The following is a 72,089-nucleotide window of genomic DNA, read 5'->3' on the forward strand; positions in this document are numbered from 1 at the left end:
GGTTCTAGTCCCAGCTGCTCCACTTCTGATCTCACTACTTGCTAATGCACCTGGGAAAACAGCAGAGTACAGTCCAAGTATGGGGTTCCCTGCCACTCACATGAGAAACCCAGATGGATTTCCAGGCCCCTGGCTTCAGCCTGGCTATTGTGGCCATTTGAGGAGTGAACCAGTGGATGGAAAATGTCTCTCTCTTTCCCTCTCTCTCTCTCTGTTGCTCTGCCTTTCAAATAAATAAATGTTTAAAAAATTATAGAGCTTTTCTATAATCAGTTTGAAAATATGTATCAAGTGCATCAACAGAATTATTATCCTTGGTTTGGCAATTCTACTTCTTATAAAATAAAATAAATATAGATATAATTAAGATTTTATATATTTGGGATTCCATTATGGCACCATTCTGGAGTGATATGCCAAGATATTCATCACATAGGAAGCTAAAATAAAGGACATTTCCCTGTAAGTTGAGATATGCACTTCCACTAAAAACTCATCGCTGTAGAGAATAGTTAAAGAAATGAGGAAATACTCCCAATATAGCCTTAAGTGGGAAAGTCTGCATACAAAATGTGTGTTCAATAAATAGCAACTGGATAAATATACAGATCTCTCTGCAGGTACGGTGGGGAGAAGACATAAAATGCACCAGGAATGCATGCAGAATTTATTTCTTGGTTGAGAGATTAGAACTGACGTTTATATTCTTCTTTTCATTTATCTGTATTTTCCAAACATTCGACTGGAAATGAGAATGCCCGGATGAAATGATCCTCAGAATGAAATACTCCATTGCATCTTTGCTTCCTGCCCTTCCTCTGAAGATGTAGCCCTGTTTGTTTTGCTGCTCAGCTCTGTCAAAAGCAGTTCTTGCGCAAGAGTTCCAAATGGTTGACATTTTACTCGGGGAATACGCTGCGAGAATGTTAATCCACGAGGAGACTGAAGTTTATGAGTCCTGTGCAACTCACTGTGCACAGCCAGGGGTCTCTCTGGGAGCAGCTTAATAGAGACACGACACCCCTCAGGCACTGCCGGTCGCCTGCAGCCACAAGGCGAAGCGTCACTACCAAAGACAGCCTGCCCTGTGCAGGGCAACCTGGCCTCATGGCGTGGAACTTCTGCACCCGCCAGGGTGGGGATGATTTGTAACGCACAGTGGCAGGTCTGGGAGAGCATGTTAATGACGCACTTCCAAAGGCCAGGGAGGACCGGGGTCCTATGGCGTGGCAATCACCGCATGATAAGCAATTAGGACTTGGAGAATGATCCGCAGCCACAAGGCCCACCCGGGGACATGACATCAAGTCGGGCATTTGATTCCTGTCCAAAACCAACTTTCATGAAGAATCAAAAGCGACAGAGAAGACCGGAGAGGCGTCTTCAACTAGCAAAGGAGAATGCAGCTTTCTCGTTGCCCTAGGTAATTTGCTGGAATGGAGAGGCTGAGCCAAGGGCAGCAATAAAATTCAAGAATTCAGCAGGCTGTGGGGCCAATGGGTGGGGACCGTGCATGGTGCCCCAAGGCTGGCTGGCTGCCAGGAAAGTGGAAGAGACTGTGGAAAGTGGGCTAGGGGAGTGAGACACCATCTCGAATTCAGAAAGGATGCTTGGGCTGCTGTGCTACACACACACACATACACACACACACTCACAGGAAGTCTGCCTTCCAGCCCCAGCATGGCCACATGCTCCTAGCACTGCATAATTGCATAATTGGGTCTTTTCAGTCTCTGTGCCTCAGGTTCCCAAAGGGAGTTGTGCAGAAAACCATGGAGATGCTGGGGATGGAGACAACTGTGGCAGGAGCCTCGGGGTTCCCTGCAACCACTACACATGTGCTTCCAGGACTGTTAGTATATGCAGGTTCTCGTGAGTCCCTGCTTGGCCAAATTTTGTAGAGCTGGAGAAAAGCGGGCACATCCCGGACTAAATACTTCCTCGGCCTCTCTCGGTACCATCTCGATCCTCCATAAAAAGGAGCAAAAAGCAGCCGTGGTCTCTCCTGCCACACCAGGCTGGCATTCATTCTGGACACGAGACAGAAAGCAAATGCACAGGTGATCTGGGTACTCCTGCTGCCTGTTTCCCCCTCTCTGGCCCCAGGAGACCCACTGTCTTCTGCTGCACCCACAGTCAGGTGGCTGCCTCGCGGGAAATCAAACTCAAGAGGCCTGAAGGCAGCTGGCAATTTTCCCAGGGTTTTACTGAACCGGGGACCTTGTGTTTGGGGAATGGAATGGGTCTCCCAAGCTGGTGTCATTAGGGCAGAAAAGGGTCATACAAACGTGTTTCCTCAGGACTGTTAATGGAGTCTCAATCCAGGCAAGTCTGCTTGGGCATTAAAGGACAACTGTTCTTCTTCTGCGGATCATCCCAATAGCAAAACAGTCGTGAAAATAAAATCCCACCAGGCTGAGGCTCCCCGGATCCCTCAGCCCTCAGTTTTCATGAGCCGTAGGCACCTGTTTCCAGGTGTGGAAGGCCTGGGGGCTCTGGCCCAGCACAGGGCTTGGTGATCCCAGCTGTGCCTGTCAGGGCTGCATGAAGTGGGCTTTTGCACTTGGTGTGGGGAGAAGTTCAAGCCCAAGGCCCTGTAAAGCAGAAGGCTTGGTTCTAGGGCCTACCTGAGTGTCTCTGCTCTGGCAGTCTGGGGTTGAGAGGTTTAGTGAGGGCCCTGTGGGTTCCAAGTGCTGCCCAGGGTCATCACGCTGACTCACAGACCCCTCCATTCCACAAGCAGCTCACGGCACCTGCATCTTCCATCTGAGGAAGGTTCAGAGAGGAGGTGTGGCTGCAGAATCTCAGGAGAGGCAGGCCCAGCAGCGACACAAAGGCCCCTGAGCCAATGAGACAGCACACATCTAACGGACTTTTATACACAGTGGGCGCACAGTAGCTCCTGCTCCACTCTCCTGTCCCGCACCAAACAGCTGCTGAGACTCCTCCCTCTTTGAGGACTCCACTACCACAGATCTGTCCCAGCTCATGTCGCGTGTGAAGGACGTTTGCATGGACAACCTCACAGGACCCTCCTCTGGGGATTGCTGTCTGCTCAAAGGGAGTGGAAAGTCCTGGAGCGCTCATCACACTTCTGAGAACATGAGTGTCCCAGAGGAAGGCGCACACCCTTGGCACGATGGATGCCGGAGAACGCCTTCGAGAGCCAGAAGTGACGATGCTGCAAATCCTGCCCTGGTGGCAGGCTTGTGCCGGGCAGCTCCAAGTACAACCCTGAGACCACTACCACTGTTCCTGGAGCTCCCCAGCAAGCCGGCGACACTGACCTTTGGTTTTGCCATCTGGCACTCCCTCCACAAGAACGCATTTCCTGGATGCAATCATTTAATTAGCATTTGCCCAGCGCCCTGCATCGAAAGACGATCACACACGCCTTCCCGCCCATGAGAGGGCTGAGTAACCCACAACTTCCCGGTGCCACTTCATCTAAAATGTCTGGGTGACTCACCCTCCCCGAGGGCCCCTCCAGGGCACTTACTTTGAGAAAATATCCATTTGTTCCCCAAGCGAGATGATTCCTCTTGACATGAATTTTAAAGAAACTCCTTGGTGTTCATTTGGTTGTGTTTCCCATGGTTCTTGTTCAGTTTCTGCACGGGATCTGCATCATCTCTGTGCAGCACTCTTGACCCTGGCCCGCAGGGCAGCACTCAGCAGTCGGAACATGGGGCCTTCGAGTAGCTCTGCATCAGGGGCCACTTCACGGGGGGCTCCTCCATAGCTGATCTCGGCACTGCCTTTTTGTACTCAGCACTCTAACCCTACCCCCAGATCTGCCACTCATCCTCAGCTGCTATCTCTTACGGGAGCATCCTTTAAGTCACACCAATTTCCCAGCATCCTCCACCAGGAACCCCAGCTCAGCCCCACCTTGAAAGCCTGTCCCATGCCTGTGATGCTCCCCCAGCCCCATCCGAATCCCCTCCCTTGCTTGATCCTGAACCACACCCCCTACCCAGTTCTCGATGCACCCTGGGCCTGAATCACAAACATTGGCTATGGCAAATCCCATGCCCTGCTTCCCAGATAACTTCTCCTTCACAGCCATAAGCTGACAGGCACACAGATAACAAGCGGGATATGCAGTTATTAAGGGCAGATTTTAAAATGACAAAAGGAGACGTTTAAAATAAAACCCTCTTGAAAATCAGCTTCCATTGCAACTCAATCACACACAGACCTCCTGCTCAGAAGCTCCTCAAACTGGAGATTCTGGCTCCTATTGGCTTCTGGGGTTTTGAGGACTGTTGCCTTGGCAACAAGGAAGGCCCAGACACCTGAGACAGGAAGTGGAGGCCACCGCAGCTGCCCTTCTCAGGCACCTGGAGTGGGCAGTCTGGGGCCAGGCAAGGGGCTTGGGTGTCAGAAATAAGGCAAAGGAAACTCCCCCACCCCACCCCACCCCAGCCAACATCCATGGGAACCTTGCAGTTAAAGCCGAGCTTCATGAAGCAGGTGGGCAGCAGGGAAGGAGCCAGTGGGCAAGGCCTGATTGTCCCTAACCCTGGAGGAACACTCAGGGATGCAGGCAGTGCCCATGTACCGTGGCGGATGGGAATGGTCACTTCAGCAGGGTGCTGCACTCTGCAAGCTCCTTACTCTCCTCAGTGGTGGACAGAACTCCTCTCTGCACTGGCTTCCCTTGACCAGGTGGGAGTCCCAGTGCAAGCTGATTTCTCTTGCAGAGATGACTCTGTCCAATGCTGGCCACCCATCTGCAGCCCACAGCCCGAGCTGCAAGCTTTGGGCATCCCTAGAAGGCATCACAGGCCAACCCGGACTTCCACTGACAGAGTAGGACCCCTGGCGATGATGCCACCCATGCAGTGCTGAGTTCTGAAATGTCATTGACCCTTGTGTGTCAGCATTTGTACCGCAGCCAATTACTGAACCTCCTAGCACTTACACGATCAACCTACAACTCTGTCTTCCAGTACATGATGAGCTGGGTGTTCCCCACCTGCCCCATCACACAGGGGCCTGGTGATTCCAGCCCCTCCCTTGGGAGCCAGTCCCCTGCCTCTGACATCACCGATGAGCCTTGCACACTCTTTTTGCTCTACAGCTCTCACCAGCTCCATACACACCTCCTTTGGCCCTGGTCCTCCAGGAGCAAACCAAGGAAGTCTCCCAACTGGACTCTCAATACCCAATGTCACTTAACCCTTGCCTGCCCCTCCACTGCCCCTGGCCAAGCCAGGAGACCAGGCTATGGGGCTCTTGATGAGCATCTCCAGTCCCTGCTGGGAGCTCATTGCTTTCAAGCTTACATCTCCCAGGTATTGCCATTAGTGAAGACATCATCCTCCCAAGGGTGTAGAAATGTGTGTGTGTGTATGTGTGTGTGTGAGAGAGAGAGAGAGAGAGAGACAGAGAGAGACAGAGAGACAGAGAGACAAAGAGAGCATGAGTGTGGGACTACATGACCCTGTGCCTGCACATGTGTCAACCAGTGAATGTTTTCATTCTTTCCTGAGAAGCTGGAATCCCTGTGGACCATTTAGATCATGAACACTCTGTCTCTAGCCCTGACACACATATGGTCCTCATGCATCCAAGCCAGCTGCGTTGGCCAGGCCCTGGGTGGCAGCCACAGCTCCCACCTGTACAGAACTATGGGTCCACAATGGCTTGCCGTGAGAGTTACCAGCCCATCTGATGTCAATGTTTGGATGATTACCCCAGCCCCTTGCTTGCCATGTGGACCTGCTGGTCCCCGATTTTACTGACTTTGGCATCACAGTCCTCCCCTCTGGGATGTGGGGGAGGGTCCCCACTCTGAGTTAAAAGGCCACTTAATGATATTGTTGACACTGAACAAACTGTCCTTCAGCTCCAAGAGGAAAAACAAGAGGCAACATTTCACACTGCCCAGTCTGCCACCTGCATCAGCATCCAGTTAGAGCCGGGCCTCACCTGAGTTACTCAGCAAACCCATTCCTCACTTCCTCATGGCTCCAGCACTCCCACCTCCCACCCTCCTTGCTGTCCAGTGTTCCATCTGTGGCCCTGTCTCATCCTTGGATCTGGAGGAAGCTCTGGCTGTAACCTCTGTCTCCTGCTTCAGCCATGATTCATACTCGCTCTCCACTCTGTGCTGATTCCACCACACTGGGGAATCACACTGCCCCTTCCAGCTTCCAGGCGGCCCTACTGGTTCAGGGAGCAGGGCCTAGTTGCTACCAGGGGCCCTCGCTGTACTCAGAGAATGCATGAGCAATGCTGTTTATTTAGAAACATCTCTGCTTCCTCTCCAGGATGCCCCATAACGCCAGCCTCAACACCATGAGTGGCAGAGGGGATTTCTGTTCCAGCTCCCACTTGCTGGGGATGCAGGGCCCACACAGCTTTCACTGTCTTCGATGGTACTGCAGTAGGAAGATTGGGAGGCAGGGAGCCTCTAGGTTACCTTGCGCATGTCTTTGCCAAATGTCTCGCTATAGGTCGTGCCCAGGATTTCAAACTGGACGTAGGGATTCGAGCTGTCCTCGCGAAACTCCATCACCCCTGTGAGTCCAGTGATGTGGCCCTGCAGGAGACAAGGACAGATCACTGAAGGGTGGGCAGTCTCAAAGGTTAGGAAGCACAAAGAATGCAGCCACCAAGACAGGGCCTGGAGGAGGGCAGCCTGTAACAAGAACAGAGTCTTTTGCAGACCTGGGCCATGGAACAGAATCAGTACTTCCCAGGCCACCTGCTTGCAGGGGACATCCCCAAAGACTTGTCTTCATGTTGTTCACATTGTCATATGTGAGAAGACCCCGCTATGAGTCAAGCACTGTGCAGGACTGACAGCTTGAGTCCCGACTTTCCTGAGTGTTAATGCTTTCTTGCAACCTGATCCATGGACTCCATTTTGCAAGAGGAAGTCACAGGGCAACGAGAATCCACAGGTCAGGACTCTGGGGGTGAAGACCAAGAGCCCACAGGTCAGAAGCATGAGTGTGGGAAGGGAAAGCCCAGCTCTAGTCCACCAGGCATTGCCACCTGGGCCACGTTGGCCAAGTCATTGTCCATCTGCCCGCTCCAGGCTGAAGTCAGTCAGGCTCATATGATAGAGCCTGTGGGAACTGAAGGAGAAACCACATCCAAAACCCAGTGTCTGACACAGCCTGGCTGTCATGAACTGCCCCCCTTGCCTTTGCTCCCAAAGCGGTAACAGGCAGTGGTGGTTTAGTGAGCTGGGGCAGGCCTCTTCTCTCCTCAAGCCTGGGAAGGGGGCTTCAGCAGCCTCCCTTCTGTGAGCCTGGAGAGTTCCAGAGATTGCGCTGGCCCAGGAAGAGGCCTGGGCTCTGCTGTGGGCTGTAGTAGATTCAAACCAACATCAGAACCTGCTCTCTGCTACTGAAACCACACACAGTGTATGGTGAACAAAAACTCCAAACACTATGGATTTCCCTAAATGCTCCTCTGAAGCCTCGGAAAGCCAATTCGCTCAAACACGTCTTGCATGGATTTCTGAGTTCACTTTATATCCAGGCTCCAGCACATGGGGCATTTCACTAGCGTAGAGGACACACACACATACACACACACATGCACCTACACCAAGGACCTATGGCAGGGCCCAGTGAAACTACCTCTCCTATGTAGAGAGGCACCCTATGTGGTGGGGTGTCTGACAGGCACCGCACAGAGAGCTGCCTTCAGAGTCTGCTTACCCATAACCTTGGCAAGCTCCTACATCTCCCTGAAGCCCAAGCTCCTCATGTTAGCATGGAGATAATAATAAGAACAACACTATCCATGGGCCCCAGCTCAACCAGCCTTCAAATGCTACAATAGAAGGACTGATCAGAAGAAAGGCCTGGGAAGGCCCCTCCTGGGATAGCCACCCAGAGGGCCCAGCTTCAGGCCGGCTGCAGGACAGGCAAAGACTTGGGGTGTGAGGAGTGGCCCTGGCTCCCACCTTGGTCTGGAAAGGTGTCCCCATACACACACCTTTTTGATGGTGTCCAGCATGGACCTCCCTCCGTTCCACGGCTTGGTGGACTTCCGTATGCAGTTGAGACTCGCCATGCTGTGCCACTTCCGGTCCTCCAACTTCCTGTGAAAGGCGTTGGCCAGCATCAGAACACTGTCATACAGGTAGAGGTTGGAGATCTGCAAAGACAGAGGAAATGAAATGCCTTCGGCTCATGCGTTCCCAGAGATGGGGAGAAACCAGCAGAAAGCTGGGGTGGTGCAGGACACCGACCCTAAGATACGGTCCCCAGCACTGAGGTGTGGCTTCCAGGTGTTCATTCGACAGCCCAGGCAGGTGCTGAGATGCTGAGTAGGATAAGGCTTATCCCTGCATCAGGTATGAGAGTGGGAGGTGGATTTGTACAACCTGAGGGAGACCAGCAAGACGAGCACCATGACTGAGACATGCACCTGGGCAGATGATCTGCTCAGGTGATGAGGGATGAGCAGTATAAAGAGGGCCCAGCATTTGCATCAAGGTGCAAAGGGGCAGGGCCACTTAGGGCAGCACCTACCAAAGTTTCCACTAAAGAACCAGGTAGTAAAGACTTGGGTGCTGCTGTCTCTGTTGTAATCACTCAACTCTATTGTTAGTAACCTGACAGCATCCTGGATGAGACATGAAGGGGTAAGCACAGCCATGTGTAATGAGATGCTATTTATCAAAATGGCCTGTGTGCTGGGTACACCCCCATGGCCTCAGTTGGTCAAACTCTGGGTCAGAGGAACTGAAGGCAGTACAAGATCAAGACTGTCAACAGGTAGAGCAGAAGGGATGGGCAGGATCCTCAGGCAGGCAGGGCCAGGGCCAGGGCCAGGCAGAGCCATGGGGGTGGGGGCTGTGTGCTGAGGACTAATAAGGTGACTTCAGGAAGAAGGTCGCCACTGGTGGGTCTGTGCCCAAACAGCTGGTGATCAACCTGGCCTCAGAAAAGACCATTCTGGAACCCCAGAAGCAGTTCTGGGCTCCTGGCTTTGGCTGGGCCCAACCCTGGCCATTGCAGCCATTTGGGGAGTGAGCCAGTGGATGGACAATCTCTCTCTCTCTCTTTTTCTGTCTCTCCCTCCCTCTGTGTAACTCTGCTTTTCAAATAAATAAATAAATAAATCTTAAAAAAAAGACCACTCTGGTCTCAGGATGGGCCCAGGAGGAGAAGCTGGAACAATGCTTGCAGAGCAACCCTCCTGTGCATCCGGGGGTGACTGCAATGGAGGACTCCTGTCTGGAGGGGTAGGACGGCCTACACCTGCCTGCTCATGGCTCAGCAAGAGCCTAGCAAGGAGGAGGGCGCACTTGTTCCCAGATGTCACCTTCACGCCATCTCAGCCCTCAAGGAGGCATGGAGGAGGAGGGAGTGGCCTGGGAGAGGTAACGTCCACCCACGGTCAGGTTAGGGCCCCTTGTTTCTAACTGTTGCATAGACAATGGCCAGCAAAGTGGGTCACAGGGACCAGTATCTGAACACCTGAGCAGCAAGGAGCCTGCTAAAAATATTTCAGGAAAACAAAACCCACCGGATAGAAACAGGAGACTATGTCAGCCTCATAGAAGGCCTGGGAAGATCAAATACGCTCCTTGGAATACAAGAAGTCTCCCCTTCTGCTCCCACCTCTCCTTCCTCAATGTGTTCCCTTGCCCCCTACACCTCCATGCCTCCGTCTCTGCCTACACTTCCATCCCCACGCGTCTTACTCTGGATGCTGCAGGCAAGAACGTGGTGGTGGAACTCATCCCCCACAACTGAAGCTGCAGTCAGGGTGGGAGGGGGAGCACAGGACGGGGCACAGGACATCAGACACAAGGGCTCTGCCCTGTCCATCCAGTTGCTCATGCTAGCCCTCCAGAGCCATTTCCACAGGGGCACATCCAAGCAGAGCCGACCGCTTTCCCTGGAAGTCTCCTCATGGGCAGGACATGGCTAAAGAGCTGTGTCCCATCTGTCACTGTCCTGTGCTTTTGCTGTGCCTGCTGCAAGTGTGAGAAGTGGGTGGAGGGTGGGTCGATGCTCAGGAGGTGGCCAGATCTTGCCTGGGTGACTGACCACAGCTCACCGAAACATGGGAAGCAGCAAAAGCAGTGACTGGGCTCATCCTTGTCAGGTGTCAACTAACAACAGAGAGGAAGTGTTCCCACCAACAGGCACCCACTCCCTGTCTGCATCATGACAGAATCGTGTCCTGGCCCCCTTAGGGTGGGAGACTCATTCGCCTCAGGGAGCAGGGATGGCCCGTGCCCTGCCCCTCCCCGCTCCTTCCAGTGCTTGGGAGCCCCCACTGATGCACAGCTGCCTTCCCTCTCTGGAACACAAGCAGAATGGAGCTTTCAGTAGAAGGGAATATGAACCACTAAGAGGTGGCTTTGGTTTTCTTTTCTCCCAAAGAATAACTCAATGCTGAGAGTCCTTGACAAAGTGAAGATGTCTGTTCTCAAGATATACGCGGATCTCGCAGGCACCCACTCACTGCGAGGACTATTTATCCAGCCCAGACCTTTCGACCCACTCACACCCCCATTCACGCACTGAGGGCAGGACTCATAGCACCTCTGCTGTGGCCCAGACAAACACCCAACATAAGGTACCTTTTCCCCTCCAGCACTTCTAGCCACAGTGAATTAAGGTACTCAGCAAATGTATGAATGCAGAGAGGAAGCAGCAGAATATGACTAAGAAAGGCCAGAGGAAGCCCTCAGTCCTCCCACAAGTGTGTCTGCTGTAAAGAATGAATGCATTCCAGCTCAGAGGAGCAGGCTGGAGCAATGCTCTTTTCCAAGCACAGATAGACCCTGCTCACCACCACCCCCAGATCTCCCTGAGCACACCCTCTTCTGCGCATGCATTCTGCACTGTCAGTTCATGAATGTGCTTACCTCATCAATTGTTGAGTTCCCTAAGGGCTGTCTCTAGAATCCAGCACCAACCAAGGAACATGGCGAGTGCTTAACATGCATTTGACGAATGAATTCATGGAAGATACACATAATGCAGGAACAGTGGATGGATGGGTGTGTGGGTGGACAGCTGGGTGAGTGGATGGATGAATGAATGGATAGCTAACTAGATATAGACAAATAGACAGATACATGGATAACTGGATGGATGGATGGATGGATGGATGGATGGAAGGACAAATATGTGAGTGGATGGGTAGGTGAGTGGATGGATGAATAACCAGATAGGTAGGTAAATAGATGAGAGAATGATAGAGGGATGGATGAATAGATAGATATAGGTAGATATATAGATATGTGAGTATGTGGGTGGATGGATGAATGGATGGACAGATGGGTTGTTGATGGGTATATGGGTGGATGGATGGATGGACAGACAGATGGATGGTCTGACCTCCTGCTAAGAAGACACACACTAACTGTATTTCACAACAACAAAAATATACAAAACAGGAAGAAGAAAAGATTGACTGCCTCCAACTTTGACTTGGGTGGAAGACTCCTTTTCCGAAACAGCAATTAGCTTCTCATCAGAGCCTACTTGAAAAGCCTTCTAGCTCCTCGGGAACTTTTTCTATCTACTCTACTCACCTCTTCTCCTTCTCCTTCTCCTTCTCATGGTAATATGCTGTCTCCATATTTGTCCCTGCCTTGGGCAGAAGCTAAGAGTCAGTGTTGATCTGTGGATCTGCCTTTGGCCCCCAACCTCAGCATCATCACTTAGGTAACCAGCTTTGTGCATTCTGACTATGGCTTATGGTTCACTGGTGGAAATGCAGCAGGTGGGGATGGCATTGCCTTCACAATCTGGTTGTCTGGGGAAAAGCTGCTGTGGGGATGAGATCAAGAGAAGATGGGAGAATGGCTCTTTAGACCAGGGGCCCTCTCCATAGCCTGGTAAACTTAAGGCTTTCCTTAGGGCAGGTGGATGAATACAGCGTCAGAGCTTGGTCATACCAAGCCCCCAAGACAGTATGGGTGGTCTTGAAGGAGAGAGGCCCCCAGCTGCAAGAATACTCACTCATCACCTGTCACAAAGAGTCAACAGCTTAGGCTGGGGTCATGGACCACAGGGAGAGAAAGGAGCCTGGCCTGAAGGAGTCTTGCCTCCCTCCCTCCCATCTCAGATAAGACACAGCATATAGCTCATGAGCAAAGATCAGCCAGACAGGGCAGATACTGTCTAGTTAAACCTCAGCCCATGAAAATGAGAGCCAGGGATAGGACCACCTGGGAACAGTGCTGCACAAAGTGAGAGGAGGGAAACGTGCCTCTTCCCAGGTCAGAGTCAAGTTGAAAACCAAAAGAGAAGTCAAAGTGTCAAGGCCAAGGGCTTTGACTGCAAAGCAAGACTTAGAACCAAGTCAGAGACACCATGAGTGAAGTCAGGGGAAGAGGAAAGGGGCAGGGGTCTTCCTGGGAGCCTGCGGGCTCTGTGCTAAGTGAGGAGAGAGCTGGCTGGTTCACTTGGCCACTCCAGAGACATATCCCAGCTTGTAAGTCCAGTTCCCCTCTCACTCTTTATGATACAGTATGACTCACACTGCCATACGTGCAGCATAGGAGGGTGGCCCAAGAGCTTTGCCAGCCTTGCTCCCTGGGGGACCCCCAGTGCATGGATACAGCACACACTGAGTCAGTGTTCACTGAATGGTTGAGGTACATCTCCTGCGCCTACTAGTTTAGTGACCCTGAGCAAGCCATTGAAGACTCTCAGACTTATCACAGCAAAACACAGTGTGACCAGGGCCCTGGGAAGGCGCAGACAGCAGCCCTGGTTTACTGCCCCCTGTGAATTGCAAATGACACATTGTCATTTTTGGAGAGAGCAGAGCTAGAAAGGAATGCAAAGAGCAAACAACAGACCTAAGCGGCCCCTGACTTCAGAGTGGGTGAGCCGAGGGCTTATCGGGGAAGTCCGCATGGGTGAGGCACACAGAATGTGGAGTTACTGGGAAGATGAACTCAGATCTGGCAACAAGATCTTCTCCCTCTTTCAAAGTGTGCAGGAGTCATGTCTGGATTCTGCAGCTTGTGGATCAGAAGGCTGACAAAGAAGCCATGCTAAGCACTAATCCCCAACTCTATGTGCAGTCTGCTCACCTGGACACCTGGGCATGCGTCCCTGGCCCCCTCCCAGTCCCAGCACAAAGCCACAGCTGTCACTGGTCCCGGGTTTGTCAGGGCTGCACACCCTCAGGTGCCATGGGGCTGCCCTTTGATGAGAAGATGGTAGCACTCCCTGGGGCGTTCCACAGAACAGAACAATCGAGGCAGGTGCAGTGTGTATGTACCCTCCTGAGAGTGAGCTGCACTCGAAGGGCTACTTGGCATAGTTGATTCTGCAATGAGACCACCCAGGAGTGCAGGGTAGGTGAGGAAGGCAGGCAGCACATGGTGAGAACAAGGGTCAGCCGTCACCCTGCACCTGTAACTCTGTACATAGTCACCTGGACCTGTCCCCTGTACAGGCCCAGGGGTTACAGTCCTGGGGAAGTCCTTGGTGACCTCTTTAAATGATCACCTCCCACTGCCATAGCACAGTTCAGCAGCCTCCTCTCTCCCTAGGGAATTGGTAACGGCCACTTCCCTTGCTCCCAGCCTCAGACCCTCCCTCTGCACCCTGCACAATCACCTTTCTCAGATGCACCTCCTGCCAGATCACAGCTCCTTTGATTTGCTTCCCAGCATTTCTTGCCTCTCGTCTCTTGGCTCAAGCACAGTGAACTCTGCCCCTGCTCCACCAGGCCTCTGGACTTTTGTATGTGCCATTCTCCCTAATCGGAACATGCTACTAAATGGAACTTCAAAGTCCCAATTTCAGAGCCCATGCTGTGGCATAGTGGGCTAAGCCTCCACCTTTGGCACCAGTATTTCATATGGGCACTGTCTGTGTCTCAGCTCCACTTCCAATCCAGCTCTCTGCTATGGTCTGAGAAGACAATACAAGATGGCCCAAGTCCTTGGGCCCCTGCATCCACGTGGAAGACCCAGAAGAAGCTCCTGGCTCCTGGCTTTGGATCAGCTCAGCTCTGGCTGTTGTGGCCATCTGGGGAGTGAACTAGCAGATGGAAGACTTTTCTCCCTGTTTCTCTCTCTCTGTATCTCTACCTCTCAAATAAATAAAGTATTTTAAAAAGTCCCAATTTCAGGGGTAGGCATTTTGTGAAGCAGTTAATTTTCATTGGAGACCTGCATCACACACTGTCCTGGGTTCAAGTCCCAACTCCACTTCTGCTCTAGCCTTCTACTAACGTGTACCCTAGGAGGTAGCACCTGGATTGAGCTCCAGGCTCCTGGCTTCAGCCTGGCCCAAACTGGGCTGTAATGCAAATTTGAAGAGTGAACCAACAAATAGAAAATGTCTGTATGTATGTTTCTGTGTATCTATCTGCCTTTCAAATAAATAAAAACAAATAACTATTTTTTTAAAAGTCCTAATGTTGAGGGGCTGGTGAGAATTAAGAGAACATTTGTGAATGATTTCACGTAAGAACTGGCATGAAGAAGTGATTAAATAAGTGGCTGTGGATTCATCAAGGTTGAATGACTAGTTCTACAGCTGTTCATAGGAGGACACACCCAGGTAAAGAGATGAGGAGGTATTTGCAAAGCAACATCCCTTCTAGAAGACAAGTGATGGCAGACAGAAGCTGACTTGGGAGCAACAGAGGAGCCGGATGCGCACACACACACACACACACTCCGTGGGAGCTGTCCAGCTCCTCTCAGAAGCCAGCACTGTTTTAGCATGGGATGGGAGCGTCCAGCTGCACTGTCACTCCCTCACACAGAAGGCAGAGACTCAGCCAGGAAACAAGAAGCAGAAGATACATTTCTGAGAGGCAGAGGAGAGAACTAAGCCATGAGCACTTGTTGGGGGCTTGCAGCTCTTTGGAAACCCAGGAGACACAGCTGGCTGTTGGACAGAGACCAGTCACGGACATAAGCACCAGTGACAGGAAACCAGGTTGGGTTTTTTGAATTTGAGCCAAAAATCCCATATCAATAACTATATTTTATTTAGGAGAACACCTTGTGTCAGCAAGAGCAAAGGCTACCAGAAAGATGGTTAAATTGATCTATATGAGAAAATAAGAATTTAGAGTCAAGATGCAGAGGGAGCAGACGAGGATGGAGAAAGAAGCCAGCCAGGTGGAGAGGCAGGGAGCCCTGGGGCACAGGAGCAAGGCTCAGCAGCAGGGCTTGGTCCACAGAGACAGTCTGTGCAGCTAGGACCCCCACTACGCCCCTATCCCTGCCACCAGGGCTCCTGGCAGCTCTGAGACACAGAGGCCGACTCAGCTTGGGCCACTATAACAAAACACCACTGACCTAGTGACTTATAAACCACAGGAGTTTACTCCTCATAGTTCTGGAGGCAGAAGGTGAGCACCCAGACAGAGGCAGGATCATTGTCTGATGAGAGCCCCTTTCCTTCCTGGCTCGTGGATGGCTCCCTCTTGCTGGGTCTCCAAGCAGTGGAAGAGGAGGACTGTGGCCTCATCAGCCCCTCTGAGGGCCTTTGGCCCCTCCAGCAGGGCTCCCATCTTATGTCCGAATCACCCCTCCAATGTCCCACCTCCCAGTACCATCACCTTGAGAGTTAGGTTGCAGCTTATGACCCTAGGGAGGACACAGCCTTCAAAGCACAGCAGGTGATCTGTGCACGTGGGAATGGGGGTTTTGTTGATAGGATTTCCCATCTGGGCAGGTCCAGGGCAGATGCTCTGGTCAGTCACTGAGTCCCCAGAAACAGAATCAGGACCAGAAATAAAAAATATGAGCCCCCATAAAATGGGCAGAGCTCCTGGGGACAGCGATTAGTTTCCAAGCCTATCCGGACATCAGCAGGCTGAGACCTCTGCATGTCCCCACCAGACGGCAAAGGAGAGGTCTCCACAGTACAGCAGGGTGCATGGATGCGCAGCCAGGCTGTCAGCCTCCCAACACTCCCAGCATGCTTGTGGGCTCCAGGGTAAGTCTGAGACCTCAGCAAGCCTCACTAGATGCCATGCTCTGGGGCCCAGGGATTCTTGTGTACCTGCTGTATCAAGGTAAGGACAATTCTTGGGAAGATGAAGTAAGTGCGGGCCAGCATCAAAGCCTCAGGACCAGCTGCACCTTGCATCAGTCCATTGTCTTCCCCTGCACCGAAGCCGGTGATGCAGGAAACTGTCTCACTGAGAAAGGCCGCCTTTCCTTTGGGTTTCTGGACAGCCTGATTTCCCCCTCCCTCCATCATTAATCAAGCAAAGTGGCCTCTTCAGGGAGACATCAAAGAGACAAACGGCAGGGACTGACCTCTGAGCAGAGCCTCGGACCAGCTCTGGTCAGCCCCCAAAGTCAAACAAGCCGCTGACAGAGGGTCCAGCTGGGAGCACAGGCTGATGTCCAGATGCCACAGCTTGAGGAATCCATCCCCAGGCAAGAGTTCTCTGCCAAACTGCTGCTGGTCCACCTGTCCTGAGAGAGTGCACCATGACCAGGCCTTGGGGAGGAAGCAGGTGGTGGCAGAGGGCAAAGGGGTTGCAAAGGCCAGATCTGAGCAGCGAGTTTGCTGAGGGGAGAGGAGCATCTGCCCAGACCAGAGGCTCTCTGGGCTCAGGCAGCCCCCTTGCAGCCAGCGTGGTGAGCAGGTACACCCGAGGAGACCACCTGTGCAATTGTGTCTCTGACAAAAGCTTCCCTTTCTCCTAGCACCTGTATGGGTCTTAGGGGTTAAGGAAACTATTGAGAGTGACATGAAATCCAAGGTAGCTCTGTGTGAGCGAGGAAGCTGCAGCAGGAAGGCGTCCGCTGACAGGTTGACAGAAAACCTTGCAGTCTGGGAAGAATACAGAAAGCCTGGAAGAAATCGTGATATGCAGGGCAGGGATGATGGGGCCTGCTTTAATGGAGTGAGCCTGAGGGAGGCGTGATTCAGCCAAGCCATTCAACAACTGTGAAATGCTCAGGGAGCATTCCACAATAACACCACCACGTTAACCCACACAGCTTAACCCAGGCACCATCGGGCTCCACAGTGACCAGACAACAGGGCTTACATCATTGGCCTGTTATCCCCCCGGGGAGAGAACATCTGAATGCTGGTGGGGCGGCGGTGCAAGCAGGAGCCCTGAGGAACTCACTGGGCAATGCCATGTTCCAGAGACACAGTAGTAACAGATTCTCCAAGTGCAGCTGCCCCTGCCTGTGAAATCATAGCAAAGTCACAGGGTTCTCAGGGATCGGTTATCACTTTTATGACTCACTGAGTCAGACAAGCCCTAAACGGACTTGTCAAAAAAATTCAAGAATGAGAAATGCCCAGATCAGACAGTGCTGGATAGGGAAAAATAAACAGCAGCACTGCGTGTTGGCAAATGCCAGACTTCTGGAGCTACTAGAAGCTACTTATTTAGGTATCTTTCTCTCGGCTAAACAGGGACCAAATTGATTTGCTGTAATAGCACTTGGTTGGCTACAGAACACAGCAAGCCCTGACCACAGGCCTAATAGGGGAAGATGGAGTCTCCAAGGTCAACTCAGCAGCAAGGCAAGAGACGAATGCGCTCCCAAAAGTGCCCTGTTCTTGATAGTCCTCACAGAGAAGTATCATCCCAGGAGCAGCCATCCGGGAGAGGAGCTGAAGATGGACTAGAGAGCTCCATTTCCAACAGGATTTTCATTAATTTCATCAAGACAAAGTTAATAATCCATGACACAAATGTTTTTTTTTCCTTGAGTTGGTTGTTCTAAACATGTTAGAATCTTCTCGATAAATCTCACAGCTAGAGGCTAGTAGAAATTAGTTTGCATTCTACACTGTCACTAAGAAAGAAAGAAGTTGTAATAGTTTCCAGAGGAGACTTGAAGGGAATGGCTTGTAAATGAGACGAATCTACAAGCTGCCCAAGTCACTGCTGGGCAGGATGAGTAAATAAATCCACATTTCTTTCCCAGTGCACTCCCTACACTGAAGACAATGCAACAAATGGAGAGAAATTTCTTTTAAAAAGTGTTTGGCTTACATATAAAGAGGCTCCTAGGGACTGTTAATTTGGCCAAGAATTATTTTATTTTTTTCCTTACGTTTTATTTATTGATTTGAAAGGTAGGGTTAAAGATTGAGAGAGAGAGAGAGAGAGAGAGAGAATAGAGATTGTCCATCTGCTGGTTCACTCCCTAAATGACCACAATGGCCAGGGCTGGGCAAAGCTAAAGGCAGGAGCCTGGGATTCCATCTGGGCATCCAAGGTGGATGGCAGGAGCCCATGTACTTGGGCCATCATCAACTGCCTTCCCAAGGATGTTAGCAAGGAGCTGAGTTGGAAGTGGAGCAGCTGAGACTCAAACGAGTGCTCACAGGGGATGCCAGTGTTGCAGGTGGTCACTTAACATGCTGTACCTCAGTGCTGGCCCCAAGACCTGCATTCTTTTTTGTTGTTGTTGTTTAAAGGTTTATTTAGAGTTACAGGGGTGGAAACATGGTGAGAGAGAGAACTTCCATCCACTGGTTCACTCCCCAAATGGCCACAGTGAAGCCAGGATTAGGAGCTTCATTTATGTGTCCCATGTGGGTGCAGGGGACAAATTAAATAAATAATTTTTAAAAAACTACATTTAGGAAGAGAGATCGACCATATCATACCAGAAAGAGAAACAGAGGCCATGAAAAGGTTGAGCCTTTTTGTGGAAACTCTGAACACCACCTCCTACCCTCTCAGTGACAGTGATGTGAGGCTGTTAATAGCCCAGCCCTGTTCTGAGTCTTTTCTTATAGTCTCCCAGTTAATTATCATTAGGACTCTAGAGGGTTGGAAATATTCTAATCCCCAACTCACAGCGGAGGAAACTGGGGCACCAAATGGCAAATAAGTACCAGTAATAATTCAAGAACTGGTTAGTAACTAGAGTTCCTGGGATCTGAACCCAGGTGAGCTGGCACCTGCTCTGCTGCTGTTGCCTATGCTATCTCTGCAAGATCTCTACAGTGTTGCTCTTAAACCTTGCTCCTCAGGTAGGGCCTGGGTCCCAGCAGGAACAGACAGAGGTAGGGTGTGTCCCAGGGTTGCTAGGTCCAATGTTGTGTTTGCCTTATTTGGTGGTATCTAGCTGTACCGCTCAACCGTGCCTTTGTTTATCCTCTTAAGTAACCGGTGGGTGGATGTCCTCAGCCAGACTCCCTCACTCTGCCATCCTGTCTCAGCCTCCAACAGGCAGCCTCTTTGCATCCTGCAGGTTGGATGTGCCATCAAAAATCCCACCCGGGTCCTTTAGTCCACAGCACAGTCTCAGCCACAGACCTGGACGAGAAGCACCTGCTCTTTCCCCAACCCGAGCAGGTGCAACCCCATTTTGGGCAGTGGAAAGCATCCCGTTCTTTGTTAAGTAGACGGAGTGCAGTGTGACAAAGCAGGGGTGGGAGAAATGAACTGGAGATGTGAGGCTGGGCAGAGGCAAGGAGGACACGTTTGTGCACACGACTGGAGCCCTTCAAGGTGGGAGAGCCGGGGAGCCCTCCTAGGGCGTGCAAGCCCCACAGGGGGACACCTCTCTCTGTCTGAACCTGTGAAGAGATTGCCCTTGTCCTGTGCTGGATGGGATCAGGCACAGGCCACTGGACCCTGCTATCTAACTCTACTTCAGTCCACGTGGAGAGTGAGTGTGACACCTACAGAGAGGTTTATGTAGCCCTTACTGCTTCTTCCAGACACCTGAAAGGAGGATGACAGAACAGGCCAGCAGCATCCATAAATGTAAAACCACATGAAGAGCTTTTCACTCTGATGGGGCTGTATTGTGGTGCTGTGGGTTAAGCTGCCATTTGCAACACTGGCATCCCATATTGGAGTTCCAGTTCGAGCTCCAACTGCTAATGCACCTGGAAAAGCAGCAGAAGATGAACAAAGTACTTGAACCCCTACCACCCAATGTGGGAGGCCCAGAGGGAGTGCCAACCTCCTGGCTTTGGCCTAGCCTAGCCCTGGCCATTGAGGCCCTGTGGGAAATGAACCAGTGGATGGAAGATCTCTCTCTCTCTCCCCTGCCCCTTTCAAATAAATAAATAAATCTTTGAGAGAGATCTCTACTCTAACCCAGTTACCCGGGGCTCTCAAGTCCATGGTCTACAAAGGCTTTCACAATACTCTCTTGGTCAACCCCCACCACATTAGAAAAAACCCAAGGGGCTGGCACTGTGGTGTAGTGGGTAAAGCTGCTGCCTATAGTGTAGGCATCCCATATGGGTACTGGATCACGTCCACACCACTCCACTTCTGATCCAGGTTCCTGCTAATGCACCTGGAAAAGCAGTGGAAGATGGCCCAAGTCCTTGGGCCTCTGGCACCATGTGCGAGACCTGGAAGAAGCTCCTGGCTCCTGGCTTTGGTCTGGCCCAGCCCTTGGCCACTGTGGCCATTTGGGGAGTGAACCAGCAGATGGAAGCTATATCTCTGTAACTCAAATAAATAAATAAAATACACTTTAAAATAAATAAAATATACCATTTAAATAAATAAAACACACCTTTAAAAATCCCCAGACATCTAATGAGCTCCTTGGGCACTTGGAGAATGGGGTCACTCCAGCTGAATTCGTGTCTTCTGTTTCCCAACCACAAAGATGACACATCTCATGTTCACTCTGTGGATTATTTCCTCTTCTACCCCCAAATACAAGAGCCTAGAACAGATTCAGTGCTTTGGGCTTTGGCACACAATGCAGGTCCATGGCCCACTTGAGACTCCAGCAGAGCCCCTCTCCAACACACAGCCCTTGACAGAGCCACGTCCAGTTGTCTCTGGGTGAGGCCAGCCCTCAAGCAGTGGACACAGTCGCCTCCATCCTGAAACTCTGCTTCCCACTGCTCGTGCCTGTCTGGGTAAAGAAGGCAAGACTGGCTTCCAGTGCTGAGAGGCGAGCTGATGGCACACAGACTTCCAGGCAATTTCCACAACCCCCAGTGGGAGAAGAGACCTCCTGTCTTGTGGCTCTCACAGGGCATCAGCCACAGTTTTCTTGTGCACAACAGCAAATGGCAAAGTGCATTCATGGCAGCCTGGGGGCTGGGGTGGGGGCACTCTCTGTCCTGTCTCCTTGTCGCCCACAAGCATCTGGAGAGAAAACCATGCCGTAGGAAAGGTACGGAGCTCCTCATTCTATTCTAAGGTCCCACAACCACCTAACGCAAAGTGCAATACACCATGGCGTGGCTGAAGGGATGACTTTGTGCCTCTCACCTTGGAAGGGAAGGGAAAGTGAGCGGGTCACGGCCCTGCACCCTTGCCCCTCCTTACTCAGCTGGGGATACAATGTGCAACCAAAGTGCTGGAGAAGTTCTGAGATGTTTTGCAAGAGCCGTGTCTGTGCCAGTGGCTTCTTACCCAAAAAGGCCTTCAACAGGCTTAAAATGATGTCTTCCTAAAGGGAGACTCCAGCCCCAGGCCAGCCAGATGAAGCCATCCCCACAAACCCGCAGCCTAAGACTGAAATCTCCTTGTGCAGTAGCACGTCACTGTTAACTACCACAGGCACCTGGGGACTTAACACGGCCTGCCTGCTGGCAACAGGCAAAACTGCCTGTCAGGGCCACTCAGAGGCACTGCCTGGGCAACTGGTTTCCTCTTCAGCAAGGGACACAGTTGTAGGAATCAAAGTAGGTGGGCAACAGCACTCTGCAGGTGCCCAAGGGTGCGGCTCAGAGTTTGTCCCCCTCTGTGGCTGTCCATGGTCCTGGAGGCTGAACACTGACCTGAAGCATCTGCAGGTAGCCTTCTTGGGGGTCGCAGAGCAGGGAGGAGATGCGGTGATTGTTCCTCATACACTTCTGGTTGTCCTTCGCGGACGGGAAGATCTGCCGGACCACGGTCATCCTGCCGAGGGCACTGTGGACCAGATCCAGGATCTCGGGGTCGCTGATTTCCTGGGAAGAAAACCAGATCGTGCTTACCAGCAACCCACACACGGTTCCTGCAGAAGGTCTACCAGGAAGCATGGAGGCTAACACATCCTCAAGAGCTCAGGCCAGGGAGGTGAAAGGACTGGGCCCGGGCCACACAGCTCTTTAGTTGCTTGTTCACAGATAATACTGAGATACAACGAGATGGTTCAACATTTTCCCTAAAGGCCAGCAAGAGATGAGCAAGGTTTCCACGGGGTCAAGCTTTTAGAAACCCACGCTGCCAAACAGCACGGCAGGCATCAGCCCACACTGAGGAGAAATTTCTCACTGGGAGTCATCGATCTTATGCATACAGGGAAAGCCGGGATTTACCAACACAGCTGCTCAAAATGCAGTGAGTTTCTTGGAATTCTTTACTAATGACATTCACGTTATACAAGTATTTGTGTTCAAATTCTGAAAACATATCTGTTCATGCACTCGGCCTCTATTCCACAGGCTCTGGCCCACATCACCTGTGACACTTGTTCTGTTCTGAGCACCAGGGATAAAGCTGGGTGGGAGTTGGTGCTAATCCCATCCTGCGGGTTTCCTGGTCATTGTGGGATGACATAGGAGGCGGTTTCAAACGTTTGTAGAAAAGGGAGATTAATGGATATGTTTGTTTAGGGAGAAAAAATTCTGAAATCCATGCATAGTTTTTTTTCATAAAATGCATTTGTATGAACTTTTGGAAGAACCCCCCCCCACACACACACACAGATTCCACAATTTCTGCACCAAAATAAATGTGTCCTCTAAGTCTATTTTCTGTGAACATTTTGAAGTCCCCTAGTATGCCGAGTGTCCCAGGGTAAGGAAACCCATTGTGTTTTCCCTGTTAGCTCCTGCACCAGGTTCCTCTCCTACAATATCTCATTAGTGCTCACAACCACCTCGGGGATTCTATTAGGCAGATCCTGTTATTATCCCATTTGAAATGAGCAGCCTCAAGCACAGGACTAGCACAGGGAGCTCCTTCCAGGAATCATCACCTACACTGCACCAGAGGCTGGGGATGAACTTGGCAGCAAACTGCATGGACACGTGTATATAGGGAGGGCACTGCAGTGGAGGAGTGGGTGCAGCCACAGGAGACAGGGGTACAGAAGCCACCCAGGGCAAGGGCAGGGTCGCTGGCCCTCTGGAGAGGATGTGGAAGCAGTAGCTGTCAGAGAGGAGGCTGGAGCTGTGTGAGGGCACATGAGGCTTCAGGGGGTCAGTTAAAGACCCACTCTGAGGGTGATCAGAAGCTCTTGAAAGGTTTCAGACACAAATGAGCTGCAATCAGATCTACATTTAACTTCTGGCTGTTGGATAGAGGATTAGAAAGGAACAAAAGTGGAGGAGGTGAGAGCAGGAAGGAGAGCTGGTGCAACATAGGCACTATGAAAAATGGAGACGAATCATAAGCCAAGAGTTCCAGCAGTGGGAGAGAGGGCTAATCAGGCTAAGGAAAGCTCAGGCTCACTGTCTCTTACAAGTGATTGAGTCGGTGGTTGGTTGCAAGTCAAGATTTTAACTCTAAATCACTATGTCTTAAAATAGGTCTCAAATCTTTCTCCTTGTAGATGACCCATTCTAGCTTTGAGACCTTATGATGGTGTAAATGGAGCTAATGAGGTTAGAAATTAAGGTTTTGAAATCATTTAAAGAACACAACACTTTCAGAGGTAGGAAGGGAAACAATGTATTTCAGAAGCGGATATGTGTGTGTGAAGCCTAGTCAGTCAAAACCACAGATGCAACTGGGAGACCGTAAAAATCCAAGAACCGTGTCCTTTTAGCATGATCAATAGTTCCCAGGTGCACTGAATTGCAGGGATCGCTAAAGAATTAAAGTGCAATTACACTCTGGATGTAGGCATCATGAAAGTTTGCACTTCAAAGTGTTCTGTTTAATGCAGATGATCTTGCAGGATTGCAACCCATGGGCAATCGAAGAAACTGGAAAATGTTCACGTCTCAGGACCATCAGCTGGGATGGGTCCAGACTGCAGTGGGCACCGGTTGGTGACCAAGGTCCTGCTTGGAGCACAGGACGTAGGATGAGAGCAATCACACCTTAACCTAAGAGGGAGCAGGAGTACAGGAAAGCCCAATGAGCCACCTGATTAGCTTTACCTTGCAGAAGGAAGACAAAGGATTGGAAGAGGAAACTTTGTCTAGAAAAAGCATGAGGTTGTGATTCTTTGGGATTATGCAAAAGCGGATGACTGAGAGCCAGAAAGGAAAGGAAAGGGTGTGCTCCAGCGGCGTCCTGTCGTCCTCAATTTCTCTTGCTTTCAGAGGCACTGTTCAAGGTCATTGTCCTAGAAGTCCCTCTATTAGGTCTCCCACACTTCAATTTCCTGGAAGGAGTGTCAGCAGCACTGAGCCCTCCCCAGTGTACCTCCAAATACCTGGGAATCCGATTCCCAGGAAATCCATTAGAGAGCTGATCTACAAGTGTCGCACAGTCCCTTTCTCTAAGCATGACCATCCCCTTCCCTGGCAGCCTGCAGCAACACCTGCGGGGAGCGACTCAGTGAGCCAAGGGCAGCCACAGCACTGAGGGCACTCGGGGCCTGCCCCCAGCGGCCCCCGTCTGCAGACTGCTCCTTTTCCATTCTGTCTGCCCAGGACTCCGTGAGGACTTGGCACAGCCCTCTGCCAGCCCATTAGCTGCCATATGCCCTCCTCACAGGGAGGCTCTGCTGCAACCTTGTAGACCTTCCTGTCTTCCTGGCCTGGGACTCATCCGGCCACTCTGGGTCAGAGCACGTACACTGCCTGCCGATGCACTCCCACCCACCTATCCACACTCCTGGCACGATCCTTGTGTCCAATGCAGGGGCATCTGCCATCGGTGTCTAAGAGTTCACAGAAGCAACTTTCCCAAATCCTTGGGGGTAACAAAAAGGGACCCCTCTTCTCCTTGCCCTAATTCTGAACCTGGATAATCAGTTTTAGCAGTGGCATGCCAGGCCCTGCTCCTGTCCTGTTGGCCCTCCTGGGTCTCTTCAATAGCACAAAGATGTGTGTACAGGCAGGTGCTCACTCCCTGCACTCTGCTGTCAGAAACCACTTGGCAGATTTACTCCAGGTCAGCCTCCAGACCACCCATGAGAGACCCCAGTGTCTGGACCTTCCTATGGGAACAGACAACTGTAATAATAAGCAGACAATTTAAACATCTGTTTGAAGAATGAACTTTCCCTTTGTCCCAACTGAACATTTCTTCCAGGTAGTGCTCTTGATGGACAGAAGGAAAAAACAAATACCTCAGACCACATGTCACTGGAGTGTGCAAGCTCCAACTTAGGAACCTTTCTTACTTTGTTACTTTTTAAGTTCATATTGTGAAATATATCTCATGCACAAATGTTACAAACATTAGATATGAAGAATAAAGTGATTTTGATGCGCCTTTTATCAAACTAAGAAATAAAATGCTACCCACATCTAGGTTGGAAGTCTCCCTGTCCAATGTTTACTCCCTACTCACCAGAAGTGATCTGTCATGCTATGATTTATGCATGTAACACAAATAGCATATTGCTTAGTCTTGCATGTTTTGTGTATGCTAAGCTCCATGCATTCCTACTACAATTGTGTCTTAACATAGTGGTCCTCAAACTGTGTGTATCAGAATCTCTTGGGGAACTTGAGAAAATTAGAGATCAAGTCCTGTTCCATTTCACCAAGCAGAGACTGTTCTTAAACTCCCCAGATAATCCCAAGACTCAACAATGCTGAAAACACTGATTTAACACCAAGTTTTTATGATTTATGCATAGTGTTGGGTGCAGCTCTAGCTTATTGATTTGCAGAGTTGTACACCACAATTTTGTATTAGATGACCAGTGCCACAATTGATTTGATCACCATTTGGATGCTTTGTTTGATTGCTACTGCAAAGTTTCTTTCTTGTATATGTGTCATGGTGTTCTTTCATAAGAACTTTTCTAGAGTGTACATCTAGAATTAGGATTCTTTGAAAAGAGAATGTACAGATGTCCAATTATAAATAATGCCAAATTTGCAAAGAAATTAGGCCAACTTGCATGGTAGACATTTCTGATCTTCTGTCTCCCTGCCTACAACTGATGACTTCCTAAAATCTGCCAGTCTGATGAGTATCAACTGGAACATTGTTAGGTTTTACTTCTTTGCTTCTCTAATTTTTCACAGAGTTGAATATCTTTCATATATTTATGCATCATTTATATTTCCTTTACTGAACTTACGTTTGTAGTTCATTTCCATTGGGTTGGGTCTCTTGCATACTGATTTGTGGGATTTTTCTTTTTATTCCAAATACTAAGTCTTTGCCACCGTCTCCAGGCACTGGAATGGGTGGCAGAAATGGCCTGGAGACCATCTCACTTGGCTCACTCTTCATAGAGAGGCTTGCTTTGCAGTTCCTTTGCAGGACCACGTCAGGTGCATTCGTGTCACGGGAGGGTGTCTATGCTCTATTTTTAGGTCAATTACAGAAGGACTATGTCTATTCCTCCTTGTATTTTGCCTATATTTTCTTTATATATCTCGAGGGTTTTTAAAATTAATTGCACACAATCTTAGAATTAGCTCCTTGCCCAAATGAACCTTTTATCATTCTGCAGGTAATCTCTCAATTTCTAGTAATCCATGTAGTAATCCATTTCTAGTCTATTATGTCTGATATTATACCAACTTTATTTTGATTAATTTCTTTCCATTTTCCCCATCTCTTTGCTGTCAGTCTTTCTCCAAATTGGGACTGCTAAAAACAAAATATACTAAATAATTTTATATCTATATTTGATGCTTTAGAAGAAATAGCAATCTATTTCTATTGATTATAATTTACATAATTAACTGGATCTTTACCACATTATTCACATTACATATTTTGCTGTTTTTTCCTTCTTCCTTTTTCATTTTCCCCTTGGAATGAATTTTTCCCATTTTAACTTTTACCCTCCTTCAGAAGTTACATTCTCTAGGTTTTCCTTTCACTGATTATCCTAGATATCTTAATATCTGGTGTGATGGCTGAATAATGCCTCCAAAGATATTCCAGGCCTTATTCTAGAGGCAATGAGTATTATATTACACAACAAGCAACAAAGTTTCAAGTTAATCAGTGTGTTCACTCTTCTGCAATGTTTTCTCCCAATCACCATCATCCCAACTATTGATGCACCAACAGCACATAGCACATAGCACTTTATTTCCTTTGGCCTCCTATTATGCATTATTTCCATTGTTTAGTTAATTTTTATCAATTCAACCAATATTTGTCAATGTATTGGTCAGATTTTTTTTTTCTGGAACTCAAACCTTGCATCTGGGGCCACTGTCCTTCTCCCAGAGGTCTGTTGATGACAAACATGGTTTTGTTTCCAGAGAATGTCTTGATTTAGTCTTATTCTCAAAAGCCACAATTATAAGTTGAGTACTATGCTCTCTTTAGCACATGGAAAGTAGCAGGACACAGTCTTCAGGCTCCTACTGTTGTCCAGTGTTCTAGTTTCCTACGGTTGTAATAAAAAATTATCACAAAGTTAGAGGCTTAGGATAACAGTTTTATTCTGTTACATTTCTGCAGGTCAGAAGTCCAAAGTCAGTCTTGCTGGACTGCAGTTAGGGTGTTGGGAAAGATGCAGTTGCTGAACCATTCCCTACCTCTTCCAGCATCTGGTGGCTGCTGTAGTCCCTGGCAGTGGGCATCACTCCAACCTCTGCCTTCAAGTTGCATCACCATTTGCTCCTTTGTGTAGTCACACCTTCCTCTGCTCTTCCTTATGAAGATGCTTGAGGCTGCATTTAGGGCTCATCCAGATCATCTAACGTAGTCTCTCATCTCAAGATTATTAACTTCATGGCACCTGCAAAATCCCTTTGGCAGTGTAATGGAGCACTCATCAGTTCCAGGATTAGGCCTGAGATATCTTTAGAGGCCATTATTCAACCAGCACATCCAGATATTAGAAATCCTTCAACTGGGGCCAGCACTGTGCTGTAGTAGGTTAAGCTTCCGCCTGCAATGCCAGCATCCCCTATTGATGCCAATTTGAGTCCCGGCTGCTCCACTTCTGATCCAGCTCTCTGCTAATGGCCTGGAAAGCAATGGGAGATGGCCCAAGTGCCTGGGGTCCTGCACTCACATGGGAGACCCAGAAGAAGCTCCTGGCTCCTGGTTTTGGATCAGCCCCACTCTGGCTATTGAGGCCATCTGGGGAGTGAAACAGAAGATGGAAGATCCCCCCCCCCCCACGTGTGTGTGTGTAACTCTGCCTCTCAAATAAATCTTAAAAAAAAGAAAAACCTTTATGTGTTATTCCTCTGTAGATGGTCTAGCCTTTCTCTGATGTACTATAGGTTTTTCTTTGTCTCTGGTCTTCCTTCCTCCCTCCCTCCCTCCCTTCCCTCCTCCCCTCCTCCCTTCCCTTCTCCCTTCCTTCCTTCCCTCCTTCCTTCCCTCATTTTCCTTAAAACTTCCATGAGCATTCTCTGAAATCTCAGTTGCATTCACTCTACTTCATTGACTCTTCAAGCTTAATTCCACCATCTCCCTTTAGTTGCTGTAAATTAAGTTCTCCATTTAGGCTTTTAGACACCACAGGTGGTATAAAGTAGGGGCACAAACCTACATCAAGTTTATCAGTTCTGAAGAAAATCCTCCCCACCATGCAACTCTGAAGTCAACATAGGAAACTCTCCTTGCTTCACCTTTTTGCATAGTATATTCACTTCTCATTAATCCATACATGGAGGATGCAAGTTTCCAGCTTGAGGAAATTTCTCTTTGGTTCCATGTGTATTTAGTTTTTAGACTTAATCTCTTATTTCCTATTCCTCACTTAGATGTAGAATGAATATTCAAGTTTTCCACAGTTTGGCCAACACATTCAAGGTAGAAATTAGATTTGAAGCCTGCATATACTGAGAATATCTTAATTCATCATATATCTGGCCTCTCTGGATGTTACATTTGACAGCTTCTATTTTAAAATTTTTTTAAAAAATATTCCCACTTCTTTGGGTCCTTTCCCTTTGGGGAGTGCCATTCAGGCTTAGTATTCTTTCACGAAGCATACTGCTAATCCTATTGTATAAAATTTGAGTTCTTTAGCCCATGACCCTGTTCTTTTTCTGGGACACACAGCCTGTCTCTGAAATCATTCCCAGTTGTCCTGGCTGTGGGACTGATGAACCTTAGGTGTCACATACCACTTAGATTGACCTCCTGTAAATGTTTTCTCCTATGTTCACTGGTGTTAACAATAGAAATAGGGCTTTGTATGAAAGGCCCAAGAGAAGCATGAGTCACCTCCTCCACTGGGCCAGATGCAAACTGTACTCTTGGATCATCTCACTGTTGTGGATGGCAGAAGGCAAATATTCTGCAAATTCCACCCCATTTTGTTGTTGCTTTAGAAATCTGCCCCCATGAACTTCTGTTATCTTCCCCCTCCTACAATCTAGTAGGTTCCACCCAACAGTCCTGCTCACTCAAGACAGAATTCCACTGAGAGACAAAATTGTGGACCATTGCAAAGGAGTCACCTTTAGAAACAGTCAACACTGAGTAACTAGAGCACTTATTGACAATGGAATTGGAGTAGGCCAATGGCAAAATACCCACAGATCGCACTCCCTTTTCAATGCTGTAAGTATTTATCTGCAGTCAGCTAATAAGAATATTGTATCCACTAAAACAAGCAGGGAAGAAATGAGGGATGGGGTTTCCAGGTAACATCACATTCTTCTCACCATCATCAGAAAGAGTAAAAAAAAGAAAAAGATTCATTTGTGCCCTGTAGCACACTTAAAGGAAGATGTCTATGAATACAATATAATGTGAGAAATCGCTTCATGCACAGAATAATAAAAACGCTCCCTGCCTCTAATTCTCCACTAATACTGCACACCGAAGCTTAGAACATCTGCATTTTGAGTCAAATACATTATTAGGAAATCTCTACAAGTCTCTACTTCACTGACAAAGGGTTAAGATCAAAGAAAACTGAGAATTACTCTAAAGAAAAGCCAACCCCCACCTTCTCCCAGAAGGCACATACTTAATTCACTGATGGCAAGCAAAATTGTGCTTCTATAGAGCACAGAAAGGGAAGAGAATGAGATTTGACTGCTGCTGTTCAGAGGGAAGGGAACATGGGACTGCAGCCAGCGTCTCTGGTTGACTTTAGCAGGGCTGGTGGCTGTCGTTAATGCAATGGCCACGAGCATGTGTGTACTCTCCCCTGGAGACAGCCCACAGGCTGTATCCAATTTTCAAAGAAGCCTTTAGACCAAAAAAGAAAAAAAAAATAGGCCATGAACAACTGATATGGAGGCTAGTAACGGTGTTTCAAGTGCTCCTTGTTGCTAACTAGAAGAATAAACACGATGACAGTGTCAGCAGGGTAACTGGGAGACACAGGAGTTTCGGCATCTGTCAGACTCCACTGTTCCTTTACTTCTACTCAGGTCTCCGATGTCATAACAAAAAAAACCAAAGAGACTCTGAGAAGCGACAGCATTTATACAATGGACTATTATGCAACTCTAAAATGTGACTGTATAAAACTGAAGCATTGCATTATTACCTGTACAAATGTGCATCACAGAGTGAGCAGAAACAGAAAAGACGGGTGGCACAGTGGTTAAGACGCCACTTTGGACACCAGCATCATGTACTGCACCACCAGGTTTCAGCTCCAGCTCTGCTTCTTATTCCAGTTTCCTGACAATGTGCACACTACGAGGCTCATGGAGTTGGGACCCTGACACCCACAGGGGATATCCAGATTGAGTTCTGAGCTCCTGGCTTTGTTGCGGCCCAGCCCTGGCTGTTGACAGCATTTGGGGAGTGAACCAGCAGCGATGGAAGATATCTCTCTCTCTCTCTCTCTCTCTCTCTCTCTCTCTTTCTCTCTGCCTTTCAAATATAAATAAATAATCAAATACATAATTTTTAAAGCACATGAGATGAAATGCCTTATAAAATACAGTACATTTGCAGAGATGGGTTACCTTAACAAATGTTGAGATGTGATGGACACCTGCTGACTTCAGGAGAGCAGTGGCCACCAGGGGAACGGAGGGAGACAACCTGCCTGCCAGCCTCACCCCTCTTCTCCAATGCTGGCGTAGCCTCTGTGTGCCCTTCCCTCCAATACGGGCCTCCATGGGAGGCGACCCTAGACTCTGAATACGAGGTGCATCCTGCTTGGGACAGGGCCATCCTCTCTGGTCCTACTGCTTTAGGCAGTTTGGGGAGAGGCTGAGAATCCCTTTAATGGTTGAGATCTGAGAAGGCTCTCCTTGACAGACTCTGAGAAGGTTTGCATATTCTTTTTCATTTATATATAAGATGTATTTGTTTGTTTGGAAGGCAGAGTTACAGAGAGAGAGGGAGAGTTGGAGAGACAGAGGTCTTCTAATCGCCAGTTTGGTTCACTCGCCAAACAGTCTCAACAGCTGGGGATTTATGGGCCAGGCTGAAGCCAGCAGCCTCACCCAGGTCTCCCATGTGGGTGGCAGGGGCCCAAGCACTTGGGCCATCTTCTGCTGCTTACCCAGGTGCAGGGAGCTGGATCGGAAGCAGAGCAGCTGGGACTCCAATTGGTGCTTTGATATTGGATGTGGGTGTTGCAGGCGGTGGCTTAACCAGCGTGCAACAGCACCAGTCTGGTTTGCTCATTCTTAACACCTCAAAGAGGCAGCACCCTTCTGCCCCTGGAGGTCTGAGTCATGGGCAGATTCCACTCGGGCAGGTCCCTGACACTGCAGAGGGCAGGAGTGGTGAGCAAGCTACTTAACGCCTGAGTCATACTTCCCTGAAGCCCCATAACCTATCTCTGTGCCTTCTCAAAGGCGAGATCATAAATTCTGAGACTGTTCAGGGGGATCTGATTCAGCAAATTCTCTTACTCTAGTCCAGAGTATCCTGACAGACACAGAATTAATGGGAGCTGTAACGGAACATCAAGGAGATCCCCATTGTACCTGCAATGGTCAATTTCTTAACATTTGAGGTCTTAAACACGGCACAGCTTGCAGGGTGGACATGTGGGTGCTGGTTTTATCACTCTCTGGGTCTTTAATGCTTCTTAGAAATATTGTTTAAAAAAACCACTGCAGAGGTCTCACTGCAAGCTGCATTGAGTAGCAAAGAGAAGAAATTTTTATGAGAAGAAAATTTTAAAATAGCAGTTATAATTATAAAGATCTCTTTTTTCTAAATATAGATTTGGACAAAACGGATGCACAACTCATGCATAAATATGTTGTTTTCTGATCTTTAAGACTCCAGTAAAATTTCTCAGCCTTCTGATATCAGAGAGGATTTTATTAAACATTTATATACATCTCTAATTTTATATAAGGCTGTGTAATCACATTATTAGTCATTTCCTTTTATTCCTTGGAAGGACCTAGATCTATCAAACATCTGTGTGATATCAGCATGACTCCATCTCTAGAGAAATAATAAAGTTTATTTCCTTCCTAAAAAACCATGGTATCAGTAATCTAAAGTTAATGATAGTAGCGAAACTTCAGACAAGGTTGGCTTGGGGAAGCTGAGAAAATAGAAGGATGCAATAAAATCGAGCTGGAAGCAGGACTCCCAGTAAGTCCACAGGGTTTTCACAATATCAGCAGCATTCTGGCCCCCACGGAGTGCTCAGGCCACAGTGGGCAAAGACTTGCAAGAGATGATGCTTGTCCCAGTGAGGGACAGAGGGTGGAAGGACACAGTCGAAGCCTGGACAGGTGATGGCGAGAGGCTGTCCTGACCAGAGATGTTGTACCCTGCCCCATGAGCTGTCCCTTAAGGCTCCCGGGATATGCATGGGTCTCTTCAAGTTACTTGGGACCTTCTTCTCTCCCCATGTGGGGGTCACGATGTGGCAGTACCAGCATCATCTGGGAGCTTGCTGGGGATAAACAATCTCCCCAGACCCACTGAATCAGAGTCTGTCCTGTAACAAGATTCCCGGGGAATGAAAGCCTTGGTCTAGGTAGTGACAAGAGCATAAGATGGAGAGCCAGAGGGATTTGGGTCCCACTGCTGTCTTCTCCCCTCCTGACTGTGTAACAGGGTACGGAATTTCTCTGAGTGTTGTCTGCCAATAGAATCCCAGTCCTTTCTGGCGGGGGTTCTGATATAATGCAGTGGCTTTAAATCAGTGGATACAATGGGTGGAGCAGAGTTTTGCAACAAGTGCCCCTTATCCTTGTCACTCAACAGCTTAAGCTCTTTCTACAGCCTTTGAAGGCAGCACTGACTTTGAAGGCTTTCTCTGCCCCTGCTGTCAGCAGCTGCTCCTGCAGCCTCCTCCACACCCCCCACCCCGAGGGATCCCAAGGATGATCACCCCAACCTGCATCATCCCCTTTCTGCTCCTCACCTCCAAGAGATCCCAGGAGCTTTCACTCTCTCTTCTGCTGAGACGCCACACCAGGACTCAACCATAAATAAAATGGGCCACTGTCAGGAAGCAGTGCAGCTTTCTTTATTTTTGTCAATGACACAGATGGATTCTGCTCACAGGATGGCCAGCATTCTGCCCGACCTTCAACCTGGTCTGCCCAGGCTACAGGTGACATAGCTTTCCCCATGCCACCTCGTGCATCAATATCCATTTCTACGACTTGGCCCTGGAAGGACCACCTACAGTGGCCAGCTCACCCCACCCACTAGACACTGGCACTTGGCCAAGGTCACAGGTGTCTCCCCAGGCTCTCTGCTCAGTTCTGGGTTTACCAGAAGGCTCTTCCAAAGAAAGCCACCAATGGCTCTTTTTTTTTTTTTTTTTTTTTTTTTTTTTTGACAGGCAGAGTGGACAGTGAGAGAGAGACAGAGAGAGAAAGGTCTTCCTTTGCCGCTGGTTCACCCTCCAATGGCCGCCGCTGCAGCCGGCGCACCGCACTGATCCTGGCAGGAGCCAGGAGCCAGGTGCTTTTCCTGGTCTCCCATGGGGTGCAGGGCCCAAGCACCTGGGCCATCCTCCACTGCACTCCCTGGCCATAGCAGAGAGCTGGCCTGGAAGAGGGGCAACCGGGACAGAATCCGGCACCCCAACCGGGACTAGAACCCGGTGTGCCGGCGCCGCAAGGTGGAGGATTAGCCTATTGAGCCACGGCGCCGGCCCACCAATGGCTCTTTTATTCCATTTTACTGAATTGCACTTGTGCATGGGTGCCTGTAAAAGTCCACAGAAAACGGGTGTGAAGAAGCAGCTCTGAACGGATGACACAAATTTTTTGCACTAAACTTATCTTCCCCCTGAACTTTTGAAGTACCATCATAGTTCATCACATTTTATTCTATTTGATCTCAAGCCCAAGGTGGACACTTGCCCTCCAAGGAGCCAAGTGACCCATACAAGTCCCCAGCATTTCGTAAGAGCAGTCACTGAAGCTCCTGTGGCTGCCAGATTATTTGCAGATGGTGGACAGCCTTGGGGGCTGTCAGAGAGATTGATCCACCTTCTCTGAGTACTTTCTCTTTGCCTGTGGTTCTTATTATCTCCTTTGTCTCTCCCTCTTTCCCCTCCACCTTCTGTATTCCTCCTGCCTCCACCAACTCAGCAGGGTCTCAGTCCTAACCTCCCCATCTCACTGTGGTTCCCCTTTATTCCAATGGACTCAGACTATGCAGATCAAAGCAATTCCCCAAGTTGCAACTTTGGAATTAAAAGAAAAATTCCAAAAATTTATTTTGCAATAGATTAAACTGAGAAATGAAGCTGAAGGATACCTTTTTTGGTGAAAAAAACCCTGAAATCTATGCAGTTTTTTCATAATATGCGATTTTCCACGAACTTGTTGAGCTGTCCACAGACAAGTGTAATTCAATGGGATCTCAAGCGCAGTGATGCTAATCTTGCATTCACTTTTTCAGGTGCAATGTTCTGAACATATGTTCCAAGTTGGATCTGAAATATACACTTTTGCAGGTCTTTGTCTTGGTTTTAAAGCACTTAAAAAAAACTGGCTAAAGATAGCTTTGGGGCTAGCCCTGTAGCCTAGCAGGTAAAGTTGCTGCCTGCAATGCCAGCATCCATATGGGTACTGGTTCAAGACCTGGCTGCTCCACTTTCAATCCAGGTCTCTGCTGTGGGCTGGGAAAGCAGCAGAAGATGGCCCAAGTTCTTGGACCCCTGCACATGCGTGGGAGACCCGGAAAAAGTTCCTGGCTCCTGGCTTTGGTTTCGTACAGCTCTGGCCATTGAGACCATTTGGAGAGTGAACCAGCAGATGGAAAATCTCTCTCTCTCTCTCTCTCTCTCTCTCTCTCTCTCTACCTCTCCTTCTATCTCTTTGTAACTCTGCCTTTCAAGGAAATAAATAAATCTTAAAAACAAAAAAGATAATTTTGCCTGGTGGGGGGGGGGGAGGCACAGGGCAAAGCCAGCCAGGGCATGGGAGGGCAGGATGTTCTCCAGGTGTCAGGACTCTGCTCCTGCAGGTAGAGAAGGAGCCCCTCCCTCAAGACCTCAGCACCCTCCCCAGGACTTGGGGCTCAAGAGTGCCACACATGGAAATTGCACTCGTTCACATCCCAAATCCGGATGGCTCCTCTGGTCCTTTATGGACAGCTCACCGTCTGGTTCAGTTCATGCAGTTCGGTGAATTCTCAGTGCTCCCTCCGCCTTGAACCAGAAGGAAACTGCAAGTGCAAATCCCTCTCCCCAGCTATGCTGGAGTGGAACCCAAACCCCCAAACCAGATCCTGGATGGGGCAGAGAGCATCTCTCCCTCTGCTGGCTCCCCAGGGCTGCACACTCTGCCTGGAAGAGCTCATGAGGAAGAAAGCAAGGAAGGGAGGAAAGAGTAGTGGAGGGAGAGCAGCAGGTCAGAGTCTCTCACACGGGGAGCCTCAAAAATTTTAATATTTAAAACTAGGACCTACGTAACGATCTCCATAAAACAAGCCGATGCCTTTCATTCTGTTATTAAATTTTTAAAAGCTGGTTGGCTCCTTTAATTTGCAGCTTACTCCCCAGGCAGATATTCAAACAGAAAAATAAATATAAAGCAGCTGATCCTTCACAGCACTCATTTGCTTGCTTGTTACAAACCATTTTAATTATTTTGTTTGCAATACCTATTTGTTTGTCTCAGGGGAATATTTAAATCCACTTCTATTTGTGCGCAACTGTCCCTACCACCAGGAAAATGAGACCTTATGTCTCACATTAACACTTCATGGTTTTTTACCCCCAAGGAGCTGAAGGAAAATCATAAATTTTAATTGCATTTGTATTTTAAAATCCTGAAACATTTTCCCTACCCTCCCAAATTTCCAAAGGCAAATAAAAAGTAAAATTGTGTGGCCTGGCACACTGGAGTGGGGAGGTTCTGAGGTTGACAGCCCAGGGTTGAATACATCAAAGTGTTGACATCTGAACAAGACCGAGCTGTGTAGACTCAAGCGTAAAGATCAGAAAGCACAAATCCAAAGGATAAATGAGTACAGCATGGTAATTAAGACTGTCAATAATAGCCATGAAGAATTAGTAGAGCTGAATTTACACACCACCTTTAATTTAAAAAACAAACAAAATATATGATACTGTAGTTTTCAGACATTGAGCCACACACAGAGCTGGACACTGATGTCTCAAAGAAAAACAAGTGAGGTGATCCCAAGCCTCTGCTTAGACAGAATCTCCAGGTGGAAGCACCGGAAAAGGAAAACTCAGAGTGTCTAATGACTATCATGAGCTGAGGAGAGACTTTACAGATTTAGGAGGCCTGCAGTTAAAGTTCATAACTCTGAACACCAGCGAAGAGAGAGCTACACAGAAAAATCCCTCTGGAAATCTTTAGAAAGTTCTCGTTCAGTCTTTACTTGAGCACTGATTAGCACATAGGTGTGAGAAAACACTATGAGTCCAGGCAAAGAGCTATCTGGAAGAAGCAGGTGCAGCAAGCCCCAGTGGTGGGTCAAATCAGCAACAGACCAAAGAGATCTGCCTACAAAGCCCTCAGAGCAAGTCTTAAAAAAACTCCAGAGCAACTTAACTGTGTCCTAGGTGGGTAAACATTCAAAGGACTAAAATTAATCAAGTATCCAACTACATTAAGTGACAATGTCTACCATCTAATCAAAAATTACCAGGCATGCAGAGAAGCAGCGACTACAACTCAGAGTGAAGAGACAAATCAATCTATAGAAGCAGACCCAGAAATGACACAGATGGAAGAATTAGCAGGGTAGGACACTGAAATAGATATTATAAATACAATACATACCATATGGTCAGGAAGATAAAGGAAAATGTGCATGACAGGGGAAGAAATAGAAAACAAACATTTAACTTCTACAAATACACACTGTTTTAGATGTAAAATATACTGAATGAAAGTAATAGCAGATGAGATATTGTGGAAGTAAAGCCAATGAACTGGAAAGTACTGCAACAGAGAATGACAGCAAGGAAAACACTGGGGAAAATCATGAGGGCATTAGTGAGAATGCGACAACTGCAAGAATTCTAACTTAGATGTCACTGAAGTCCATGAAGGAAAGAGACAGAGAACACTACTCGGATAAGTAATGAGCAAAACTTTTCTGAGTTTATGAGAACCACAGGACATAAACAAAGAACATAAACAAAGAAAGACAAAGAAAAATCTTACAAGCAACCAGAAGAAAAAGGCTCAATATTCTGGGAGAAACAGAAACCAAAAACAATCTCTTAAGATCTCTTAAGTGTGGGGGAAATATATCTCACTAGAGTTCTATACATAATTAAAAGAAGGCAAAAGAGAGACTTTTTCAGCAAATCAGAAAGAAGAGAATTCATCTCTCACACATGAGATCTGTAAGGCACTCAGACAAAACAGAACACCTTCTTGAAAAACACAAGCTACCAAACTACCACATCCCTTAGAAAGAGACAGGCAGCCTAAAGAGTCCCGCATCTTCTGCCAGAAGTGACCCAGTGGTGTATTTTGAGAACTTACTTGGCCTTAGTATTGCCATGATGCCAGGGCCTAGTCTCCATCTACAAAGGGCACTAAGTGAAAAACCCGAAGTAGGTCAACTGATGAACTTGCTTAGCAGTTCTTGCACCCTTGACTCAACTATGCAACTGCAGGAGGCTCCTTATAAGTTCTCTCTCAATGTCAGTTGTTGGAATTCCTCAGAACAAACGGATTTTGGTGCCTCCACAGCGTAACCTCCCCCTCCCCATCCTACCTGCTCAGTAACCCCCAACGTCCCCCTGGCCCTGCAACATTAGGCATTGCATCAAAATTAGATTGTGCCTCTTGACTTGCTCAACCAATAAGAAACTAGGGGAAAGGGTCTTAGAGATAAAAGGAACAGAGCTATTGAAAGCAATGACTGCTTCCACCTGCTGGTCACCATGCTTGAAATTGGTTATCAATAAACTCCTCACTTTCTGCTTCCTTCATATTTCTTTATTTTTCTTTCTTTTTTTTTTTTGACAGGCAGAGTGGACAGTGAGATAGAGAGATAGAGAGAAAGGTCTTCCTTTTCCATTGGTTCACCCCCCCAATGGCCGCTGCGGCTGGCACACTGTGGCCAGCGCACCGCGCTGATCCAAAGCCAGGAGCCGGGTGCTTCTCCTGGTCTCCCATGTGGGTGCAGGGCACAGGACCTAGGCCACCCTCCACTGCACTCCTGGGCCACAGCAGAGACCTGGACTGGAAGAGGGGCAACCGGGACAGAATCTGGGGCCCCGACCAGGACTAGAACCCGGTGTGCCAGCGCCACAGGCAGAGGATTAGCCTATTGAGCCACGGTGACGGCCCTGCCTTCTCTTCCAATTTAGCTTCCTGCTAATGCACCTGAGGAGGCAGCAGAAGATGGTCAAGTGCTTGGCTCCCTGCCACCCAAGCTGCAGACCAGGATGGAGTTCCTGGCTTCAACCTGGCCCAGACCTGGCTATTGTAGCCATTTGGGGAGTGAACCAGCAGAGAGAAGTGCTCTCTTGTTCTCTCCATTTCTCTCCACCCCCACCCCCCCACCTCTCTCATAAATAAACAAAAACATCCTAGAGAAAAAATAAAGCCAAAATAAAATACCTTATGTAGTTTTTACCTAAAATACTTCTTCTAATTCAATAAAAGGACAAAAGCACCATGATCAGGTATGTTTGGGGCCAGTCTATAAGGTTGATTTTACATCTGAAAATAATTCAATATACTTCTATGGGTTGACAGAATCAAAATGATGTGATCATTTCAATAGATGAATAAAGAGACTTGGAGGACCTACCGGGAGAGCAAGGTTGCCCACCATGTGGAAGCCGAGCCACGGGAGCCACCAGACTCGCCGGACCCACCGGACCCGCTGGAGCTGCAGAGTCTGCGCACCAGCGCTGGAAGGGGAGGTGAGCTAAAAACCTCTCGGTAACCCGAGACATTGGCGGGGAAAGTCAGAAAGAGCCTGCAGAGAACAAGGCCTGAAACCCCATTGGGGAAAGTTCACCAGGCTGGCTGGAGGAGAGAAAAAAATCGAATAAATAAGGGGAACGGGCACGGACATTTAGCCTCTCTCTCCACTCACCTTACAAAGCCGAACAAGACAAAGGGCAGGCGCCATTTTACGTAAGTAAAGCGGTGCCCGCCATTTTGCATATGTAAAGCAGTGCCCATCATTAGCCAAGCAGAAAAACCTGACTCTGGTAAGCAGAATACCCACAGGGGCCAGATTTCACACATCAACTACTCTCAATTCCACTCAGCTGTGTGGAATTACTTCCCAACTGAGTCAAAAAAAAAAAAGAGAGAGAGAGAGAGAGCGAACGAGAGAACAATCAGGGTGAATCACCTTTGGCACACCCTTAACCCTGTAGAACCAGAGCTCTCTGGCCACACCCATCACAGCCTCTAAGGATCCATCAAAAGCAGACAGTCCTCTTAATCTAGAGTCACAGTATAACGAGAGAAAAAAAACAAAGAATATCTCTAATATGCCAAACAAACACAAAAGCCGAGGTTACAAGAACAAGGAAGACACTATGACTCCCCCAAATGAAACAGACACCCCAATTCAAGATTATGAAGATGATGAGATAGAAGAAATGCAAGAAGCAGATCTCAAAAAATTGATAAGAACATTAAGAAGTTCTAAAAAACAAATTCTCAAACTACAGAAATCCTTAATGGACAAGATAGAAAATCTCTCTCGTGAAAATGAAATATTAAAGAGGAATCAAAATGAAATGAAACAACTTGTGGAAAATGAAACTGTGATAGTGACGAGAAATCATAATGAAATGAAGAATTCAGTAGATCAAATGCCAAACACATTAAAGAGCCTTAAAAACAGAATGGGTGAAGCAGAAGAGAGAATATCAGACTTAGAAGACAGAGCACAGGAAAATATACAATCAAACCAAAGAAAAGAAGAGGAAATTAGAAATCTAAAAAAATATTGTTGGGAATCTTCAGGATACTATTAAAAAAAACAACATTCGGGTTCTAGGAGTTCCTGAAGGCATGGAGAGGGAGAAAGGATTAGAAGGCCTTTTTAGTGAGATATTAGCAGAAAATTTCCCGGGTTTGGAGAAGGACAGAGACATCCTAGTACAGGAAGCTCATAGAACTCCTAATAAACATGACCAAAAGAGATCCTCACCACGACACGTTGTAATTAAACTCACCACAGTGAAACATAAAGAAAAGATCCTAAAATGTGCAAGAGAGAAACCTCAGATTACTCTCAGAGGATCTCCAATCAGACTCACAGCTGACTTCTCATCAGAAACCCTACAAGCTAGGAGGAAATGGCGAGATATAGCCCCGGTACTGAGAGAGAAAAACTGCCAGCCCAGAATATTATATCCTGCCAAGCTCTCATTTGTGAATGAAGGTGAAATAAAGACCTTTCACAACGAACAGAAATTCAAAGAATTTGTCACCACTCCTCCAGCCCTACAAAAGATGTTTAAAGATGTTTTACACACAGAAACACAGAAACACGATCATCAATATGAAAGAAGGTAAATGAAGGAAATCTCACACCAAAAGATCACAGGAAGTTCAAAACATATATCAGAAAATATCTTTGGCAAATGGCAGGGCAAAGCTACTACTTAGCAATAGTCACACTGAACATTAATGGCCTGAACTGTCTAGTTAAAAGACACCGATTGGCTGATTGGGTAAAGGAACAAAACCCATCTATTTGCTGCTTACAAGAAACACATCTTTCCAATAAAGATGCATACAGGCTGAAAGTGAAAGGCTGGAAAAAGATATACCATGCCAACAGAAATGAAAAAAGAGCTGGCGTAGCCATCTTAATATCGGACAACACAAACTTTACCACAAAAACTGCTAGGAGAGACAAAGAGGGGCACTATATAATGATTAAGGGATCAATTCAACAGGAAGATATAACGATTATCAATGTATATGCACCTAATTACAGGGCACCGGTTTATTTAAAAGATTTGTTAAGGGACTTAAAGGGAGACTTAGACCCCAATACAATAGTACTGGGGGACTTCAATACTCCACTCTCAGAAATAGACAGATCAACAGGACAGAAGATCAACAAGGAGACAGTAGATTTAAACGACACTATAGCCCAAATGGATCTAACAGATATCTACAGAACTTTTCATCCTACACATAAAGCATTTACATTCTTCTCAGCAGTGCATGGAACCTTATCTAGGATTGACCACATACTAGGTCATAAAGCAAGTCTCAGCAAATTCCAAAGAATTAGAATCATACCATGCAGCTTCTCAGACCATAAAGGAATGAAGTTGGAAATTAGCAACTCAGGAATCCCCAGAGCTTATGCAAACGCATGGAGATTGAACAACATGCTCCTGAATGAACAATGGGTCATAGAAGAAATTAAAAGAGAAATCAAAAATTTTCTGGAAGTAAATGAGGATAACAGCACAACATACCAAAACTTATGGGATATAGCAAAAGCAGTGTTAAGAGGAAAGTTTATATCAATAGGTGCCTATATCAAGAAATTGGAAAGGCACAAAATAGATGAGCTTTCACTGCATCTCAAGGATCTAGAAAATCTGCAGCAAACCAGACCCAAATCTAGTAGGAGAAGAGAAATAATTAAAATCAGAGAAGAAATCAACAGGATTGAATCCAAAAAAAATTACAAAAAATCAGCCAAACAAGGAGCTGGTTTTTTGAAAAAATAAACAAAATTGACACCCCATTAGGTACCAGCAAAGACTTCTTGGAAAATACCCCAGAAGCACAGGCAGTCAAAACCAAAATTAACATTTGGGATTGCATCAAATTGAGAAGTTTCTGTACTTCAAAAGATACAGTCAGGAAAGTGAAGAGGCAACTGACAGAATGGGAAAAAATATTTGCAAACTATGCAACAGATAAAGGGTTGATAACCAGAATGTGCAAAGAAATCAAGAAACTCCACAACATCAAAACAAACAACCCACTTAAGAGATGGGCCAAGGACCTCAATAGACATTGTTCACAAGAAGAACTCCAAATGGCCAAACAGACACATGAAAAAAAATGTTCAAGATCACTAGCAATCAGGGAAATGCAAATCAAAACCACAATGAGGTTTCACCTCACCCCAGTTAGAATGGCTCACATTCAGAAATCTACCAACAATAGATGCTGGAGAGGATGTGGGGAAAAAGGGACACTAACCCACTGTTGGTGGGAATGCAAACTGGTTAAGCCACTATGGAAGTCAGTCTGGAGATTCCTCAGAAACCTGAATATAACCCTACCATTCAACCCAGCCATCCCACTCCTTGGAATTTACCCAAAGGAAATTAAATTGGCAAACAAAAAAGCTGTCTGCACCTTAATGTTTATTGCAGCTCAATTCACAATAGCTAAGACCTGGAACCAACCCAAATGCCCATCAACAGTAGACTGGATAAAGAAATTATGGGACATGTACTCTAGAATACTATACAGCAGTTAAAAACAATGAAACCCGGTCATTTGCAACAAGATGGAGGAATTTGGAAAACATCATGCTGAGTGAATTAAGCCAGTCCCAAAGGGACAAATATCATATGTTCTCCCTGATCGGCTACAACTAACTGAGCACCAAAGGGGAAACTTATTGAAGTGAAATTGACACTATGAGAAACAGTGACTTGATCAGCTCTTGTCCTGACTGTTGATGTACAATGTAATACTTTATCCATTTTAGTATTTTTTTTTGTTCTAGTACTATTGGTTGAACTCTGTCATTAACACACAATTATTCTTAGGTGTTTAAATTTTAACTGAAAAGTGATCCCTGTTAGGAATTTGGAAAGCATTATGCTGAGTGAAATAAGCCAGTCCCAAAGGGACAAATATCATGTTCTCCCTGACCGGTGACAACTAACTGAGCACCAAAAAGAAAACCTGTTAAAGTGAAATGAACACTATGAGAAACAGTGACTTGGTCAGCCCTTGTCCTGACTGTTGATGAACAACTTAATACGTTATCCCTCTTAGTATTTTTTGTTTGTTTGTTCTACTTAATACTTTTGGTTGAATACTGTAATCAATACACAGTTATTCTCAAGTGTTGAAACTTAACTGAAAAGTGATTGCTGTTAAATATAAGAGTGGGAATAAGAGAGGGAAGAGATGTGCAATTCAGGACATGCTCAAGCTGACTTACCTCAAATGGTAGATTAGAAACATACCAGGGGATTCCAATTCAATCCTGTGGGGAGCAACTCGGACTAGACTAAGTTACTGGAATTAAGACTTATTCTATGCATCTGCTCTCCCACAATATGGCGCTGGGAGAGGAGTAAACAGCTTCTACGCAGCTGCCTCCAGTTTGACCAATGACCTGCAGGAGCTGATCCTGCTCCTGATTGGAGGAGAGCAGCGTACTCGGCGTGTGGGTAGCAGAGTTGGGATTGGTGGAAGAGGACTATAAAGGAGGAGAGAGACAACATGCACCAGGAACATCTATCTGAAGGAACACCTGAGGAACATCTGAGCAGCCCCCGTGAGAGCCAGCTGGCGGTGTGCCACTCCCCCGCGGAAGTGGGGAAAGTGGCAGGGGGGCCCACCCCTCCATGGAGGTGGAAGGATCGGCAGCCAACCTGGGAAGAACCAGCAGCAAACCCGGGAAGGGCCGAGCAGACAAAAGAACAGCGCAGGGTCCTGTGTCGTTCCTCCGCGAAGAGGGGGAGCGACAAATCCCATCAAGGTGGCATGTACCAATGCCATCTCACTAGTCCCGGTGATCAATTTCTGTTCACAGTTCATCATAATGATAGGACTAAGAGCCAAAGGGAGCACATATACAAGAATAGTGCCTGCAAATACTAGCTGATAGAATAAAAAAGGGAGAGAACGATCCAACATGGTAAGCAAGATACACAGCAGACCCATAGAATGGCAGATGTCCTAAACAGCACTCTGGCCTCAGAATCAGCCCTTAAGGGACGCAGATCTGGCTGAAAAGCCAATGAGAGTATTTCAGGCATGGAAAGCCAAAACACTCTGGCAAAAACAAAAACAAAAAACAAAACCTAAATGAAAGATCTCCGCGAGTGAGATCCCAGTGAAAAGAACAGGTCATCAAAGAAGGAGGTACCTTTCTCGGAAGGGAGGAGAGAACTTCCACTTTGACTACAACCTTGTCTAAATATGATCAGAGTTGGTGAACTCAAAAGGCTTCCATAGCCTTGGCAACTCATGACAAGAACCTAGGGTGATTACTGATGCCATAAACAAGAGTGTCAATTTGTTAAGTCAACAACAGGAGTCACTGTGCACTTACTCCTCATGTAGGATCTCTGTTCTTAGTGTGCTGTACATTGTGATTTAATGCTATAACTAGTACTCAAACAGTATTTTTCACTTTGTGTTTCTATGTGGGTGCAAACTGTTGAAATCTTTACTTAATATATGCTAAACTGATCTTCTGTATATAAAGAGAATTGAAAATGAATCTTTATGTGAATGGAAGGGCGAAGGGAGAGGGAAAGGGGAGGGTTGCGGGTGGGAGGGAAGTTATGGGGGGTGGGAGCCATTGTAATCCATAGGCTGTACTTTGGAAATTTATATTCATTAAATAAAAGTTAAAAAAAAATGCTGGAGAAGCTTCCCAGACTGGCTAACTATAATGCTATAATAATAAAGACGCATGGAAAATAGTAGGGAGACTTCTTTAAAACCTGGAAACAGAATTTATATTGCCCAGCAATCCCACTACTGGATATATACCCAAAAGACATGAACACATTCTCTCAAAGAGATACCTGTTCCACCATGCTTATAGCAGCACTGTTTACAACAGACAAACCAAGGTGTCCACCATCAGATGGATAAAGGAAATGTATATAACACAATGGGATAATATTCAGCTACAAAAAAGAATGGAATTCTATCATTTGCATCAAAATGGTTAAAACTGGATGACATCCTGTAGAATTGAATGAGCTGAACACAGACACACAAACACTGCCTGTTCTCCCTTATACAAGGGGAATAAAATAAAGACTAACAAAGGATATGCCTGTGTCTGTAAGTTTTGCTGCAGATACTGTTTTGTCAAACTGTGTTTTAAATCTGTGTGAAACAAGTTGTTAAGAATTATATACTACTATAGTTTCAATGATTTTGACGATTTTAAGATTTACTTTATGTGATTAAAGTTGAACATCTTTTCACTTGATTATTGTTTATAGCGCTTGCCTATTTTCCTGCTCAACTATGGTCTTTTCACTTGTCATTTCGTGAACTCTTTATTTGGTTGAACATTAAGCCTTTGACTTAATGTAAATTAAAAATGTTATCTCAAAATTGATGACATATTAAGTTGAAGAAAACCAGACAGTGTGATTGGAGGGAAACAGACATACAGGGCAATGGAATAGAACAGAAAGTCCAAAGTACATCCACATACTGGAAGGTCAGTTGATTTTTGGCAAAAGATCCAAAGAGGGAAATTTACCCAAACCTCACACCATAGACAAAGATTAACCATCAACATACAAAACAACATGAATTAACATTGAAATCATTCACTGAGAGATACGTTACACAAAAAAGAGTAGGAGGAGGAAAGGACCTTGCTTTATAATGCCCCACTATAGTGGTAACTAATACAGTTGTGTGAGGGCAAGACATCACTCCTACAACACAGACATCAATCCCTCTTAACAACCCATCAACCTCCTAAAAGGCCCACCACTATGACACTGGGGACCAAGCTGCAACATGAGTTTTGGAGGGGACAAACCACTTCTAAACCATAGGGACAATGTCTCCTGGGGCTGTGCCATGGGAGCTGCAGTACAAAGTCCTGGTGGGTAATACAGTGTTTCTGGAAGCCAGAAAAGCAGAAACTATGCTTCTGTAAAACTCAACCATTATGTCAGATGCAAAGTTTCCATTGAGGCTCCCTGTTTAATTATTTGAAATCCTATAGTGGACATGCGTGGCCCAGAAGCAGACAGTCCCAGGGAAGTAACAGAATATCGTGGCTCCAAAATTCTCATCCACAAAGAGGATGTAGAACTACAGAAGAGCCACAGTTGTGGGCAAAAGGATGTGGTGAACAATGTATATCTCTGGGATAAAAAAGAGAACTTGGATGAGACTCCACCCCCATGAGGATGGTAAGGGTCCTGTTCTGTCACAGAAGGCCATCTTGGGGGGCTTCAGTGACTTCCTTGACAAGCGCCACACAGCACAGCCAGGACCCTAAACAAGCAGGATTCTCAGGTTTCTTCATAAAAGTTGCTTTATGTTATGTTTCTTTAGCCCTTTGACCCTGCTCACTCATTCTCTTCGACTGGGGAACTCTCATGACTTTTCAGTTTATTCTATGTAGAAACGTCCATGTCATTTCAAGTTGGGAACCCAAGTTTTGATTCAGAAATTAAAATGACCTACTCTAATATAATAAGATTGACTTTGCTTGGTGCAGAAATTTGAGTCTTAAAAGACATAAATCAATGCATATTTCCCATTGACAGAGACTTCTCTAAAGATGGTTTTATATGGGCCTAACATCAGTCTTAGAGTAAGAAAAAAAGTGAGTTGAAAATCCCAGCTTATTTTTTTAAATAGTGTATTTATTTATTTATTTTTTACAGGCAGAATGGACAGTGAGACAGAGAGACAGAGAGAAAGGTCTTCCTTTGCCGTTGGTTCACCCTCCAATGGCCGCCGTGGCTGGCGCGCTGCAGCCGGCACACCGAGCTGATCTGAAGGCAGGAGCCTTATCCTGGTCTCCCATGGGGTGTGGGGCCCAAGGACTTGGGCCATCCTCCACTGCACTCCCTGGCCAAAGCAGAGAGCTGGCCTGGAAGAGGGGCAACCGGGACAGAATCTGGCGCCCCGACCAGGACTAGAACCCGGTATGCCGGCGCCGCAAAGCGGAGGATTAGCCTAGTGAGCTGTGGCGCTGGCTCCCAGCTTATTTTTACACGACTGGGACACCTTAGATCTTTTCTGAGTCTCCACCTTATCCTCTGTGCTATCTTATTAATAATCCCTCTCTCAGGAGGTCAAAAGGCTTGATTCAAAGAACACTAGGGCATCTGAACAAAGGACTTGGGTGTATTTTATTTGGCTAATGAACAAAGAAATACACATTTAACAATACAGTGAGCCTTTTTATCATCTATAAAACTGGTAAAGATCATTGATTGCATTCATATTCACAGACCAGGATGAACAGGGACTCTGATAGAGTGATTAGGACCCTGTGAGAGTCTCAGATGCCACCATCACATTTTTACCAATGCAAAGGGGCAGCCACAGATGTAGGTATAAGAATGACTGCAACATTATTTACAATAGCATTAACTGATCTAAGTTTCCAACAATAGAGATTTGCATAAATTACAATCCCTTCAAACAACAGAATACGACCAAGCCATGAAATAGTACCTCAAATGCAATTTACTGACATGATAAAATGCTAATAGTATTCACTGAAAACTGTAGGACACAAAGATGAACATTCCAGTGAAATCTCAATGTGGCAAAATGAGCTAAATAGATAAGGATGTCTGAAAAGAAAATTCACTGGTATACTAATTTATATTGCATTTTACTACTGCAGAACAATCGGCAAGAATCAGAGTAAGTTTTCTCTGCATTCCTCCATCTGCGTCCCTCTGCCTCCACTATCCTTTGTCTGCACACCCACACAGAGGTGAGTGGGCAACGTTTTACACTATACAGGATAAGTTCTTTCTCTCAAGATAGTCTCTTTCAAAAAACAGGTGAACTCTCCCCCACCCTGCCCCTGTCACTCTGCCTTCCAAATAAAATAAATCTTTTTTAAAAATAGAAATAATGAGCTGGCATTGTGGTACAGTGGGTTAACCCACCATGTATGACGCAGGCATAACATATCAGAGTGCTAGTTTAAGACCCACCTGCTCATGCACCTGGGAAGGCAGCATGTGTGCCCCCTGCTGCCCTCATGGGAGACCCAGGTAGAGTTCTTGGGCTTCTGGCTTCATTCTGGCTCAGCCCTGACTGTTGTAGCCATTTGGGTAGTGAACCAATGGATGGAAGATTTCTCTCTCTCTCTCTCTTTCTCTCTCTCTCTCTGCCTTTCAAATAAAATCAATACATCTTTTAAAGAAAACAGGTGAACTCACAGTGATGATTGCCTCCAGAGTGTTTTTTGACTTGGAGCATGGAGTTGGCCAGAGTGGCTGAGGCTGGACATTTCTAGTAGTGGTGGGGAGAGAGACAGGTCTGCTGAGCCTCTGACCACTCTTGCTCCCAGGGTGGGACTGCAGAGAGCAGAGGCTGCCAATCACTTAGGCAGGCTGAGTCCTGGGCATGGGGTCTCCCAGCCTTGGGGGGATGGGGATTAACATGTTCAAGCTTGAGGCTCAAAGTGGGTTGGGATTCATTGAGTGTCTACTGAGGTCTTTCTTCTACTGCCATTATTATTATTTTTTTTCATCGCTCAAGTGGAAAGTTTATTAAACACGTATCAGTTCTACTATAGAACATAAAGTTCTAATGGAGTTAGACTTTGCTTTGGGGAAAAAAAAAAAATCCTAAGCTCTTCAGTGGCACAGGGAGTCAAAGCACAGAGTATATCCGATATTGGAAAAGAGTTTGTGTCACAAACAGTTCAAGGAGTTGAGGATTGGGGGGAAGCCCCCCTGGAAGGAAAAGCAACAAGGAGGGACCCCATTTGGAGGCGGAAAAGTGGACTGGGGCACGGGCGCCATCAGAGGGGGAAACACGGTGTGCAGTAGGCACGCGCTTGTGGGGGGAAATGTGGCCTGAGATGTGGGCGCCGTCGGAGGGGGAAACACGGCGTGCGGAGGGGAGAGCAGTCAGCGGGGGGAAATGCAGAAAGCAGGGAACATGAGGATTGGTTCCTCCTCTGCAGACGCGAGGGTCTCTGGCTGCTCCTTGGGCTCAGAGGACGAGGCTTCTTCCCCATCCTGAGAGTCCCAAGGCTCCCCCTCCTTGTGTGGCGGGATCTGTGCCTCTTCCTCCGCCTCGGTGGCCTCCCACCACTGGGGCTGGGACATGGTCGCGTCCTGTCCCTTCAGGCCAGCGGTCTGCTCCATGCGCTGAGTCCTGGGTTTGGATGGGAGATGAGCACCTCCACCGCAGCGCTGAGCCGGGACCCATTATTATTTATTTTCTACTTATTTCTTGTTCATTGCTAAAACTGACTGTATTTGTGATATATGACAATGTGTTTGAACATACACGCATTGCGAAATGGCTAAATCAAATGAATTAACATGATCGGGGCAGGCACTGTGGCACGGCGGGTTAAGCTGCCGCTTGGGACATCCACATCCCATGTAAGAGAACTGGTTCAGGTCCCACTTCCTCTGCTTCCCACCCAGCTTCCTGCTAATGCTCATTCTGGAAGGCAGCACATGATGCCTGAGTTCCCTCCATCATTGTGGGAGATGCAGACGTAGGGCCTGGCCCCTGGTCTTGGCCTGGCCCAGCCCTGGTTGTTATGGCCATTTGGGGGAGGGAACCAGCAGATGGAAGATCTCTCTCTCTCTCTCTCTCCCTCTCTCTCTCTCTCTCCCTCAATAAAAAATAAATATCTTTTGAGGATACACATCCCTTCATCTATGCCTAGTCACTGAGTTTGACCACGTCTTGACTACCGAGGATCACGCTGTAAAGAACATGAGGATATGAAGGTGCAGTTCTCTCTCAGACACAGTGATTTCTGTGAGCAGGCGCCCAATCCCCACACTAGAGTGCCTGGGGTCCATTCCTGCCTCCAGCTCCTGCATCCAGCTCCCTGCTTGTGCAGATCCTGCAAGGCAGTGGTGATGGCTCAGGTAGCTGGGTTTCTTCCACCCACGTGGAAGACCTGGAATGATTTCCTGGCTCCCGGCCCCTGGTTCCAAACCCTGTACAGCTCTGGCTGTTGGGAAATTTGAGAAGTGAACCAGTCAATGGGAGTTCTGTCTCTCTCCTACCTCCTTTCCCCCTCTTCCTTTGAAATAAAAAATAACAGTAATTTCAATTTCAAAAGCACACTGATGTCCTTTCCTTTGGTTTTCTATGATTGATCTTCGCATAAAACCCAGGATCCTTTGTGCATCCTGGAGAGCAGAGAGAACACAATTCTGTCTAACTGGGATCAACTATCTTGACTTCTGTTTAATTGACAAATGTAATTTGTTTAGAAATAATGTCTATAAAGCAGCCGTGGGAGGGCTGGGTATACAGGTAGGGCTCAGCAATATGAGTTCCTTTGTTTCTGAGGGCAGCAAATCCTCTCGCTGTGGCAATGCCCCACAGCAAAGCAGCAGACATGAAAGGGTAAGCAGAGGGTGTCTCAGGTTGCACTGCCTTCAGCCCATTGGCTCTGCAGCAATTCCTGACCAGAAGTCCTGCCGGGCTTCAGGGCTGCTGGAAACTGCATCCTGCTTCTGATCACTGACAGCTAAAGAGCTGTCTCAAGCTCCTGTCTCAAACTGCACGACATTCACTTGGGTTCTTCATCCAGGTCTAAGAGACAGGCTGTCCCAGTGCATGTAACATTTTTGGAAGCAGACACTACCATCTCTGTGAGCCCCCAAGCATCCTCAAAGGCATTTTGCGCAGAGAAGTTCTGGGGGCTTCTCCTGCTTGTTACAGCTTCCACATTCTAGCTTTGGAGGGGCCCTCTGTGAGCTCTGCCAGAGCTGGCTTGTGATGGCAGCAATCTCACGTGTGAGGTGTGTGTGCGTGTGTGTGTGTGTGTGTGTTTGTATGTGTACGTGTGCCTCAAGCGTACTTGCTCCATGTCTCCATGGGGTGCATAATGACTACCCAGCCTGGCAAAGGAGGTATAATAACAGGGTAGAAGGCACAGATAATAGGGCCTTTGTGGCACAAGTTGCAAGCTCATCTGAATTCACCAGAATCCATTTATGGGGAAGAGCGACGGATGGAAACACAGAAAGGTAAAGACACTAACCTTTAGTTTTCAGAGACATCTGCTGCACGTGGTAATTAAAGCTATTTTTAAAACTGTCTAAGTGTCAGCCCTCCCTTTCACAAGCATTCTTCTGTCAAAACGCTGCAAAACGGCAATACACTTGTTAGGAACAATTGACTCACGTCTAAAAACACAGTCTGATTCCACAGCAACAGCAGGTTGTCTGTCTGTAGGGGGGTTAGACGTGAGCAGAAAAGCACCGGGAAAAGCTCCCACAGCCCTTAGCTGGCTGTGGTGTAGGGATCCACGGGCATAGGTTCCTTGCCCAGGACACCACAGGCTCTCTGAGGATAAGGTACACATCTTCTGCAGCCTTATGAGCAGCCTCAGTGCTTCCTAGGTATCAAGTACATATATGCTGAATGCATAAGAGCTCCTCCAGAATGATATATCACGGTAGGGAGCCAGGACACAAAACAAAAAGTAGAGCTGGCATTGTGGTGCGACCTCTGCTTGCAACACCAGCACCCCACATTGGAGCTCCCTGCTAATGTGTCTGGGAAAGCAGCGGAAGTCCTCAGGCCCCCCATATCCTTGTGGGAGACCTAGATGGAGTTCCAGGCTCCTGGCTTCAGCCTGGCCCAGTCCTGGCTGTTGTAGGTATTTGGGGAGTGAACCAGCGAATGGAAGATTTTCTCTCTCTCTCTCTCTCTCTCTCTCTCTCTCTCTCCCTGTCTCTCTCTCCAGGCCTTTTAAATAAATAAAATACCTCCTTTTAAAAAAAAAAGAAACAAAAAGTGAAGACAGTCACAGGTGTCACACAGGTGCAGCTGGAGCTGAAATCCTAAGGATGCCCAGCAGTTTGAAAGGCAGACAAGGGTGAACAGGGGTGCCAGCGAGCCCAGGACACGGCTGTGAGTGCTGCCATTCAAGTTCATCCAGAGCATGAAGCAAGCTATGTTGCCAGCATGCACACCTCAAGAAAGGTTAATGAACCCGGAAGTAGTCCCTTAAATTGGTGATTAAGATCTGCAGGCTATAATGTTGCCGATGAACATTAGCGACTTGTTGATAAGGAGCCCTGTCATTTTTTAGTTTTTTAAAGATTTATTTATTTGAAAGGAATATTTGCAGAGAGGCAGAGGCAAAGACAGAGGCAGAGGCAAAAAGAGAGATAGAGATTTTCCATCTGCTGGTTCACTCCCCAGATGGCCACAATGGCTGGAGTTGGGCCAATCTAAAGCCAGGAACCAGGAGCTTTTTCTGAGTCTCCCTTGTGGGTACAGGGGCCCAAGGATCTGGGCCATCTTCTACTGCCTTTCCAGACCATAGCAGAGAGCTGGATTGGAGGTGGAGTAGCCGGGTCTCCAGCTGGTGCCCATATGGGATGCCGGCACTGTAGACGGTGGCTTTACCTGCTATGCTACAGTGCTGGCCCAAGGAGCCCTTTCTTTTAAGGGTACTTACTATCTGCCTGACCCTGTGCTGGGCTATTCCCTGTAGGTCTACCCATTTGATCCTCACACAGTCCTCGCAGTAGCACCTGGCAGCCATGGGCTCACAGGCTGCCCCGACGTGGTTCCTGCACTTGGCTCCTGGGACTCCAGCCTCTAGTTGGTTCCCTCCACCTTGGCCACCTCCTAATCAGTCTCCTTTGGAGGCTTCTCTTCCTTCCTCGGCCATGGCTGTTCCTGGGGGTCAGGGTTTGGGGTCTCTTTTGGTTTTAGCGATACTTTGGTGACCTCATAAAATCATGTAACATTCAATACTCGCTGTATGGACAAAGCTCCCAAATTCACGCCACCAGCTTCGCCCCCTGCTGAGGCTGCAGACTCACACTATCACATGTCTAGTTAATCTCTCCACTTGCTGCTCCAGTAGGCATCTCAGAATGAACACATTCCTAATCTTACCCCTCAAATCTATATCCCTGCAATTTTCTCAGCTCAGAAAATATCTTCCCTTTCCAGAGTCTCAAGCCAAAAACAAAAAATACAGCCCTAGAATCATCCTCGACTTTTCTTTCTCTCATAACCTATATCTAATCCAACAGCAAATCTTATTGGCTCCATCTTCCAATAACATCCAGCATCCAACTACTTCTCACCACTTTAATTCTACCCTCATGGCCCCAACCACCCTCCTCCTTCCCTAGATAATCACGACAGTCTGTTAGATGGTTTCTCTATGCCCTCCATGCTCTCCTTACCTCTTAGACATTGTGAAGGAAGCTTCCAGAGTACATGATTAAAAAAACAAATCACATGCCATCAATCTCTTGCTCCATACACAGCAGAAGCCGCCTGTCTTACAAGGGTCCACGAAAGCTCATGTGCCCTGGCCTCCTGCTCCTCCTCCCATCGCTCACCCTACATCAGCCACACTGGCCTCTGTGCTGCTCCCAGAGCCTGCCCACCAGGCTCCCACCCAGAGCCATTCTCTAGATGTGCACTCAGCTCCCTGTAGCCCCAAGGTCCTGTTCCAAGGTTACGCCATCATAGAAGTCTTCCGCAGCCTCCGTATACACTAGAACCCAATGCCTTTGTCTTTCTTATATAGTTGAAGCATTCTACATAGAATCCATTAAATCCATCAGATTATATATTTAATTATTACCTGCTTGTTTGTCTTTCCCCACTCAAAATATGCTCCACAAAACCAGAGCATTTTGTGTGCTAAACAAAAAGATATAGCCGACCAGGGTGGAGAAACGGGGATCAGATTTACTCACCTGCCTGGAATTATCAAAAAGACTAGCTTAATATACAGGAAACACTGTTTTCTCAAGACACTGTACAACAGATAACAAGAGTGATTTTTGAGACAGGAAAGAAGATGAGCCTATGACGGACCCAGATGTCTTCCTTGGGGCACATCCACGTCGCAGTGCAGTGGGGAGAGAAGACCCACAGAAGCCGTGTGTGAAGGATGTGGTTCTGAGATGCTGGAAGACCCAAGCAGGCAGAGGTCACAGCACAGAGCACAGAGCTGCACAGGAAGAACATGTTCCTTCCCAGAGGACTCCCCAGCAGAATGCATGGCAGGGCATGCATCCCAGGAAGTAACTGAGGCTGGAGAGGAACAGCCCAAATGATCAGAGGTTTCAGTCTATGGAGCTCACACGGGATTGGGAAAATACCTCTTCCCACCAACCATCCAGACTGTAAAACTGCATACATCACATGCGTTATGTAAAATACTTAGAGAGTTCAGCTCCATAGTGTGAAATAATTAGCCCTAGGCTGAGTCCTACTCCAGAAACACTCAATAAATCAGAAAGACAAGAAAATCAATTATTTCTGAAGAACTGTGTCTTAGAAAAACGTTCAGTATATACATATATATATGTATGAATGCAAAGCATCCAACAAAATTCAATTCACAAAATCGGGCTTATGAGCAAATATTACCAGGAATTTTTAAAAAATAAGAAAACATAAGTAAGAAGGAGAAAACATAGAATAATAATCAATTAATTAAAACTGACCCGGGACTGAAACAAGAGATGAGAAGTAGCAGACAATGATTCAAATAGCTATTATAATGGTATAATGCATGTTCAAAGATACAGGCAGAGGGGTGAACACTCAGCCCAGTGGGGAAGATGCTGGTTAACATGCCTGTATCCCACATTACAGTCTCCAGGTTTCATTTCTAGATTGAGCTCCTTACTCCAGCTTTCTCCTAATGTGGAGCCTGGGGAGTCGTGAAGATGACTCCGCCCACAAGGGAGAGCTGGATACAGCTCCTGACTCCTTGGCTTCCCTACTAGCACTTGGATAGCAAACCAGCAAATGGGAACACATTCTCTCTCCCTCTCTCTTTCCTTATTCCTACCCCATCCCTCTCCCTCTAAAACAAATACAATGTTTTGAATGGAAGTAGAGACACTGAAGATTTACAGAAAAGACTCAAATTTCGAGAGATCAAAACTACAATGTATGAGATAAAAAACACACTGCATGAGATTATTGAAAGGTGAGACATTAAAAGAAGATAATGACTCTGAACACATAGCAATAAAATTATGCAAAATGAAACTTAGAAAGAACAAAAAGAAAATTAAAAGAACACCAGCAATATACGGGACACCTTTAAAGAGTCTAATATGGGTGCAATTAGGAGCCTCAGGTAAGAGGTTGGGGAAGCAGAGAAAACATTTGAAGTAGCAGATAAAATTTTCCATATTTTGAAGAAATAATAGATGAAAATTATAAATCCACAAGTCCAAGAAATTCAACAAAGTGTAAGTACAAAAAATAGAAAATAACTGCATGGCACATTATAATTACATTAATCAAAATGAAAGCGAGTGAGAGAGAAACTTCAAAGAATCAGAGATAGAAGACATGAACATAACACAAAAATAAGTAATAATAAAAGTAAGAAGATAGGGAGCAACATTTTAAAAATACTCAAAGAAAAACTGTCAACCTAGAATTTGGTACCAGGCAAAAGTACATTTCAAAAATGCAGGTGAAATAAAGTCATTGTCAGAGATGCAAAGACTGAAAGATGTCAAAAGCTGCAAGCATGTGTCACCAGCAGACTCACATTGTGAGAAATGTGGAAGGGAATCCTGCAGGCACACCAGTGACACCAGACCAAACCTGGATCTTCACAAAGAAACAAAGAGCACCTAAAATGGGAACTCGCAGGAAACCATGCAAGATCTTTTTGGTAACCTTCACCTCCCTTTAAAGGACAACTGACTGTTCTGCGACTACTGTTCTGCACCTGTTCTCAGGGTAGCAGCTGTGGGAGCGAATGGTCACACAATCAAACACTTCTTTCTTAACAAAGCAGAAAGTGGGCATATGTGTGACAGACATGAGATAAAATAAAGATAGAAAAGATAATTGACTGCTTAAATAAATACAATAGCAATGTAGTGTAGTGCATATTACATATTATAAATAAACATGTGTATATAAGCACATATATGCATATATAGAGAGATGTAATATATATGACAACGATTACATAAAGGCCAGGAGAGGAGAAACTGAAGTGTATATTATTGGAAAATACTTACACTATATGTGAAATGGTATAAAGTCACTTAAAAGTAGATCGTGATGAATTAAAGAGGCATATTAAAAATCCTAAAGCAGCTATAAAAATTTTCAAAGACTTTCAATCAATACGCCAACAAGATAGCTACAACTGAATCATTCAAAGTTTTCAATCTCTCCAAAAGAGGTTTAAAAGAGAGGAAAACAGATCAAAAAGGAAACAAGTATGAAGTGGAAGAAGTAGGCTTTACACCTACATCTCGATGGTCACATTAAACATGAATTATTTAAACACCCTCATTAAAATACTGAGGCTGTTGCTATGGATAAAATAGCAAGAACAAAGTAAGCACTGCTTTCAGGGAATAAACTTGAGAAACAAGTAAATTTAAAGTAAAAGAAATGAAATCTGGAATGGCTGTACTAATACCAGATAATGTATATTTAAGAGAGGAGAAAACTACCAGGGAGAAAGAATGTCATTTCTTACTGACAAATTACCTGGTCTTCAAGAGGACATAAACATTTACGTTCCCCATAACAGAGCTTCAAAATACATTAAGCAACGACTAATACAACTTCAGGGGAATAAACAAAGTCACAATTAAAACTGAATATTTTAATACACCTCTATCAATAATTGATAGAACAAGTAGACACAAAATCATCCAGGACCCAGAAGATACAAACAACGTTATCAACTAAAAAGACATAATTCTCATGTCTAGAATGTTCCACACAGTAATAGATTGCACATCTTTTTCAAGTACACATGAAACATCTACCAAGAAAGTCAGGATATTAGACACATCAGTCTCAACAAAGGCAAAGGATTCCAGTAATAGAAAAACCATCCTCTGACCACAGAGGAATTAAACTAGAAATCCGAAACAAAAACATCCCTGAAAAACTCTCAGTATTAGGAAATTAAACAAGACACTTCTAAATGACTCATGGGTCAAAGCAGGGAAAAACATAAAGAAAGTATTTTGGACTAATACCACATATCAAAATGCGTGGGATGCCACTGAGTCCCGGAATGGGGAACAGCACTGGAGACAAGGAAGGGCCTACCATTAGCCATCACAGCTGCCCCCAAAGGAGGTGAAGAGAGACACATAATTGGGGCTGGCGCCATGATGCAGCAGGTTAATCCTCTGCCTGCAGCGTCGGCATCCCAATGGGCGCCAGTTCTAGTCCCAGCTGCTCCTCTTCCAATCCAGCTCTCTGCTGTGGCCTGGGAAAGCAGTAGAAGGTGGCCCATGTGCTTGGACCACTGCACCCACGTGGGAGACCAGGAAGACGCTCCTAGCTTCTGGCTTTGGATCAGTGCATTTGGACAGTGAACCAACAGAAGGAAGACCTTTCTCTCTGTCCCTCTCTCACTGTCTGTAACTCTACCTCACAAACAAGTAAATAAAATATTTTTTAAAAAGACACAAAATTAAAGCTAAATTAAACAGAAAGAAAGGAGTAGTGAAGAGAAACACCAGGACGCAACACAAAAAGAAACAGAAAAATAACAGTGAAAATCAATGGAATGAAAAACTGGTGTCTTGAAATCAATAACACCAATACATTTCTTATTGGCTTGGTCAGAAAAAAATAAAAAGACACAAGTTAGGAGTACCAGGAATGAGCGGGAGATCATCTATCTATGGCTTCAACAAGTAAGTATTAAAAGGATATGTATATCATTATGTTCTTAGAGTCATATCTACAAAGCACACTGAATCTTAAAAAAATTAAGAGTTAAAATTAAAAAATAAAAAATTGATAAAATAGTAAGCATTAAAAAATAAAAGGGAATATCATAAACTCATCTATAAATTTGACCACTTAGATGAGAGGAAAGATTCATTGACAGACACAAATTACCAAAACCCACTCAAGAAACAATAGCTCTGCGTACTCTAAATAAGTTTAATTTGTAGTTAAATCATCACTACACATACATAACAAAAAAATTGTCTAGGCCCAGGTGACTTCATTGGTGAAATCTAACAAACACTTGATAAAGCAATTCCACACAAAAATTCTTCCAGTAAAAGGAGAGAATTTTCCCAACTTATTCATTACTTTGCTTATTGAGGCCAGCATTGCATCAAAACCAAAGCCACGGAAAAACACAAGAAGGGTAGGGGAGTGGGGACCAATATCCCTTGTGAACATAGGAGGAAAAGTCTAATCAAAACTTCAGCAAATCAAATGAAACAATATGTACAAAGAAAAAAATGACAAGTAGGTTTTATTCCAAGGATGCCCAGTTGGGTTAACTTAAAAATCAAACAATGTAACTCATAAAATTAACAAACTGAATAAAGAAAAGCCAGATGGTCATCTTAGTAGGTGCAGAAAAAGCATTAGATAGAATCCAACCTCAATTCCTGATGATAAAATATATATATATATATATATATATATATATATATATCACTAAAGTAGGAATAAAAGGGAAATCTTCCAGTCTGATACAAGGTGTCTATGAACAACTTACAACTACTCTGACACTTAATAGTGAAACAGAGGGCATGTCCCTCCCAAATACCAGCAACAAGAGAAAGATGTGAGCTTTTGTCCCTTATATTCAGTGATGTACTGAAAGTACTAATCAAGAAAAAGAATCAAAAGTTTCCAGATGGAAAGGAAGTGGTAGAACTGTCATACACTCAGTCAATGTGGAAAGTCTCATGCAGTCTACAAATAAACAAATCCTACAGGATTAGCAAGTGGTTTAGCCAGTTTCCAGGATAGAAGATTATTACACAAAAATCAATCATATTTCTACAAAGTATCCTTGAACAACTGGACATTGATTTTTTTTTTTTTTTTGACAGGCAGAGTGGACAGTGAGAGAGTGAGACAGAAAGAAAGGTTTTCCTTTGCTGTTGGTTCACCCTCCAATGGCCGCCGTGCCAGCACGCTGTGGCCGGCACACCACGCTGATCCAAAGGCAGGAGCCAGGTGCTTCTTCTGGTTTCCCATGGGGTGCAGGGCCCAAGCACTTGGGCCATCCTCCACTGCACTCCCAGGCCACAGCAGAGAGCTGGCCTGGAAGAGGGGCAACCGGGACAGAATCCGGCGCCCCGACCAGGACTAGAACCAGGTGTGCCAGCACCGCAAGGTGGAGGATTAGCCTGTTGAGCCACGGTGCTGGCCGGGCATTGAAATTTTTTAAAATACCACCTACAACAGCCTCCACCACACAAAATACTGAGGAATAAATCAAAAAAGATGTGAAGGGTCTGAACAGTGAAAATGATGGACTATTGTTGAAATAAACTAAAGAAAACCTAAAGAATCACAGTGGTACACCTTGTTTGTGAGTGAGAAGACTCAATACTGTCAGCACGTCAGTCTTCCCCATGTTGGACTGTAGATTCAATCGAATTCCAAATAAGAATCCAGTCAGCATTTCTGTAGACATTGACAAGCTGATTCTAAAATTCATATGAAAATCCCAAGGACCTACGACAGCCAAAACAACTTGAAAAATGAAAAACAAAATGGGCAGCTAACAAAATCTGATTTCAAATCTTATTATAAAGATAGAGGAAACAAGAGAGTGTGGGATTTGCACTAAAACAGAAAGAAAACAAGATCACTGAGAGGAAAGATAGTTCAGATGTGTTCTAAATATTACACTAAAAGCATAATCAATAAAAGGAGAAAATTAATTGGACTTCATCCAAATCCCACATTACATGATATTAATAAGTGCTTTCAAGAAAAACAGCATGTACATGTATGTATATAATATGTGTATATGAAATGATTATGGCAAAATGTTAAAAATTGTTCCATCTAAAAATAAATATGATTTAAAATAGAAGTCTGCTCTTTGAAGGGCAAATTTAGAATAAAACTACCAGCACAAATTGGAAAAGAATATTTGTGAAGTATACATTGGATAAAGAACTTGTATCCTTGGGGTGGGCGTTGTGGTGCAGTGGGTTGAGCCATAGCTTGTGATGCCCTGATCTCATCCTGGAGTGGGTACTTGAGTCCCTGTCACCCACCTGGGAGACCCAGATGGAAGTCTTGGCTCCTGGTTTCACATTGGCCCAGCCCTGGCTGTAGCAGCCATGGGGGAGTAAACATGTAGACTGACATCTTTCATTCTCCCCACCCCTATCCATGTCATTCTGCATAAATAATAAATTCAATAATCTTTTTTAAAGCAAAAACTTGTATCCTAAATTTATAAAGAACTTTCAAAACTCAACACTAAGAAAGCAACTAATCCAATAAAACAAGCAAAATATTCAAGCAGACAATTCACCAAAGAAGATACGTAGATAAAGATAGCAAATAAACTCATGGAAAGATGCTCAGTATCATTATTCACCAGACAGTGAAGTTAAAATCACAATGAGGATCACGACACTGAATGTCAAGACTGCCCATCCCTAGCACTGGAGAGGACATGGAGCAGCTTAGCACTCTCATCCACTTAATGGTTTTTAAAAACTCAAAACATACGTCTACCATATGACCCAGGGATTACACTGTGTACAGACATCCCCAGAAAAGTGGAAGCAAATTTCCATACAGAGACTAAAACACGAAGGTTCCTAACAGCTTTATTTATAGAAGCCAAAAATCTAGAGCAATCCAGGGCCGGCACCGTGGCTCACTTGGTTAATCCTCCACTGCAGCACCGGCCTCCCATATGGGCACCGGGTACTAATCCCGGTTGTTCCTCTTCCAGGCCAGCTCTCTGCTGGAACCCTGGGAGGGCAGTGGAGGATGGCCCAGGTGCTTGGGCCGCTGCATCCACATGAGAGACCAGGAGGAAGCACCTGGCTCCTGGCTTCAGATCGGCACAGCGCCAGCCGTAGCGGTCATTTGGGGAGTGAACCAACAGAAGGAAGACCTTTCCCTCTGTCTCTCTCTCACTGTCTATAACTCTACCTGTCAAATAAGTAAAAAAAAAATCTAGAGCAATCCAAATGTCCATCAGCAGGTGACTGGGTCACCGAACTGTTTAGCATCCAAGCAACTGAACACTCTTCATTAGTAACAGGAAGTAACTAGCACTATACATTGCAACAGAATCTCACAATAGTTACCCTGGAGTGAAATAAGCCATACCAAAGAAGGAAAAAGTGTATGAGTTATTTGAGTCCGTTAATGTAAGACTCTAGAAAATGTGAACAATATATGGTACCAGAAATAGATGAGTTTCCCTACCAAGTGGGAGAGAAGGGTGGGATTGCCAAGTGGTACAAGGGGTCATGGATCATGTTCGGTATCTGCATTTTGGTTCTGGTTTCCTGGATGCATACATATGCCAAACAGAACAAGTTGTACATTTCAGTATGCACACTTACTGTATGTCAAGTAAACCTCAATAAAGCTATTACTTTTAAAATAAAAAAAAAATAGATCATGGTGATTCAAAGACGGCACCTGATTCCACCAATGCCTGATAAGCGGTAATTTTTGTTCTCCATTTGTGGGTTCTGAGCTGGGGCTACAGCAGTGGTTGAGAAGTAAGGCTAGGGAGAGACACAAATGAACAGACTACAATAAACCTAATTGCTTTTGAGTGATACTAAATTAAATTTGGAGCAGCTAAATGGTACAGGGACTTAATATTCCAGTGGAATTAGGATCTTTGAAATGAAAGGAAGAAAAAAATTAAATCCCCTCCCTCCCTCTGTTTCTCTGCATCCCAAACAGAGATGCCTGCAAGCCTGGAGATCCAGCCTAAGACCATGGTCTTTCCCTTGTTTTCCTCAATAAGAGTGGTAGTGTCTCCTACCCTGCTTTGTCTATGAGGGACCTAATCCCATTTGCCCTGGGTTTAACTCAGAGGATGCTCTGAACTAGGGAAGGTTGACTCAGGTCTGTTGAGAGAGCAGAATCTGCCTCTGTCCCCTGGAGGATCTTCAGGAAGTAGTTATTGATGACTAAGCATGAAGGTGACAAGGTGGGGGTGTAGCCTGCAGGGCAAGACCAAGGGAGCCTTCTGTGCAGGAGGAACCAAAGAGGTACCACAGGTTGCTGACGTGTCCTGAGGGTGTGAAGTCCTCCCAGGACATGACACAGAACAAATGCATGTGACGATAGGCTCTCTGGGGCTTTCCCACCCTGCCACCTACTGCAGCGTGGAGCTGAGCACCCGAAGACAAATGGCTCTGGAGTGTGTGTGGGGAGAGCACACTCATGTGGCTGACAGTGACCACTACCTCCTCCTTGGAAAGGCATCACAGGCACTGGAACCCAAAGCCACCAGCAGGAGACCCCCATGTGTCACTCTATATGATCATAGACTGCTTTTCCACAAAGAACCTACAAACCAGCAGGACACACGTTCCCCAGAGTATAATTTGGGGACTTCTGTAGGAATCTGATCAGTGTTTCCCGTGCCCTTCTCTCTGGCCGCTGTATCACCCCAATGTGGGTGCAAGACTAAGGGGAGTGTGCATGTGTCACTGAGGAGGAGCTGGTGCCCTTGGGACATGCAATGCAGGTACAGGAAAACGGGGAGCAATAGAACAAGGGTACTGACACCTGTAGCTTGTGAAGCAGATCATAGCTTTCTTAGACCATGAGGAATTGAGAAGTTCATCTTCCTGCACATATAGGACATTGGACCAGCAGAGTCTAGGTAGGGAAAGCAAAAGACAGACAGCAGCAGTGCAAGTTCAACCTGGCAAGCTCCCAGTGTTGTATGTTCTTGAGATCAGAGAGTCTAACAAAAAGGAGAGGCAGGCTCTCCCTAACAGGCTGCCCAGGGAGTCAGGTGCACATAACCCTGCAGAGCTGGGGTCAGGAGCACAGGACTGCATGAGAGCAACCCTACAGGGGAAACCCATGAGGTCCTCTAGGCACAGACAGTGTTTAACAGAAACCTGCAGGCCAGGGAGGTGCCGGACAACCTAAGATTCGGGAAGGGCATAGCAGGTGGAAGGTCCTGGCCAAAGCCCAGAGCCAGGAGAAGAAAACAAATATGGGAAACAAGAGGTCACTGATGCACTCATAGGGATGCACCATGAGACAGCGAGTGGGAGGGGAAGATGGACACAAGGGTGGAAAGTGGAACCAGGTTCCTTCAGGAGGGCCTGAGATGGGCTCTTCTCCACTGGCTGGAGTGTCAACCACAGCATGAGGGCAGTGGTCTCTGAGACCAGGAGCGCTGGCTGAGAGCCAGGTGGGGAGTGGGTCCAGAGAAAGGTGCTCTGAGCTTGAGATGGCAAAGGGGTTTCCTAGCAACTGGGGAGCCGGAGGTTATGCCACAGTGGCTAAGCCATCACCTGCAACAGCAGTGCTGGTTGGAGGCCAGGCTGCTCTGCTTCTGACTCCGCTCCCTGCTAATGGGCCTGGAGAGGCAGCAGAGAATGGCTCGAGGACTTGGGTCCCTGCCACCTCTGTGGGAGATCTGGATGGAGTTCCTGGCTCCTGGCTTCAGCCTCACCCAACAACCCTGGCTGTTGTGGGCTTTTGCAGACTCAACCAGCAGATGGAAGGTTTTTTTTTTTTTACTCTCTCTCTCTGTTTTCAAATAAATAAACAAATCTCTAAAAATAGAAAGAATGTAGTTGGGGAGGGTGAGCATTTATTGCAGCAGATAAGATGGTGCTTAGGATGTCCACACCCCATATCTAGGTTTCTGAGTTCAAGTCCCAGCTCCACTCCCCAGTTCAGCTTCCATTTGGGAAGTAGCAAGCACCTGAGTCCCCATCACCCATGTGGGAGAACTGGACTGAGTTCCTGACTCCTGGCTTCAGCCTGGCCCAACATGAGATGTTGCAGGCATTTGAGGAGACAGCCAGCAGATGGGAAATTCATTCTCTCATCTCTGCCTTTAAAATAAATTAAAGAAATAGCTTTTAGAAAAGAATGCAGTTGGGTCTCTGGGTCTTGGGCTCAAGGGCAAGGTCATGGATATGGGACATGGGAGGCGTGGACGTATGCTGGCCATTGGGGAGGGCTGCTGAGGGCCTACCCATTATGCCTCCTCCCTCCTGAGATGCCACCTCCTGTCTGGCCCCTGCTGACCCACCGATCAGCACACAGAGCCTCACTCCCTGAGAAAACCCAAGTGCAGAGGCTGTATGTGTGCTCCTCCATTGCCTATAGAGCATCTTCAACCACTTCCACCAACATGTGCTGTGGCCCCACATCTGGAAGATTAGTCTAGCCATGAGAGCAGCCCAGAGCAAGCACAGTGCTTCAAGTCCCCAGTGCAGTCGGTTCTTCAGGAAGCTGGATAATCTTTTCGCATATCCCATGCAAGAGTTTCCCTCAGAAAGTCCCCAGCAGGCCAGACGATGAGCTTCTAGAGCAGGGATTGTCCTCTGTGTGCAGACTCCACTCAACACTAAGGATGTCCCCGAGTCACTGGGGGTGACCCACTCAGCCGGCATCTCCCAAGGTCATGTGGAGAACAGCATTGTACCCCAGTTGGTCAAGAGATTCTGGAAGTGAGTCAGGTCTGCCTGGCCTTGAACCTGAGTCCTCTAATGAGCCCTTGAGAGCGGCCCTTCCATGTCTCAGGCTCAGGTCTTAATTGCTACCTTTGTCTCTTCTCTGAGGCAGACTGGCAAGCACAAGTCAATGCAATTTGCTCTGTGTCATGTACATCGACCTGCCTTCAACCAAACCTTTTATAAGCATCTCTTGTTTTCACAGGCATTGAGGAGTTGGTGATGTAGTGGCTTTGAACCTGTCCTTAGGGGACTCACAGCCTAGTGGCCAAAGCTTGACTAATGCTTTCCAAAAAAATTTTTGAATCCCCCACCCTCCTCCATAATATCCTGTAACTTAAACAACTGATGAAAATACAAAAAGTATATCCCAAAATGCATCTGTTTGCCAGTGTTGCCACAGTGGAAGCCACAGACCTGCAAAAACTGTCAGGGAATCTCCCAGACTCACAAGGCGTCCTCTGCATCCAATTACCTCTCCCCAAATAAAACAGGTCTCTGCGATATGCAACACCAGTGCTCGTCGGTGAGGGGGCAGGCATTTTAGGAAAATCGGTGCTTAAAGCAAACAAGCCCTTGAGTGTTTATCTTGAATCCAGAAAAAAAGAAAAAAAAAAACACATAAAGTCAAATATACAGGAAGAAACTGGAGGACAGACCCTGGAAGGAATGAGGGGAGGAGGGGAACAGCTAAAGTCCAAAAACAAAAAAGTGTTAGGTAGGGGAGAGGCAGAGCTGGAGGTCTGAGCTCCTGTGAGGGGTGGGACTTCCTGCAGGAGAGTGGAGGGCAGTTTCCAGAAACAGGAAGACCCGGAGTTGGTGCAGCAGTTGCATCCTGGAGATCCTGGTGGACGGGGAGCCTCCATCCAATGCCTGGCCTTGACATCATTTTTTTTACCTTATCCTATCCCTAGTCATGGTATATGACAAAATGGTACCTGGACGCGCTTTGTCTGTGACTCTATATCTGGACGGCTGAAAAGCCTTATAGAGCAAGAATAGCCTAATGCTGTAATGATAACAGGACTTTTGGTGGATTTTTAAATATATGTTTGTTTATTTATTTGAGAGGTAGAGAAGAGACAGAGAAAGAGAAGGAGCTCCCATCCACTGGTTCCTTCCCCAAATGCCTCAAACGGCCAAGGGACTGAAGCTAGGAGTGAGAATTCAATCCAGGTCGTGCATCTGGGTGGCAGAAATGCAATTACATGAGCCATGCTCTGCTGCCTCCGAGGATGCACTTGAGCAAGAAGCTGGAACTGGAGCAGAGCTGGGATATGAACCCAGGCATTAGGATGGAGGATGAGGGTATCTTTTTAAAAAGATTCATTTAGGGGCTGGCGCTGTGGTGCAGTGGGTTAACGCCATGGCCTGAAGTGCTGGCATCCCATATTGGTGCTGGTTCGAGTCCCAGCTGTTCCATTTCCCATCCAGCTCTCTGCTATGGCCTGGGGAAGCAGTAGAAGATGGCCCAAGTCCTTGGGCCCCTGCACCCGCGTGAGAGACCCATAAGAAGCTCCTGGCTCCTGGCTTCGGATTGGCACAGCTCCAGCTGTTGTGGCCAATTGGAGAGTGAACAACTGGATGGAGGATCTCTCTCTCTGCCTCTCCTCTCTCTCTGTAACTCTGACTTTCAAATAAATAAATAAATCTTTAAAAACAATAAAAATAAAAAGATTCATTTATTTGAAAGGCAGAGAGAGTAATAGATCATCCATCTGTGATTTGCTTCCCAAATGGTTGCAACAGCCAGGATTGGGCCTGGCCAAAGCCAGGAACTAGGAACTCCATTTCAGTCTCCTACATGGGTGGCCAGGGCCCAAGTATTGAGCCATCTTTCCCTGCCTTCCTAGACACATTAGCAGGGAGCTGGATTGGAAGCAGGACAGCCAGGACTCAAACTGGCACTCCAATATGGGATGCTGGAATTGCAAGTGGTGGCTTAACCCACTGCACCACCAGAGCATTCCCCAAGAGATGCAGGCAACTTAACTGGTGTCTTAACCACTAGGCCAAATCCCTCCCGAGGACTTATGTTTTCCATGGGGCTATGCTGTAACAGAAAATAGTACTTTTGAATATGGCTGGCTCCCAAGGCTAAGCCCACACATAACCCAGAGAACACCTCCCCCATTAACCAGAATCTACACTGAGTGCCATGGGTCAAAGCTTCACAAGAGGGGCCGACACTGTGGTGCAGCAGATTAAAGCCCCAACCTGCAGTGCCGACATCCCACATGGGTGCTGGTTCAGGTCCCAGCTGCTCCACTTCCAACCCAGCTCCATGCTAATGTGCCAGGGAAAGCAACAGAGGATGGCCCAGATCCTTGGGCTCCAGCCACCCATGTGGGAGACTCACAGGAGGTTCCAGGCTCCTGGCTTCAGTCAGCCCAGCTCTGGCCACTGCAGCCAGAGTATGGAAGATCAATCTTTCTGTTTTTCTTTCTGTAACTCTGCCTTTCAAATCCAACCTTTGGATTACAGACTTCCAGTGAATGTCCATGAGCCGGGCAGCTCAAGAGTGTCCTTGACAGTGTGCATGCCTGGATCCTACAGACTGCCTTTACTCAGACACTGACAGTGAGCTCAGGATCTTTGCCAAGGTCAAGTGCATGGTCCCATCACTGCAAAGAAAGGGCTTTAGAGAAGAGTCTTCCTAGAGAATCCCAGATGCACCATTTCACAGCTGTGTGACCCTGGGCAAGGGGGCCTCCATTTTCCCATCTGTAAAATGGGGTTGGTAATAGCTGTGGATAGTAACTGGCACATGATAGGAGGTCAAAATTGTTAGCCATTATCCCTTGCCTTCCCAGGAGCAGAGCCTCCTTACATAGAAGGAAGCCTAAGAAGAAGGCTAAGCCTAGAAGAAACCCTTGAGAACTCCTCACCTTTGAAGAAACTCACAGGTCAGTGAGCACTGCTTGGCTGGCCATGGGGTGGGGGGCACCACCATGCTCTTGGGTGAGGCTGTTTCCCCGTGGCTCTGACAGGTGGACTCCTGACTCTCCCTGGCCATCAGTGATTGACTGAGCGTTGATGTGCACAGAACACCCTAAAGATGCTTCACACTGGGAGTTGAGTCAGGAGAAGCAAACAGAGGGCCCCAGGGGGGCTGGGCAGGAAAAGGAAAATGTAAAACCACCAGAGCGCACATCTGAGGACTGGCAAGGGAGAGACAACGGCTGCTCAACCTGGAGAGTGATCAGAGGAGCAGAGCTGGCACCAGACACCTGACTTCAGGGCACACGGAAGGCTCCCTTTCTCTGGAACAAAGGAAAGCTGGCTTTGAAGAACCCGTGGAGAGGCCTGCACAGCACACAGAATCAAAACTTCCCCAGGATCAAGGAGGGCTCATGCAGGCTCTGCAAAGAGGGAGGCGGCAGTCACGCCCCTTCACCTAATTACCAGCCCAACCCCTCCACTGCCACGGCCAGAGACAGCCACTACACATGTCTGCTGCTGGCCAGCTCCAGAGGTGGGAAATCATGCAGGAAAATCACGAGAGAGGTGGACCTTGCAAGGAGCTACTCTGCTACACCACCTACGCAATTATTAACAGTAGCCACCCCCCCCCAAAAAAAAAAAAAACAAATTCAACCATATTAGCGCTGGGCTAATGGGCTAATGAGGAAACACACAGCATAAAAGAAGAAATTACTACCTAATAAACTGCATCTTCCAGGATGAAACCATTAGAAATTGATCTGCTAATTCAGGAGCAGCTGAAGGCACACACCAGGACATGGATTCCCAAATCAGCTCTCCGTTAAAGGCTCACAGGAGACAGAGGCACAGGAGGTCCGAGGTGGTGCCTCCTCCATGGACACGTGGGCAGAGTGGGTTCCTCAGGAAAGTGAAGACATGTGGTGCAGAACCCCGCAACACCAGGGCAGTGCCTGCAGCAAGGGGCAAGCCAGGGCTTGGGCAGGTGCAGTTAACAAAGAACAGACCAGGCCCGGTGACTCCCTGTGTCCCCATTCCTCCCAGGGGTCAAGCCAGTGGGATGGCCAGTCATGGGAGAGATCTATTCATTCTCTTCTAAATGGGAGCCCTGATCTCCACTCTTACTGGCTGCACACACATGCTCACACATGTGCACTCACATGTGCCTGCGCCTCCACTCATACATACACACACTCATATGTGCACCTGTACATACAAGTCATACATGCACACATACAACTCACACACATACACACCCACACTCACACCCTGTGCCCTCATATATACACAGTTCACACACACACACTCTCACATACATACTTACCACATATTCACATTTTTCACACCTGGACACACACACACAGTCTGCACTCCTGCTTACACTCCCACACACCCTCAGCACCTTCCATTCCCTCCTCATTTCCTGGCCCTGTGCCCCAGCCCCCTGCTCTAGCTGACCCTCACCTCTGCAGCCAGCCCCTGCTGCACATCCAATATCCGACTCTACTTCTCTTTGCTTCTCGACTTCCTGGTGGACTCAGGTCTGGATTCTTTCCCTGGTTCCCGCCTCCTCCACATCAGCATCTGGGCAGGTCAGGTGCAACCCCCTGACCTTGTGCCTTGGCAGGGTGGAGCCCCGCAGTTCACTCCAGCCCCCCAAGTCAGGACCGGAAATGAAAAGACTGCTTGGAGGTCTCCCGAGGGACGGGTCGTCAGCCCAGGCCACGTCCCTCACCGTTCCGGGGCTCTTACCTCATTCACAAAGACCCAGTGGCTGTCCTTGGAAGCCAGGTTGGTCTCCACAGCCTGCAGAGAGAGAGAGAATGGACATGAACGGAAGCCAGCCGGAAGCCAGCACACACGCAGGGTGATTGCCAAGACGGCGTTTGTAAACACTATTCCTGCAGAATTTTCTCTTCACAAAACATGCCATCCCCCTGGAGCCCACTCTGGCTGCCTTAGCCACACGAACCCTCGTCTGAACACAGATAACTGATTACGTGTTGTGTGTCCTCACTCTGTGCACCAGCCTGGAGCAAGGTCAGAAGCCCTGGGCCCTGCTGGCATCGCAGGATGGAGGTGTGGGTACACCTCCCTTCCCTAAAGATATCAGCAAACACTTTTGCACAGGGATGCCTTGCGAAGGATTCCATCACTGCCGGAGGCTTGGAACTGGGAAGCTGCAAGGAGACGTTGATGGCAGCTCATCTGCTGGTGCCAAGCGACACTGAGATGGCAGCTCGGAGCTGCCCTCTACTCTTCCGGCCCCCAAGAACTGGGCTCTTGTTAGCCCCTGGGCAGTGACCCCGTTCTATCACTCTCTTCTAGAACACTTTGTTCTCTTTCTTAGAGCAGCTGAGCCACAAAGAGCAGTTACCAGTTGTGGGGAGCAACTGGGAGCAACTCGGACTAGACTAAGTTACTGGAATTAAGACTTATTCTATGCATCTGCTTTCCCACAATATGGCGCTGAGAAGGGAAACAGCTTCTACACAGCTGCCTCCAGTTTAACCAATAAACTGTGGGACCTACTCCTGATTGGAGGAGAGCAGCGTACTCGGCGTGTGGGTAGCAGAGTTGGGATTGGTGGAAGAGGACTATAAAGGAGGAGAGAGACGGCATGCACCAGGAACATCTAAGGGGAACACCTGTGCAGCCCCCGAGAGAGCCGGCCGGCGGTGTGCCGCTCCCCTGCGGAAGTGGGGAAAGTGGCAGGGGGAACCGCCCTTCCACGGAAGTGGAAGGGATGGTAGCCAACCCGGGAAGGACCAGCAGCCAACCCGGGAAGGACCAGCAGCAAACCCGGGAAGGGCCGAGCAGACAGAAGAACAGCGCAGGGTCCTGTGTCATTCCTCCACGAAGACGGGGAGCGACAACCAGTGTTCTTGCTTTCCATCTATCTCCTGTCCAGGCTGGGGACTCCATCCAGTTGGAGGCCAGAGGTTTGTGTCCTCTGCTGTATCCCAGGACCTCACACTACCACCGTCCCGTAGCAGGTGTTTGGCAAATGGGGCTGAGTAGTTGAAGAGAACGGGAGGCCAAGGCAGAGAAGACCCAGCAGCTTGCTGTGTTTCATGAAAGTGTCTAGGAGAGCTTTTTCCCTCCCTTGGCTGCAAAGCCGGCAGAGCGGAGGAGCTGGGAAGGACAGAGGGTTTTCCAGCACATTCTGTAAGGATGCTCATGGCAAGCATGTGCCCACTGCCTGCTGACCACCTGGGACTGCGCCAGGCATCTATGGACCTCGGAGAGGCTCTAGGATTGTAGTCTTCTTCACTCCATTTCTTTGTTTTGGTATTTTTGTAATGTAATTCTTATTACTCCTTTTATTGGGAAAAATATAGAACAATAAAAATGCTCAAAATCATTCCATAATCCTTCCTCATTAAAAAAAAATGCCAAGCTAGTGAAATTCCCCCGACCTATCCCTCCAAATTCATGTCCTGAAGGTTGTCTGTCTGAGGTTCCGGAACATTTCACAGTCAGATCTGCAAGTGCTCATTAGACAGCTGTGGGGTTCTTTGTTTGAGAAACAGAAACACAGACAGACAGACCGACAGAGCTCCCAAATGCTAGTTTACTCACTAAGTGTCCACAATGGCTGGGGTTGGGCTGAGGTCAGAGCCAGGAGCTAGGAACTCAATCCAAGTTTGCCATCTGGGTGACAGGAATCTGATCACTTGAGCCATCACTGCTGGGCCCCAGAGTCTACATTAGCAGGAAACCGGAGTCAGGAGCCAGAGCCAGGAACTCAACCCAGATATTCTGATGTGGGATGGGATGCCTTAACTGCTAAGATAAATGCTCAGTCAGGTTGGGGGCCAGCATTGTGGCGTAGCAGGTAAAGCTGCCTGTGCGGGCATCCCATATGGGCACCAGTTCGAATCCTGGCTGCTCCACTTCCAATCCAGCTCCCTGATGATGAACCTGGGAAAGCAGTAGATGGTCCAAAGCCATGGGCCCCTGCACTCACATGGGATACCTGGAAGAAGCTACTGGCTCCTGACTTCAGTCTGGCCCAGCCCTGGACACTGCAGCCATTTCAAGAGTGAACCAGCAGATGGGAGATCTCGTGCACTCTCTCTCTCCCCCCTCCCCTTTCCTTTCTGTGACTCTGCCTTTCAAATAAGCAAAATAAATCTTTAAAATAAAAAAGAAAAATAAAAAGTTAAAAAAGTCAGGTTATAAAATATACATTAGGTCAGAACACTCCTTTGTTTGTTTATTTATTTATTTTTACAGATCAACGTATCCAGAATGTCCTTCCTCATCAATACACAGGGATCTGGCTTTTTCTCAAAGAAGGAGGGGCAGAGGTGACAGAGCTGGCACCAGCCACGCTGAGAGGAACCCCCAGATGTGCACCCTGCACTGCACAGGGTTCTGTGGCAGAACAACCTCCACATCAGATGGACAGCTTTGCTAGCAAAGATGAGAGTGCACGGGAACAGAGCACATGGACACACCTGGTGAGCCTGAGAACCCTGGTGCTTTATAGACAGCC

At 47.1% G+C, this 72,089-nt stretch overlaps 1 protein-coding gene across 3 annotated transcripts; it reads right to left on the reverse strand.

Moving 5' to 3' along the window:
* Positions 1-6,234: 6,234 nt before the first annotated feature.
* Positions 6,235-43,670, reverse strand: LOC149122085 (glutamate receptor ionotropic, delta-1-like). 3 transcript variants are annotated; one of them, XM_089313751.1, is made up of 5 exons: positions 39,385-39,432; positions 39,094-39,314; positions 21,672-21,842; positions 7,963-8,124; positions 6,235-6,550 (listed from the first exon to the last, which is right to left on the reverse strand). In XM_089313751.1, the coding sequence occupies exons 2-5, from the start codon at positions 39,115-39,117 to the stop codon at positions 6,422-6,424; spliced, it is 486 nt and encodes a 161-aa protein (XP_089169877.1). In that variant the 5' UTR covers positions 39,118-39,314; positions 39,385-39,432; the 3' UTR covers positions 6,235-6,421. The 3 variants fall into 3 exon arrangements, with proteins under 3 accessions (XP_089169877.1, XP_089169878.1, XP_089169876.1); XM_089313752.1 differs by lacking the exons at positions 39,094-39,314; positions 39,385-39,432 and adding an exon at positions 43,465-43,670; XM_089313750.1 differs by lacking the exon at positions 39,094-39,314 and having other exon boundaries at positions 39,385-39,504.
* Positions 43,671-72,089: the final 28,419 nt, after the last annotated feature.

This window comes from Oryctolagus cuniculus, chromosome 15 (assembly GCF_051225735.1).
Source record: "Oryctolagus cuniculus isolate XC-2025 breed Fujian yellow rabbit chromosome 15, ASM5122573v1, whole genome shotgun sequence".
Classification (NCBI taxonomy): domain Eukaryota; kingdom Metazoa; phylum Chordata; class Mammalia; order Lagomorpha; family Leporidae; genus Oryctolagus; species Oryctolagus cuniculus.

Excerpts from the sequence above, each read along its gene's own strand:
- LOC149122085 (XM_089313750.1), bottom strand. The coding sequence starts at position 39,420 with ATGGCGCCTGCCCTTTGTCTTGTTCGGCTTTGTAAG. Across the intron at positions 21,843-39,384 it reads GTCTTGTTCGGCTTTGTAAG|GAAATCAGCGACCCCGAGAT; the intron begins GTGAGTGGAGAG and ends TTTTCTTCCCAG. Across the intron at positions 8,125-21,671 it reads GCTACCTGCAGATGCTTCAG|ATCTCCAACCTCTACCTGTA; the intron begins GTCAGTGTTCAG and ends CTGTCTTTGCAG.